Genomic DNA, 66,146 nt, shown 5'->3' on the forward strand with positions numbered 1-66,146 from the left:
TGGCGTAGGTTCCCGGTGAGTCCAGATGCTGCAGGATGAAGTGCAGGGCTATGTTGATGGCGTCGTCTACAGACCTGTTGGCTCTGTAGGCGAACTGCAGGGGATCCAGGAGGGGGGCCGTGAGGGATTTGAGGTGGGACAGAACCAGGCGCTCAAATGACTTCATGACCACAGAGGTCAGTGCCACAGGTCTGTAGTCATTAAGTCCAGTGATCCTTGGCTTCTTGGGGACAGGAACTATAGTGGAATTTTTGAAGCAGTCCGGCACGTGACACGCCTCCAGTGAGGCACTGAAAATGTCCGTAAACACTGGGGCCAGCTCGTTTGCACAGTGTCTCAAGGTGGCTGGAGAGACACCGTCTGGGCCGGGGGCTTTCCGGGGGTTCACACGTTCGAACTGCTTCTTCACCTGCTCTTCCCCAATGGAAAAGGTTGTGGGGGTGGGGAAGGAGGGGGGCGTTGTGGAAGTCCTTGATGATGCATTCTCCTCTGAGGCGGGGTAGGAGGGGGGGTAAGAGTCTTTGTTGTTGTTGGGACTGGGGCTGGTGGAGGTGTGAGGGCTGCCTGATGGTCCATCAAAGCGACAGTAGAATCCATTTAAGAGGTTGGCTGTTCGCAGGTCGTCAGTGGAGTGGGGGGTTTTGGGCTTGTAGTTGGTCATTTGCCTAAGTCTTCTCCACGCTGAGGCCGGGTCGTTCTCTGAGATTTCCTGTCGCATATTCTCAGAGTGCTGTGATCTAGCAGTGTCCACTTCCCTGCTAAACCTGTATTTAGCCTCTTTGTAGCAGTCTTTGTTCCCACTCCTGAAGGCCTCCCTCTTTTCTAGCCACAGCTGTTTGAGTTTAGGAGTAAACCAGGGTTTGTCATTGTTGAAACTCACCCTGGTGCGTGATGGTATAATGCTGTCCTCGCAGAAGTGGATATATGAGGTCACAGTGTCCGTATACTCATCCAAACTGTCCGTGGCAGCCCTCATTGAGTCCCAGTCTGTAGTCTCCAAACACGTGCGGAGCTCCTCCACAGCCTCGCTGGTCCACTGTTTTATTGTCCTCACCACAGGTTTGGAGAGTTTCAGCCTCTGCCTGTACGCGGGGATCAGGTGGATCATTTCGTGATCAGAAAGACCGAGTGCAGCGCGGGGCACTGCGTGATAAGCTCCGCTGATCGTGCTGTAACAATGGTCCAATGTGTTCTCCTCTCTGGTCGGGCATTTAATGTACTGCTTATATTTGGGAAGTTCTTGGCTCAAGTTGGCTTTATTAAAGTCCCCAAGAACAATGATGAGAGAGTCCGGGTATGTCCGCTCCATGCACAGTATCTGGTCCGCAAGTGCACACTGAGCTACGTGCACGTCCGCGTCTGGCACGATGTAAACAGCGGCCAGTATGAATGAGGCAAACTCCCGCGGAGAGTAAAACGGTTTACAGTGAATGAAAAAATATTCCAGAGAGGGAGAACAGTGCTGAGCGATCACTGTCATGTCCGTACACCAGCCACTGTTGATGTAGAAGCAGACACCTCCACCTGTTGCCTTGCCGGAGAGAGCTGCTTGTCTGTCCGCGCGGAGAAGATGGAATCCCTCCAGCTGTAACGCGCAGTCCGGGACCTCCTCACACAGCCACGTCTCCGTAAAGCACAAAATTGATTGATTTATTTCTTGGAGAGAAAAGGCACACTGAAAGGTCATCAGTTTGGATTTAGAAGAGGAAGAAGTACAGTAGATCCCTCTTTAATACTGGAAACTGAAATTAGAAAGGCTCAAGTGAATAAGGAATGTGTTGTGGCAGTTTTCTTTGACGTGGAAAAAGCATACGACATGATGTGGAGGGAGGGACTATATATAAGACTACATCAGATGGGCATCCGGGGAAGAATGTTAAAGTGGGTGAAGAGTTTTTTATCAGGTAGATGTATATCGGTTCGCGTTGGGAAAGAGTTTAGCTCTGAATATGAGGTAGAGAATGGCACTCCTCAGGGCAGTATAGTGAGTCCAGTATTTTTTTCCATTATGATTAATGAAATTTTCTGTAATGTTGAAGCCTCAATAGGCGTGTCACTTTTTGCTGATGATGGGGTAATGTGGACAAAAGGTAGGAATATTAAATTTATTGTTAAAAAACTACAGCAAGCTATTTGCAAAGTGGAAGCCTGGACTCTAAGATGGGGCTTTAGGTTTTCAGTTCCTAAAACAAAGGTTATGTTTTTTACCAGAAAAAAGTTAGATAATGATATTAATCTTACTCTATACGGGCAGAAATTAGAGATAGTAAATGAGTTTAAATATTTGGGATTGTGGTTTGACAAGCATTTGACTTGGAATTTCCATATTAAGAAAGTGGTGGAGAAATGTAAAAAGGTGGTGAATGTGATGAGGTGCCTTAGAGGGCGGGGATGGGGGGCTAGTCAAACAAGCTTGAAAATGTTATATGTAGCATTGATTAGATCAATTTTGGATTTTGGGTGTGTGGCATATGGCTCTGCTTCTAATAGTAGCCTTGTAAAGTTAGATCAAATCCAATATCAAGCTTTGAGGATCTGTTGTGGAGCAATGAGGTCTACCCCAGTCTCTGCACTCCAGGTGGAGGTAGGGGAGATGCCACTGAAGTTCAGAAGGTTGCAGATGGCAGTGTCATACTGGGCAAACCTGCGTGGACATAGAGAGGATCATCCCGGACTTGGAATGCTAAAGTCATATCAGGAGAAGGAGAAAGCACAGTTATCTAGTTTTGGGTGGATAATAGAAAAGATAACCCGGGATGTTGGGGTGGATGGCATGGAGCTGAGTCCAACTGTCTCCCTCCCTTCTACTCCAATATGGATGGAGAAAGAGCCTGATGTTGATTTAAGTTTATTAGATAAGGAATGTCACAGTAAGATCAATGCAATAGGATATATCAGGAGAGCATATGGAGCATATGTGGTACTATACACAGATGCCTCAAGGTTAGAGAATGGTAATGTGGGCATTGCCTGTGTCGTTCCAGACATAGGTGTGGTTATAAGTCAGAGGACAAATGATAAGTTAGCGGTCTACACAGGGGAACTACTTGCACTGGTTTTGGCATTGCAATGGGTGGAGAAAAATGGTCCAAAGGAAAAATTTTTGATAATTTCAGATTCTAGTAGTGCTTTGCTTAGCATAAAAAATATTCAATCAGAAACTAGGATGGACGTTGTGCAGGAAATAGTACTAACAATAAATAGAATAAGATCAGCAGGGAAAGTAGTGATACTTATGTGGGCACCAGCGCATGTGGGGATAGATGGTAACGAGTTAGCAGATAAATATGCTAAGAAGGGAGCGAATAAAGCAACTGTGGATTATCCGGTCGAATATAGTAAATCAGAGGTGAAAAGTATTGCAAAAGTGGGTATAAAAACAATGTGGCAGAAAGATTGGGATGAGGGAGTGAAGGGTAGGTTTTATTATACTGTCCAGGGGAGAGTGGGAGAAGCAGGGGTGTGTGCAGGCCTTAGCAGGAGAGAAGAAGACATTATAACACGGATAAGATTTGGACATACAGGACTTAACAGTACATTGAAGGTTATGGGGAAACATCTGACTGGAAATTGTGAATATTGTGAAGAACTAGAAACAGTAAAGCATGTTCTTATTCAGTGTACAAGATATGACCAGGAGAGGAAGGTACTTGTGGCATACTTAAAAGAATGTCAGGTCCATTTTACTATTGAGGCTATATTGAAGGGGTGCACGAAAAAAGGTGTAGTAAAAGCAATTATACGATTTTTTAAAGAGACCGGTATAAGTAGCAGGATTTAGTGGATAAAAGTATAAACCGAGCATATGGGGACCATCCCGGCCCACACTCCATTCCGGAAGGTGGCGGTAATGCACCTTAAGTTGTTTGCCAACCGCCATTAAACACCATATGAAGAAGAAGAAGAAGTTATTACGGAAGCAGGTTTTCGTCTCGTCCTCTTTCATTTTCTGAAGTCCCGTCGTGGCGCGTGTTTGTGGAGGACACGTTTGGAATGACGGAGAACAGCAGCGGTCCGGTGGCGCGGACGGTGCTGCAGCAGTGTCTGCAGGCCAGGCTGCAGGTGAGACCAGCTGAGGAGCACGCGGAGGCGCAGTTCGTCCAGGTAACATCATTCACACACGGATACCACCCTGTCTGGAGCTTCGTATTTACTATTTATCTGCTGTATTTTAATGACATTTTCTGCTTGTTTTTGACCTTTGACCAGTCTAAGAAAGAAAAGGAACATTAAAAAAAGGTTAAAATTGAAGTTTGGAGGTTTATAAAAACAAAATAAAACAAAATAAATGAACAAATGGAAGTTTGAACAGAACCTTGTATGTCATAAATTTTTAAAGGTAATGTTTACAAAATGGTCATTACATGCTAATTAATTAAACAGTGACGTGGCCGGAAGTGCAAAACAATATCACGTGGAGTGAAACACTTTCAGATCCTCGCGATGCACAGTTACATCTAAAACCTCCATCAGGACCAGAACCAGGGAGGAAAACCTCCATCAGGACCAGAACCAGGGAGGAAAATCTCCATCAGGGCAGGGACCAGGGAGGAAAACCTCCATCAGGACCAGAACCAGGGAGGAAAACCTCCATCAGGGCAGGGACCAGGGAGGAAAACCTCCATCAGGACCAGAACCAGGGAGGAAAACCTCCATCAGGGCAGGGACCAGGGAGGGAAACCTCCATCAGAACCAGAACCAGGGAGGAAAACCTCCATCAGGGCAGGGACCAGGGAGGAAAACCTCCATCAGGACCAGAACCAGGGAGGAAAACCTCCATCAGGGCAGGGACCAGGGAGGGAAACCTCCATCAGGACCAGAACCAGGGAGGAAAACCTCCATCAGGGCAAGGACCAGGGAGGAAAACCTCCATCAGGGCCAGGACCAGGGAGGAAAACCTCCATCAGGGCAGAAACCAGGGAGGAAAACCTCCATCAGGACCAGAACCAGGGAGGAAAACCTCCATCAGGGCAGGGACCAGGGAGGAAAACCTCCATCAGGACCAGAACCAGGGAGGAAAACCTCCATCAGGGCAGGGACCAGGGAGGAAAACCTCCATCAGGACCAGAACCAGGGAGGGAAACCTCCATCAGGACCAGAACCAGGGAGAAAAACCTCCATCAGGACCAGGACCAGGGAGGAAAACCTCCATCAGGACCAGGACCAGGGAGGAAAACCTCCATCAGGACCAGAACCAGGGAGGAAAACCTCCATCAGGGCAGGGACCAGGGAGGAAAACCTCCATCAGGACCAGAACCAGGGAGGAAAACCTCCATCAGGGCAGGGACCAGGGAGGAAAACCTCCATCAGGACCAGGACCAGGGAGGAAAACCTCCATCAGGGCAGGGACCAGGGAGGAAAACCTCCATCAGGACCAGAACCAGGGAGGGAAACCTCCATCAAGACCAGAACCAGGGAGAAAAACCTTCATCAGGACCAGGACCAGGGAGGAAAACCTCCATCAGGACCAGGACCAGGGAGGAAAACCTCCATCAGGACCAGGACCAGGGAGGAAAACCTCCATCAGGACCAGAACCAGGGAGGAAAACCTCCATCAGGGTCAGGACCAGGGAGGAAAACTCCATCAGGACCGGAACCAGGGAGGAAAACCTCCATCAGGGCAGGGACCAGGGAGGAAAACCTCCATCAGGACCAGAACCAGGGATGAAAACCTCCATCAGGACCGGAACCAGGGAGGAAAACCTCCATCAGGGCAGGGACCAGGGAGGAAAACCTCCATCAGGGCCAGAACCAGGGAGGAAAACCTCCATCAGGACCAGAACCAGGGAGGAAAACCTCCATCAGGACCAGAACCAGGGAGGAAAACCTCCATCAGGACCAGGACCAGGGAGGAAAACCTCCATCAGGGCAGGGGCCAGGGAGGAAAACCTCCATCAGGGCAGGGACCAGGGAGGAAAACCTGGTGTGAAGGGTAGAGCTTAACATAATTGTCTTGTTTCTCGTCCTGACTCAGATCGACAGAGGGATGGTGGTCTACGTCTGCTTCTTCAGAGGAGCCACAGACGACATCTTGCCCAAAATGGGTCGGTGACTTTTGAAACGTCTGATGTTTAAGTCCAGTTTCTGTCCGTCTCTGAATGAGTCTTCTTCCTGTCCAGTGTCCACGTTGTTGAACATGCGGCTGTGCGAGTCCAGCTCAGGGAAGATGGTGTCGGTGTGCCAGCTTCCCGGCAGCCTGCTGATCGTCCCCCAGGCCACGCTGGGCGGCAGGGCCAAAGGCAGAGCCATGCAGTACCACAGCAACATTGGCAAGGAGGACGGGCTGCGACTCTACCAGGCCTTCGTGTCTCTGTGTGAGCAGGAACTGAAGAGCGCTGCTGCTGCTGCAGGTGGAGCGGAGGTGACGGTGAAACATGGGACGTATGGAAACAGACAAGTGCTGAAGCTGGACACTAATGGACCCTACACACACCTGATGGAGTTCTGATCTTTATGTTGTCTAAATGTCCTCCAGGTGCCTCACAAGGTTGGCCTTGGCTTGTATTGTAATGAAGGCAATAACACAGCCCCCCAAAGCTGCTTTTCATGGTACGTCTTCATTTGTTCCTGGAAATCCTGGAAACTTTCACCCGTTTTCAGTCTGTGGGAAAAATAACGGAATAATAGTGACATCTGAATTTCTTTGTGAGAAGTGAATATTTACTGAAAAAATTAAGTTAGTAGCAGGAAGAGAGAATCTGAAACACATGGGAGAAAATTAAAAAATGAGTGTTATTGTGATGTGTTGTTATTACACATATATGACATATTTAATGTCACTACAAACCTTTAGCAGAGGTCCCAGCTGGAGCCCACTTATTGACTATTTAATACCTAACCAGAGAAATACTGGGTAGATAATTATCTTTGTCTTTTTAAACAAAAATCTTCGGCATATATATACGGGATGTTACTGCATGGGATGTCATGCAAAAGGCGTCCACCAGGGGGCAGAAGACAAGCGTCAAGGTTTTGAGTTGTTACCATGAAACGATGCAAAAGGTCTCAGAAGTAAATTTATTAATGTGGTACGATAGGTGTTAAGGGTTTAATGATTAGTTTAAATGCTTTACTTGGATTTGGGAAAAATGTTCTTAAAATCAGAAACTGAAAGTCTGTTTCCGTGTAATTTTGCTCAGATTAGAAAGTAGTTGAGAACCTTCATTGATGGAAAATCGTGGTTTTTTTCATGTCTTCCTGTGGGTGCTCCTAGTGAGTCCCTGCTTTGTTTTCTTACAGAGGCCGTACAGCCACGGCCGTCCCCAGACTTTTTGGGACCCCAAACAGAATTTCAGCAGTGGCCTTTCTGTGTGCGTGTTCTGCCCGCGTGTGCGTAGGTTCTCTCCGGGTTCTCCAGCTTCCTCCCACTGGCCAAAGACATGATGCTAGGTTACCAGGTCACTAAACTCTCCCCAGAAAGGAGTGTTTGTTTGTCTCTGTTTGACCTGCGATGGACTGGTGACCTGTCCAGGTAAACCTGTCCAGGTGTACCTGTCCAAGTGTATCTGTCCAGGTGTACTTGTCCAGGTGTGCCTCATGCCTGCTAATTTCTGGGATAGACACCAGCTACCCCACGACCCTGAATTGGAATAAGTGGTGTAGAAAATGGATAAACAAAGCAAGAGACCAGAAACATTTAGAGTAAACTGGTTAGGCAGTTTGATTACTTCAGTGTGCACAAACGCAACCTTCCACTTCAAAGTGCTACAGAACTGCAGCCAGCTTGTCTTTGACTTATTCAGTGAGTGCAAACAGAACCTCTACACAGAACAGCGGCACCGTACGCCTGAGCCAGCAGGAACTGATTCAACTAGTATTTCAATGCCAGCTGAAAATTTCATAGTGTGAATGCAGCCATGATTTAAATAGTACAAAATAGCATTTTTGTGGGCATTACTGTATTATATTTATTTACATTATTCAATTGTATATTTGTGTGTTTTTTTCATTATTATTATTTTTTTAATCAGAATATCTTGACATTTTAAGCTGACTTGGGGGGCTCCCGGGTGATGTGGTGGCTGAAAGCAGCCGTTTTAAATGCATATAGTTACATGTCCTTCATATCCAGAAAGCTCCACCTGGCAACGCTAACACGTTTTTAACAAGCAGCCATGATTGTTTTCCTCGATGCTGGATGTGATATGATACATAATAGAAGAAGCAGTGTGTCCTCCAGGCCGGCAGGGGGCGAGCGGCTGAATTTTGTTTAGCGGGAGTGAGCAGCACCCTGTTAGCTTGGGTTACAGCAGCGTTTACAACCTTCGTTAAAACCGGAGCTCTGGTAAGTTAGTAGCATGTGACAACAATAGAGCTTCCGTTTGATGAACCCTCCACGAAAATAAAAGCGCGCAAATCAGTGAGTGTAAAAATATTGTGTTGGTGATAAATGTGTTTGAATGTGTGTACTGCTTTTCATCTTTATAATTAACGTATCTTTGCTCGTGGCCGGTTCCAGTTCTATTGTTAATGGCGTCAAGCAGCATAAAAGGTTGCATCGTTATTATTGTGGTTATTATTATATCCTGAGTTCCACGTAAAACTTAACGATACTTTAACTAAAAAAGAACATCTTACGTTGTGATAATGAAACTTTACTTAATTATGTATTTACTCCCCGTCATTGTGGTAACGAGCTAACATCGACTGTTATTTTAAAATTCACATCACCGGAAGTGACTAGGTCACAGCTGCTAACTAAAGTCAGCGCGGGAGCAAACGCTGCTTCTAGCTACTTATTTGGGCTAAAATATGTTGCTTTGGTAAAAGTAAACGCATGTTTAGATGGAGAGAAACAGATTTGTTTCTTTATGTGACCAGCTCCGTTGAAAAGCGATGTCCAGACTTCCGGGTTTCCACTGAAAGTTTGGCGGTGTAACGAAGATTATTGTTAACAGAACGTTAGATGTTCTAAGGTGGGAACGCTTTTCAGAAGAGAAACTTCATGCTAGTTTATTTAGGATGAATGCAATGAGTCAAAGTGGCATTGTTGTTGTTTTTGTTTGTTTATTATTATTATTATTATTTATTTTACTATTATTATTGTATGATCTGAGGCAGACGTGTTTTTCGATAAGAAAATAATTTATTTTAACAAACTGACAACAAAGACTAAGAAAGCTATCCAATTGATAACTTTTTTATATATATTCACGTGATATTAATTTTGTTCTCGGTTTTATTTTTTAAATAATAAAGTGAAAACATGTTTATTTCACAGTTCTAAATTTTAATGTCATTAAAAAAATAAAAAGGAACTTCTATGCTTAAAGTTGTAAATAGTTAAAACGAAGTCAGTGGGTCAGTATTTCTAAATGTCTCTGTGCTTGTCTAGTTCTAGCTGTCTAAATCATGAATATTTTGCTTGGATCCTCAATCCTGGTCCTCCAGGGCCGGTGAAGCTTCCCTGCTGCAACACACCTGATTCAGACTCTGACTTCAAGCTCTGCACAAGTCTGCTAATTACCCACTGATTAGACTCAGTTATGCTGCAGCAAGGAAACTCATAAAACCTGCAGGACACTGGCCCGGAAGCACCAGGACCGAGGGTCTGTCACATATTGTATCTACAGCCAATAATTTGCAAAGTAAACATCTCTTTTCTTTGTTTCTCACCTCTTGACTTACAGATGCCTTCTTTCCATTTTCTGGATAGTTTGGAGGCTTACATGCGGACTGGAAAGTTTCCTCCGAATACAGCTAAAAGCTTAAAGAGAGTGGCCAGAGCTGCCCGCAAAAACTTCATCTATAAAGGTATCTGAGAGTCGCCGGTCATGCAGAGGGAAACCTTGTCAACTCTAAAACACACACAAGTGTTTGAGTGAGAAAAGACAGAAACTTTCACTTAAAAACAAACCAAATCCAGCTGCTGAGCATGGGGCAGATCAGTAAAAATTATATGTAAATTAAACTGAATATAAAAAAAGATTATTTCTAAAAAAGGGTTCTGATGCTAAACACACTCCAATCTCTACAGTGAATTCCTTACGCCTTGCATGCTGTTCATATTTGGTGCCTTTATAGTACGATCAGGGTCAGTTTTGAGCTGGTCCAAGAATTCCCTCATAGTGAGAGTCCGTATCAACCTTTAATCTGCAGATCTACAGAATGTCTAAATAGCTGCTGTCACATTAATAAATGCACAATTTACTCTTAATAAAGAGCAGTTTATTTTTCAGGTTTTAAAAGACTTGTTTTTGGAAAGAAGCATCTATTACTAAACAGTATCATGTTCGACAGAAAACACAAGTCATTAAAACTTAGATATATTTTACTTTATTTAAATAGTAGGAACTTTCTGGAGCTGTTAGAAGTTACAATATAACCGTGTTTCACCATTGCAGCCATTGAACACTATCTTAATAATTATATCATAATTACCTTTATTATAGTTAGTGGACAGAGACAGAACGCTACGTCTGCAGCAAATATCAGATGTAGCTGCTGTACATGGACTGGCTGCTCAACCAGTTGAGCTAAACAACCCCCCTGAAATATCCACATCAATAACCATGTTGTCTTTCTACTACCTCGGCACGACTTCTGTTCCCTTCGTGTATTATCTATGACCATTCTGAGTGTCCAGGTCCCGCTTGAACTCTGTCACCATTGTTCCGTTAAAAATAACCCACAGAAACCAGATCTGTAGTTTTCTACAGCTCCAAGATTTCCTCAGACCTTCATGTCACTTCATGTGACCCACACTGGCACCTCGAAAACCCATTTTAATAGATTCAAGTATGACCTGAAACAGCCTCAATGTCCAAACATTTGTAGTACCTATACAGAAATAAACAGTTTTGATTTTTTTTTTCATTTCTATGTTTTTTAAGTCACTTTAGGAAAGTTCATCAAATTTCAGGCCAGAAGGATTTTTAGGTTCATTTGACTGCTGTCAAATGTCAAAGCGGCTCAGATTTGATGTGGAGGGTTAAGACACGCCAACGGCTTTACTATGGCTAGACTGGAAAAAGGCCTAATAATAATATATTTTATGCTCAAGCTTTTTGCATAAAAGCTGAATAAAAAAAATCCTCCTAGCAAATCAGATCTTAATGAATGAATTAAATGAAAAGCAATTTACATAAAATATCCCAGCGCGTGTCTTAATGCATTTTTTAAACCTAGTTCTGAATAAACCAGTGACACAAATAATGGTTAACGATGTAATGTTTACATGGTTCTGCTGCGCAAAGCTGCACGTGGGCTTTTATTTTGAAAATTACCAGACGCTTTTACACTGCTCCCATGTCGATTTCCTGTCTGGCCCTCTCTGAACTGCTGAGTTTGACACGTTCTGGACGCGTGCTCCGTCAGAAATGGACTCGGTGCGTGTGTTTAACATGAGCTTCTGGGACGCTCCTGGTGGGAACCAAACCATTGACTAAAATGTCCACAAACAGAAGCATCTACACGCACCCGGTGGTAACTGGCCTGTCTTTAAAAATTTTCCTATTAAATTAACATTTCAGTTTACAGTTAAATGGTTTTTCATTTGATACTTGATTGTTATTGACGATCATTGGATAGATATTCAAATGTTATTTGTTTAACTGTAACCATCATACACATTTTTAATCTAGGCCAAATACAGCACGTCGTTACCACATGGCTTGATTAAAGGTACAACATGTCACAAAATGAAAGATCAATGACAGAAAAAAATAATTTATCATGTGTTTTTACTGGTATCTAATCACTTTAAATAACTTATGTTTTCAGGTAGCAGCTTTGTCTGATAGGAGCTAGAGCTCCGTTTGGTATAAGTAACGCCTTCAAAAGCACCATAGAAGAAGACAGTACACATGTAGTAGTGCAGTCATTGCTTCACCTGAGGCCCCTGGATCCGCTCACACATGAAAACATCTTTATGTTTAGAAGAAGTTTGGCCACTAGTTGCCACCGTACATTCACTACCGTGTCATACCCATCTTTCTTGAACTTTCCCCGCAGATTACTTGTCTTGAGGTTAATGGTGGTGGAAGCTTCAGCCATGTTGCTGTGGAGAACATTAAATTCTCCTTTGTAGGCAGCGGCCCTCTGAATACCAGACCAGTCCTTTCTGAGAGGAAATATGGTCACTCAGCTGGTAAACTGGTCACTCAGCTGGTAAATTGGCCACTCAGCTGGTAAACTGGCCATTTAGTTGGTAAACTGGTCACTCAGCTGGTAAACTGGCCACTCAGCTGGTAAATTGGCCACTTAGTTGGTAAACTGGCCACTCAGCTGGTAAACTGGTCACTCAGCTGGTAAATTGGCCACTCAGCTTGTAAACTGGCCATTTAGTTGGTAAACTGGTCACTCAGCTGGTAAACTGGCCACTCAGCTGGAATACAGGCCATTTAGTTGGTAAACTGGTCACTCAGCTGGTAAACTGGCCACTCAGCTGGTAAACTGGTCACTCAGCTGGTAAATTGGCCACTTAGTTGGTAAACTGGCCACTCAGCTGGTAAACTGGTCACTTAGCTGGTAAATTGGCCACTCAGCTGGTAAACTGGCCATTTAGTTGGTAAACTGGTCACTCAGCTGGTAAACTGGCCACTCAGCTGGTAAACTGGTCACTCACCTGGTAAACTGGCCACTCAGCTGGTAAATTGACCATTTAGTTGGTAAACTGGTCACTTATATGGCAAGCTGGTCACTTAGTTGGTAAACTGGCCACTAAGCTGGTAAATTGGCCACTTAGTTGGTAAACTGGTCACTTATATGGCAAGCTGGTCACTTAGTTGGTAAACTGGTCACTCAGCTGGTAAACTGGTCACTCAGCTGGTATATTGGCCACTCAGCTGTTAAATTGGCCATTTAGTTGGTAAACTGGTCACTCAGCTGGTAAACTGGTCACTCACCTGGTAAACTGGCCACTCAGCTGGTAAATTGGCCACTTAGTTGGCAAACTGGTCACTTATATGGCAAGCTGGTCACTTAGTTGGTAAACTGGCCACTCAGCTGGTAAACTGGTCACATAGTTGGTAAACTGTTCACTTAGTTGGTAACCTGGCCACTTAGCTGGTAAACTGGTCACTCAGCTGGTAAACTAGTTACTTAGTTGGTAAACGGGTCACTCAGCTGGTAAATTGGCCACTCAGCTGGTAAACTAGCCACTTAGCTGGTAAACTGGTCACTTAGCTGGTAAACTGGCCACTCAGCTGGTAAACTGGCCACTCAGCTTGTAAACCGGTCACTTCGTTGGTAAACTGGCCACTTAGCTGGGAAACTGACCACTTAGTTGGTAAACTGGCCACTCAGCTTGTAAACTGGTCACTTAGTTGGTACACTAGTCACTTAGTTGGTAAACTAGTCACTTATATGGTAAACTGGTCACGTAGTTGGTAAACTGTTCACTTAGTTGGTAACCTGGCCACTTAGCTGGTAAACTGGCCACTCAGCTTGTAAACTAGCCACTCAGCTGGTAAGTTGGTCACTTAGTTGGTAAACTGGCCACTCAGCTGGTAAACTGGTCACATAGTTGGTAAACTGTTCACTTAGTTGGTAACCTGGCCACTTAGCTGGTAAACTGGTCACTCACCTGGTAAACTGGCCACTCAGCTGGTAAATTGGCCACTTAGTTGGTAAACTGGTCACTTATATGGCAAGCTGGTCACTTAGTTGGTAAACTGGCCACTCAGCTGGTAAATTGGCCACTTAGTTGGTAAACTGGTCACTTATATGGCAAGCTGGTCACTTAGTTGGTAAACTGGCCACTCAGCTGGTAAATTGGCCACTTAGTTGGTAAACTGGCCACTCAGCTGGTAAACTGGTCACTCAGCTGGTAAACTGGCCATTTAGCTGGTAAACTGGCCATTTAGTTGGTAAACTGGTCACTCAGCTGGTAAACTGGCCACTCAGCTGGGAAACTGGCCACTTAGTTGGTAAACTGGCCTCTCAGCTTGTAAACTGGTCACTTAGTTGGTACACTAGTCACTTAGTTGGTAAACTGGCCACTTAGCTGGTAAATTCGCCACTTAGTTGGTAAACTGGTCACTTATATGGTAAACTGGTCACGTAGTTGGTAAACTGTTCACTTAGTTGGTAACCTGGCCACTTAGCTGGTAAACTGGCCACTCAGCTGGTAAACTAGCCACTCAGCTGGTAAGTTGGTCACTTAGTTGGTAAACTGGCCATTCAGCTGGTAAACTGGCCACTCAGCTGGTATACTGGCCACTCAGCTGGTAAACTGGTCACTCAGCTGGTAATCTAGCCACTCAGCTGGTAACCTGGCCACTCAGCTGGTAAACTGGCCACTCAGCTTGTAAACTAGCCACTCAGCAGGTAAACTGGTCACTCAGCTGGTAAAAAAGCCACTCAGCTGGTAAACTGGCCACTCAGCTGGTAAACTGGTCTCTCAGCTGGTAAACTGGCCACTCAGCTTGTAAAGCGGTCACTTAGTTGGGAAACTGGCCACTTAGCTGGTAAACTGGCCACTCAGCTTGTAAACCGGTCACTTCGTTGGTAAACTGGCCACTCAGCTGGTAAACTAGCCACTTAGCTGGTAAACTGGTCACTTAGCTGGTAAACTGGCCACTCAGCTGGTAAACTGGCCACTCAGCTTGTAAACCGGTCACTTCGTTGGTAAACTGGCCACTCAGCAGGGAAGCTGGCCACTTAGTTGGTAAACTAGTCACTCAGCTGGTGAACTAGCCACTCAGCTGGTAAACTGGTCACTCAGCTGGTAAACTGGCCACTTGGCTGGTAAACTGGCCACTCAGCTGGTAAACTAGTCACTTAGTTGGCAAACTGGTCACTCAGCTGGTAAACTAACCACTCAGCTTTTAAACCGGTCACTTCGTTGGTAAACTAGCCACTCAGCTGGGAAACTGGCCACGTAGTTGGTGAACTGGCCACTTAGTTGGTAAACTGGTCACTCAGCTGGTAAACTGGTCACTCAGCTGGTAAACTGGTCACTTATATGGTAAACTGGCCACTCAGCTGGTAAACTGGTCACTCAGCTGGTAAACTCGCCACTCAGCTGGTAAACTGGCCATTTAGTTGGTAAACTGGTCACTTAGTTGGTAAACTAGTCACTTAGTTGGTAACCTGGCCACTTAGCTGGTAAACTGGTCACTCAGCTGGTAAACTAGCCACTCAGCTGGTAAGTTGGTCACTTAGTTGGTAAACTGGCCATTCAGCTGGTATACTGGCCACTCAGCTGGTATACTGGCCACTCAGCTGGTATACTGGTCATTCAGCTGGTAATCTAGCCACTCAGCTGGTAACCTGGCCACTCAGCTGGTAAACTGGCCACTCAGCTTGTAAACTAGCCACTCAGCTGGTAAACTGGTCACTCAGCTGGTAAACTGGTCACTTAGCTGGTAAACTGGCCACTCAGCTGGTAAACTGGTTGCTCAGCTTGTAAACTGGCCACTCAGCTTGTAAACCGGTCACTTAGTTGGTAAACTGGCCATTCAGCTGGTAAACTGGCCACTCAGCTGGTATACTGGCCACTCAGCTGGTAAACTGGTCACTCAGCTGGTAATCTAGCCACTCAGCTGGTAACCTGGCCACTCAGCTGGTAAACTGGCCACTCAGCTTGTAAACTAGCCACTTAGCTGGTAAACTGGCCACTTAGCTGGTAAACTGGTCGCTCAGCTGGTAAACTGGCCACTCAGCTTGTAAACCGGTCACTTAGTTGGTAAACTAGCCACTCAGCTGGTAAACTGGTCACTCAGCTCGTAAAAAAGCCACTCAGCTGGTAAACTGGTCACTTAGCTGGTAAACTGGCCACTCAGCTGGTAAACTGGTCGCTCAGCTGGTGAACTGGCCTCTCAGCTTGTAAACCGGTCACTTCGTTGGTAAACTGGCCACTCAGCTGGGAAAGTGGCCACTTAGTTGGTAAACTAGTCACTCAGCTGGTGAACTAGCCACTCAGCTGGTAAACTGGTCACTCAGCTGGTAAACTGGCCACTTGGCTGGTAAACTGGTCACTCAGCTGGTAAACTAGTCACTTAGTTGGTAAACTGGTCACTCAGCTAGTAAACTAACCACTCAGCTTGTAAACCGGTCACTTCGTTGGTAAACTAGCCACTTCGGTTTCCTCTCTTTCTCTGCTGCTTCTCTTTTCCACCATCCACTCGTCAGGGCTTCCTACATTCCTCAGGACCTCCCACATAGCCAGGCTATGTAAGCCTCGCTTGGATTAGCCTCAGGTAGATGCAGCTGGAATGTGTTAGTGGAACGGCTTGAGCCTTAATTCAAAGATGGTGTGTTAGTTCAAGCGAAGCTTTTCCGTTACAGCCTGACTTTCTGTAGCTACGTTGGTGGAATACCCCCTGATGCTACAGTCTCTGCTAAGCCTGAGAAGGTGGACTGTCACTGGACTGATTACAGGGCTCCTGGGGAAATTTCATATAACTTATGAGCACATTAATGTAAAAAGACTGTCAATTTTATTCACATAATGACAGTCTTGTGCTGCAAACAACATATCTGAGTCTATAATAGACTCAGATATGTCTCATAATTCTGAGACAGTAGAAACACTATACCAGCAATTATCTGTTTACACAATGCTTTGTTTTTAAAAATGTAAATTTTATATTTTGTCAAATGCATGTTTGAATCATCACTCACATGTAAAAATTATTATTAATGAAAATAAATTGTTTAATAAACGTGACTGCTCTTGGGGGCCCCCTAGTGGTGACGGGGTCCTAAGCAAACGCTTAGTTCGCTCATGCCTCTGGCCGGCTCTGGTAATTGCTACTCATTGTACATCTTAAAGTATTCCTTCGGCTGAAACTTATTGGCCATTACAGGGTGCAGCTGGCCCATGTGTGGGCCACCTCTGGCAAACCAGATCTGAGCCACCACAGGGGCCTCATTTTTTGCAGTATGTGGACTGACTGCATTGTGTGAGCCAGAACTGGGCCAGACCAAGTTTGCTATGTGGGTAACCAGAAGGACTTAGTTGTAATCAATATCCTTCATTCTCCTGTGTTCAAAAACCTTTTTCCTGAATTTAGGAGAAATTATGTGCATTATAAAGAGGTTGAAGTTCCTCGTCACTGAATCTCCGAACTGCTTCTTCCTCTAGATGGCTCTCTGTGGCGGACTTATCGAGGTCGCCTCCTCCGCGTCGTCAGGAGTGACGATGAAGTTCGGGAGATCCTGACGCGTTACCATGACAACAACAACCACGCTGGCCGGATGCGGGCGGTGAAGGAGATATTGGTGTGTGTAGACAGTGTTTTGTGAGATGAAAGGTTGCAGACTGAGAAGTGTTGGTGTTACACTGAGGGCGGTGTTCTGTCTGTCCAGATGATGTATTATTGGGTCGGAGTGACGGATGCGGTGAAGAACTGGATCAAAGCCTGCTCAGTTTGTCAGAGCCGACCTCAACCTCCACACCAGCAGCCGCCTGTGCAGTTCTGCCTTGTTTATGGTTGCGAAGCCTCCAGTTATGCAAACCCCGATCTCACCTTCCACAGGTCAGACATCATTTCTACCAAAGCTTTGGTAATGTGAGCTCATCAGTCAGACAGCAAAACTGCTTCATTTGGATAACAGCAGACAGACAGGTGGCATTTTGCAGGAAGAATGCACATACAGCACATTTCATGGATAAGGGAGCCCAGTGCGCTGCACATGATGAAAAGAAACCAGAGAAAACAGTGAGTTAAATACAAACAGGTTCATTCTTTGCAATTAATAATCTTGTTAGAGATCAGCATGTTCTGCAATGCATACTTTCAACATTGAACAGTTGTACATGTGCATTCAGAAGTTTAGAGGAAGTCAAATTAAGTCCACCTGTAAAGGTTATAGTGGATTTTAGGTTCATTCTGTCATCATATAAACAGTATATTCCTAACTTTATGTGAGTAGTAGTCAGTGAGTTCTCCAACCACAGATCAGATTTGTACCAGTTTTTCCAGAAGCTTCTCCTGGTTCCTCCTTTGAAGGTCAGCATAACAGAATTTGGCCTAGGAGGGAATTTTTTGGAGAGCTGAATTTAACCTTAACAATGGGCCTAAAATACACAGAAAATACTAAAGCTCTCTTCCCATTTCCTCTCACCCAAAAAGCCCCAAATATTCACCTTAAAGCCAAAATAATAATTATTATGAATAGAAATATTTATCTGAAGAGGGCACAGTAATGTTCCTGTAAATGACATGACAGGAGGAACTAATGTTGGGATGACTCAGGCTCTTGGAAATGTTCTAGTCCACTCTCCAGACCACATGGTGGCAGTAATGCACCAGTTAGTTTTTGCCAACTGCAAAAAAGAAAATCAAGAAGAACAACAACTGTGGAACAGAGATCAGTTTACCAAACCAAAGGGAGAGAGAAATGGAGAAATCAGAAATCAGATCAGAAATACTTTATTAATCCCTTGCAGGGAAATTCATGTTTTCAGTACAACCCATCCAAGACTAGACAAAACAACATATAACACAACAGGAACAGGCAGACTGACGGAGCAGCCGTTTCTACAGCGCTCCTTGTCTTAGATATAGGTGAAAGGTAACATTAGGGGAGTAAGATGTAGCTGGAGAGGATAAAAAAAAGGCATCTCCACACTGGGCCTAAGGGCCCATTATTGAGATACAAAAAACACTCCTCAGTACATAAAGAACAAAACTCAGACAATCACAACATCAGAAACACGTGGCGGGGGGAGGGGGGGGGGGTCTCCCATCACAGCAAGTCCGGACGCAGCTGACACGAGCGCAGTCCAGTCGACCCGCCGCCAGGGAGTGGAAGGAGCGGGTTAAGGAGCAGCCCCAGGCAGTGAATAACGGGGAGGTGTATCTGTAGTGGTGTACTTGAGTGTGGTGCATGTATGTGTGTGCGTAGAAGTGAGCATATGAACTTTGCCCCAGTTCTCCCTCACAGTCTCTGCCACCTGATGATAGTGGGGCATCCTTGAGGGCTGATCCAGGTTGAAGTCCATCGCCCGTGAAGAGGGTGAGGGGAGGGTGGGGGACTGAGCGTCCATCAACAAAACATTCCAGGGAGCTTTCAACCAGCCGTCCAAGGCCAGCACAGGGAGCCAAATTTGATAACAGCATTTGTTTTGGTTCAGGCCAGAGCTGTTTCGTCTGCCTTGAGTCTCTCAGTGGTCCCACTGGCGACTCCAATCATCCGAATTTTGGGTCAATTTCCATCCAGCCGAGCTGACAACTTCTCCAAGTTGGTGACCACCTCACGTACAAGCCCAGAAATCGCAACCAGTTTGCCATCCAGAACTGGAATAGCCCCCAGTTTACGATTCAGAAACGGGATAAACTGGATTTATACTCGTGCCGCGTCTGCATAAGGTTGGTTACAGCATCACCGCCGTATGGCGCCGCGTAGCTCCACGGAGGCTCGACCTGCACTTCTCCCAGACCTGACGTGCACCCCTGCTACGCAGGCGGTTACACAGAAGTACTACTTTGTGATTGGTCAGTTTGGGATTATGCATTTCCAGATTTCTATATCTTCTTGTTGAATTTGTGTAGCAACCATCATTTTTAGAAACAACACCAAGTGGATGAAGTTGATGAGAGGCTGATCGAAGGGGTTGTACAGACTAGTCAACTAGTCGATTTGTCGACTCCAATACTCTAACATGACGTTTAGAACATGACGTCGACTAATCGCTGATCACATGTTTTTAGAGCTAACAATATGGACGCCTCGCAGACGGCAACAGGTGAGGAGGTTGGTGGGTCAGCTCAGCAAAGTAGCAGCGGTACATCAACCGTTTGGAAATATTTTACCAAAGATGAGAACTGTAGCTTGGTCACTTGCAAAATATGCACGTCTGTGCTCAAATACAACAAGAGCACAAGTGCTATGCACACCCATCTAAAAAGGCAGCCGCTAACACTAGCTGAACAGCCTAAATCCTCACGTCAGCAGTCAATGACTTCACCAAACGCCCTCTGGCCACAGAGAAAAAACGGCAGCAAATCACCAGTTTGCTGGTGAATTTCATCATCAAAGATATTCGACCTTTAGCTGCAGTACATGGAGAGGGCTTCAAAGAAATGCTTCATGTTTTTGAACCTGGTTACGATGTCCCATCTTACAACACGCTATGGAACACTATCAAACATCAGTACGACAGCCTGCGTGAAAATATCATGAGAGAAATGAAAGGCCAGAGTGTGTCGCTAACAACTGATCTGTGGACATCCTCCACCATGGACCCGTACATTACTGTAACAGCTCACTACATCACTGATGCTTGGAAACTGCAGGCCCGAGTGTTGTGCATGTCTATGATGCCAGAAAGGCACACGGCTGTAAATATTGCCGATCGTCTGTCTGCGATAATCAAGGAGTGGGACATAAAGGTGTTTTGCATGGTCCACGATAATGCCAGTAACATGAACTTAGCCATGGAGATATGTGAAAAGTTCTGGGATGCACCGGACACACGCTGCAGCTGGCAATAAAGTCTGGTTTAGTCTTACCTGATGTGGTGAAGGCCATTGATGCAGCACGGAGAGTTGTGAGCCACTTTCACCACTCTGCACTGGCCACCTGCGCCTTAAAGAGACGGCAGGAACAGCTTGGCATAAGAGCCAACAAACTCCAGACTGACTGCCCGGTCCGGTGGAATTCCACAGTCGTCATGCTCCAGTGGCTGTTCGAACAAAGAATTGCTGTGCAATCTGTGCTTTCAGATGAAACAGTCACAAAACCAGCTGTCCAGAAGTCACTCGCTATGCGGGCGTCACAGTGGGAGCTGGTGGAACAGCTTATTCCGGTACTGCAGCCCCTGGCCAAGGCTACTGAAATAATGTGTGGTGAGCTGCATGTGGGGTTGTCTTTCATATATCCAGTCATTTTTAACATGATCAACACCACGCTGCGTGTTCAAGCATCTGACCTTGCTGCAGTGCGCACCTTCAAGATGACGGTTCGAGAGCAGTTAGAAAAACGATTCAAGCTGGAGTCGGATGACCTGATGGAATCCATCCCTATTGTGGCCTGTATGCTTGATGCCCGGTTCAAGCATCTTCAGTTCATCCCAGAGAGTAAAAGAGAGGCCGCCCAGAGCCACCTGAATGCCCTGCTGGAGGAGGAGGCAGAGCCGCTTGCAGCAACAGGTGAGTGTGCTAATTGAAATTAGTCATCATCTTCATGATGATGATTTAAATCGTCTTATTTGTGAATGCGCAGTTTTGATAAAACTAGTCATTCATTTTATTCTAGGTGAGGGACCGGGTGTGCAAAGTGAAGACGTGGATGATGGTGAGGGAGAACCAGTAAAATGGAAAAAAGCCAGGCTCGAGCAGGATTTTGAACAACTTTTTGGCCCGCACTATCAAAGTGGAAGGAGAGCGGGGAATTATTCCACCGCAGACGAAGAGGTCCGTAATTATTTGCAAACACCGCAAATGCAGCCCACCATGCAGAACCCGCTGCAGTGGTGGGCTCAGAACGTGGACAGATTCCCCCGTTTGGCCAAGCTGTGCAAACGTTACCTGGCTGTCCCAGCAACAAGCACACCCAGCGAGAGGATTTTTTCACTGGCCGGAAATACCATCACGCGACAGCGGGCAGGCCTTCACCCAGCTCACGTCAATGCGCTTGTGTTCTTGCACGCAAACCAGGACCGAAAAACAAAACCTGTGATTGAGCAGGACTGTGATGATGACTAGGCTTGCAGGCTCTTGCCTGTGTGTTGTTTTCCTCCCAAATTGTTTTGTGCATTACAGTATTTTCTTTTGCACCCGTGGGAGATGTAACCTAACATAACATGTAGGTATGTAACGGAAAAAAAATGAACATTGTTAAGAGTTGCCGTTAATACTTGATCCTAAATGCTGTTATGTATAAGTTCTGTGTATCAGCTGACCATTGTCAGTGAATACAGGTTGTTGCAAAGCATTCCCCTCCTCCTGTGTTTTTTTAATTACTGAAAAAATATCAATGACGTCACCAGCGACTAGTCGACATCGACTTGACTTTCATCACATTAGTGTCGACTTAAAAAAATCCCAAGTCATGCAACCCCTAGCTGATCGAATTATTTCTTCGTTTGCTTTCACAAGCTAATGAAGACACTGAACCATATTGGACGCCATTGTTGTTTTAAAACAGAAAATACCTACCGTACCTGAGGTGAACCATCAAAAGAACTCTGACCTGGTGAGTTTACCGGCCGATACCACTCCTGCTGCCACCTTCAGGTTAGGAGGAGAAACTGCAACACACCATCAAAACAACACGTTCCCCCTATGCTCAAGTCCGAGAGCAAACCTACCAGCATCAGCTACACCGTAGCCGACCGCACGCAGATGCCGCACGCAGATGCCGCGCGTCAGCTACGTTTTAGCCCAACCGCAGCATATTGAGTCATATTATTTCTCTGATATGTTGCTGCTCATGGCCACATTTTTTTTACCAGATGGCTTTGCAACAACAAAACATCCTTAGTCCTGTGTACTTCGTTCTTGAATCACAAATTCAGCTCCAAGAAAGGAAACCCGGCACCTGATACTTTGGAATAGGTTACTGTTATTTAAATATCCAAAACAAAACACAGTTATTTTATACCTATATTTAAAGAAGAAATGACCATCTCATCCATGATTCCCTCATGCGAAGTGTCTGTCTTGCAGACCACCATTTTTGCCAAAATACCTGAACTTTATTTTGCTATATTTACCAAATTTGTTTCTTTTTAGTCCAGTGATAGGCAACCTGAACCCAAACAACTTTTAATTTATTTATTTAATCTTTTATTAATTTATTTGACTGGTTTTCATTTTCTCATGAAATTGTTAACCTGTTTTAATGGCATTTTGTCATCATTTGCGTTACATATAAATTGGGAATGGCAAGTCGATTAGACAAGTCTTTCAAAAATGATTAGTCGATTAGTCGTGATTTTATCAATAATAAAATTTTAAAAAATACTTTATCTCTTGTACTTTTATAACTTGTAAAACTTATATAAGAAGTTATTTGTATATTGCATGTGTTCCATGTGTTTTTTTTACATTGTTATATATTTAACATTGTGTGGGCTTGAGTGTCCTTTATTGTTCAGCAGGTAGATGAGAAAGTGGTTCAGGGAGACATCGGGATTGCTTTAAGGGCCGCCTGCTATGCTACGTGAGCTAAACACCGCACCCACAGGAGGATTCAGCAACAACAAAACCAGCTATTTTCCTCGTCTTTCCGCCTAGTCTTTTTGCTCCTGAAACAACATTTCTGAGTGTTTAGTAACCGTGCTGCTCTGGTCTGTTGCTTCCACAAAAACTCAGACAGAAACAGCTGCTAAATTTTCTGCTTCCATACCGAGGTTGGGAGGCAGAGGAAACATGATTACTCCTGGGTGAAACTGCAGCTAGCTTCAGGGTTAGCTCCCTTCGCTTTACCCAGCAGCTAGCAGCAGCTAGCTTCAGGGTTAGCTTCCTTCGCTTTACCCAGCAGCTAGCAGCAGCTAGCTTCAGGGTTAGCTCCCTTCGCTTTACCCAGCAGCTAGCAGCAGATAGCTTCAGGGTTAGCGCCCTTCGCTTTACCCAGCAGCTAGCAGCAGCTAGCTTCAGGGTTAGCTCCCTTCGCTTTACACAGCAGCTAGCAGCAGCTAGCTTCAGGGTTAGCTCCCTTCGCTTTACCCAACAGCTAGCAGCAGCTAGCTTCAGGGTTAGCTCCCTTTGCTTTACCCAACAGTGGTGAAGTAGACTCGGGACTCTGCTGGAACTAGAAGAGTTGTTTGGTGTTTATTGCTAAAGCTGGTAGCAAAAATATTTACAACTTAACAGGAAGTCTCTAACAACGACTTTCTCCCCTGGAAAAACCTGGAGAAAACACTCCACCCTTTTCCAGCTGAGGACCATGGTTTTGATTTGGAGGTGTCTCAACCACCACACGCTCAGCTGAAATTGCTCCAGCGAGAGCTGAAGATCACGGCCTAATGACATAAATGGAACCACATCATCTGCAAAAAGCCTAATCCTGAGTCTACCACACTGGAACCCCTCAACCTCCACTCTTATTTTGTGCACAGACTTACTGCTCATATAGATCCAGTCATACAATATAATTTACTTCTGAAGGCGGATTTTTTTTTGCCGTGGCGGTGCACCACATTTATTTACATGTAGTGGAAACCCTGAATGGCCAAGAATTTAGAAGTTTGTAGAAGGAAACTTGGAACCAAACCAGACCAGATTTTATGGAAACTGGTTTAAAGATTGGATCTTATAGAATGGTCCCCATTGTTGTTTTTGGAGTTCAGCTGTGCCTTCATCCTTCAGGTTTCCAAAAGATCGTGAGCTACGTCGGAGGTGGCTGGCGTTGTCTCAGAGGGACGAAGGGTCGCTGCGCGTAAACTCCCATGTCTGCTCCCGACACTTTGACGCGTCCTGCTTCACGCTGACTGAGGAGGGTCACCTGATGCTGTCAGCCGAAGCTGTACCAACCATCATACCTGATGCAATGCCGGGGAAAGAGGTGACAAAATCCGGTCACATGCTTTTAATCAAAATTATGTTAATCTGAGATCATATTAACCTCACTTAAGATCTGATAAGGACCACATTAATATTATTTTTATTTCCTGATAAGTAAAATCTTACAACTGAAAGAGTATTGTATATGTTCCCAGTTAGACTTGAGTTAGTTGGTTGGGCTAGATCTGGTAATTTTTTATTTTCAGATACCTGTCCCATCAGATGAGGCCTTCCTACAGTCTGACACATTGGAGGACCTCCTCTCTGAAGCTGCTGCAGCTGCTGCAAAACCCACAGACCTCTGTGATAATTCTGAAACCACTACAGAGTTGCAGGAACACCAGTACTGTCTTCCAGCTCCTGATCCACATTTTAGTGGCTCCATGATCCTGAGAGATGACCAAAGAATCACCATTGCTGAGCAGAGCTTCATTACATATAACCACATTTCAAGGTATGACAAACATGGGCCACAAATAACATCATTAATTTTCATTTTTCTAAAGCGCTCACTGGCCACTTTATCAGGTCCACCTGTTCAACTGCTTGTTAACACAAATATATGATATTACTGCCAGCTAAGAACAAGAAACTGAGGCTACAATTCACACACACTCACCAACACTGGACAATAGAAGATGGAGAAACGTTGCTGGTCTGATGAGTCTCCATTTCAGCTCCACATTCAGATGCTCGGCTCAGAATCTGCTGGAAACATCATGAAAACATGGATCCATCCTGCCTTGGATCAAAGCTTCAGGCTGCTGCTGGTGTAATGGTGGGGGGAGATTTTCTTGGCCCACTTTGGGCCACTTAGTACCAACGTGGCCTGGTTTAACCAGCACAGCCTACCTGAGTATTGTTGCTGACCATGTCCATCCCTTTATGACCACAGTGGAGCATCTTCTGATGCTACTTCCAGCAGGATAATGCACCATGTCACAAAGCTCAGATCATCTCCACCTGCTTTCTAGAACATGACGATGAGTTCACTGGACTCCAACGGCCTCCACAGCCACCAGATCTCAGTCCAGTAGAGCAGCTTTGGGATGTGGTGGAACGGGAGATTCTCATCATGGATGCAGCCGACAAACCTGCAGCAACTGTGTGATGCTGTCATGTCAATATGGAGAAAACCTCTGAGGAAGGTTTCCACCACCTGCTTCATCTATCACACCAGGATTAAAAAGGTCCGACCCGGTACTAGAAGGTGGACCCGATGAAGAGGACCACCCGGTACTAGAAGGTGGACCCAATGAAGAGGACAGTGAGTGTATCTTGACTCTAGTTTCAACTGGCATCAATGGAAACAGAAAATCTGGGGGCACACTGTAACTTTCACTGAGGAGGCTGCATTCATGGCTCCTGTCCGTCAGAGACTCATCAGCATACGTTTGCATTCTGCAGGTACCTCAGCACCAGGGTATTACCACTGCAAAGCAAGGCTAAAAAAAATGCTTTAAAAAGAATGGCCAAGCGCTTCGCCCTAATAGGTGAGTGGAAATATCACTTTACTCATTTCCTTTTCTCTATTTAGTCATCAAGAGGAGCTCACTATAATTATTATTGTGTTTCAGATGGAGTTCTGATGTACACCCGGGTCTCTCCTCCTCTTAGAGTTCCACGCAACAAAGAAGAAGTAATCACCTGATTCAGCACTGATAAAGATGTAGTTAGGATTTTATATTTTGCTTTTCTGCCATCAGAGCTTTCTAAAATGGTTGCAGGAACAAAACAATTATGAAGACACAAAAAACCCCACGTTAACTTAAATTATTATTATTATTTTTAGATTAGATTAGATTAGATTAGACTTTATTATCTCACAGTGGAGAAATTCACTTGTTACAGCAGCTCTTGTTATAGAATAAAGTACAGAGAGGCAAAATAAGGTGAACATGCATCACAGCAAGAAAGTGCAATAGAAATTATTTACAAGTCTAAGAAAAGCAAAAATATGTACCGTTATAATATAAAGATATATATATATATATATATATATACATACATATACATATACATACATACACATACATACATACACACATACACACATACATACATACACACATACATTATATATATATATATATATATATACATACATATATATATACATATATATATATATACATACACACACACACACTACATCCATACATAAAATAAAATAAAATATAACAACAACCTCACAGACTATATACATATTTACATGGTGATGGTGGGATATGAAGAATATGATGACATTGATAATGGGGGGTATTGCACAGTAAAATATAAATAAATATTGCACAGTATTATGACTATACAGATAAGTTGTACAGTCTGACAGCAGTGGGGATGAAGGACCTGCGGTAGCGCTCCCTCCTACACTGAGGGTGTCTCAGTCTGCTGCTGAAGGAGCTGCTCAGCCCCCCCACAGTCTGGTGCAGTGGGTGAGAGGTGTTGTCCATGATGGATGTGAGCTTGGCCAACATCCTCCTCTCACCCACCTCCTCCACAGAGTCCAGCCCGCAGCCCAGGACAGAGCTGGCCCTCCTGACCAGCTTGTTCAGTCTCTTCCTGTCCCGGTCGGTGCTGCTCGCTCCCCAGTAGACAACGGCGTAGAGGACAGCAGAGGCTACCACAGAGTCATAAAATGTCCTTAGCAGAGGCCTGCATACTCCAAAGGACCTCAGTCTCCTCAGGAGGTGGAGGCGACTCTGGCCCTTCTTGTACAGGGCGTCTGTGTGGTGTGACCACTCCAGTTTATTGTTGAGGTGAACACCCAGGTACTTGAAACTGTCCACCCGGTCAATCTCCTTCCCCTGGATGTTCACCGGTGTGTGGGGTAGTGTCCTTCTCCGGAAGTCAATCACCATCTCCATGGTCTTACTGGTGTTTAAGCACAGGTGGTTGCGCTCACACCAGTCCACAAAGTCCCTGATGACTGACCGGTACTCCAGCTCGTTCCCCTCAGACACACAGCCCACAATGGCTGAGTCGTCAGAGAACTTCTGGAGATGACAGCTGCTGGTGTTATAGGTGAAGTCCGAGGTGTAAAGGGTGAAGAGGAACGGTGAGAGCACTGTTCCCTGAGGGGCCCCCGTGCTGCAGACTACCACCTCAGACACACAGTTCTGCAGACGCACGTACTGTGGCCGGTTGGTGAGGTAGTCGATGGTCCACGCGGCTAGCTTTCCATCCACACCAGCTCCTTCCAGCTTCCCCCGCAGCAGCACCGGCTGGATGGTGTTAAACGCACTGGAGAAGTCAAAAAACATGACGATTTTTAGTAAGTTTTGCGGTTTATTGCCTGCAGGTAGCCAACATTGTACCATAATGGTGCATAAGTAATCAACATTTATTTCAGAACCATCTGTAAAATGTAGCTTCAACAAGTTAAATGTAAAAGTATTATAAAAGGAAGCCTTTTAAAGGCCTGGAGGCCACGTTGGCCCATTGTGGAACAACCCATTAAAATGAACATCTAGAAGATTATTAAAGGTTCAGTGTTGAACTAAGAACAGTTTTAATTATCATTAAAACTGTTTCTACTGGTATCTAATGACTACTAAAATAACTGTTTTTATTCTCATAGACTGAAGCATTTACATCCACATACATGCAGCTGCCACTATTTTTACTACGGCGTCTCTGAAAGGACAAACAGCTCTGCGTGAAGCTTTAAAACTGTAGTCTCGGCTTCGATGGGAACTAGAGCTCTGTTTGGAATCAGCAATGCCATAAAAGCACCATAGAAGAAGACAGGACACCTGTAGTTACTGCAGTCGTCGCTGCACCTGAGGACGCTGGCTCCACTCACACATGACAACATCTTTATGTCTGGAAGAGGTTTGGCCTCTGATGGCCACCGTACATTCACAGCTCTGCTATACCCATCTTTACCACTAGATGGCAATAATCCTTACTGCACATTTTAAGTATAATTTTCAAACTTTAAACAGACTACTATCAAAATAAAAACCATATGCTAAACTTGAACCTGGAGTCAGATTCCAGAGTTTGATCGTCATCGCTTCCTTTCAATAAATGTTTCTGTCAATTTCTGGCTCTTTCCTGCCATCATGTGATTTTCCTGGTCAATTTTCTTTCTAGAAGCAGATAATCTGACTGAATTCATTCTGTGAATGGAGGACATTCTGAGTAAATAAAACAGATTATGTCCTACAAAACATGATGTTCCTGCACCAACAGACGAAGGGCTGTTTTTGAACACTAAATATACATAAACGCACAATAACAACATTTCCTGCAGCCATGTTAACTCCCTCACTGTTCAGTGTTGCCCTAAGGCAGGGGTTCCCAAACTTTATCCTGCAGGGCCACCTATCAACAACAATAATGACAAGCCTCCCGATCCCCCGACCACATGCGCCCCGATGTTTACAAAGGAACGTACGAAGAAAGTTTATCAGTTGCTTTGTTAACTTCAGTTAAAACCTCGTTGCTACTTTCACACATTTGTCCATGTTATGCAAGCAGTGCAAAAACTGTTATTAGTGCCCCCCCCCCCCCCCCCCCCCCCCGTTTGGGAACGACTGCAACATATTTCCCATATTTTTGCATCAGGACAATTTATATTTGAACAAGTTTCCATGATTTAGCAAATAACTTGCATTAAAATATCAAAAATAAGGGTTTACTCCTTTTTAATGTGAATATATTTTGTCCACACAGAAAAAGTCAGAAAATGATATTTTTAGACACTTGAGCCAAACGTTTCTTCAAAAAAGTTCACCAAAGAGGGTTTCCTTATGGCTTCCTCAAAGTGCTGTGACTAAATGCACGTTATTGGTTCCTTTTAATCTTCCCTCCTTTTTTAAAGTATTGCTTTATTCAGACATGTATTTAGGAAATACCAGGTCAAAATTTGGTGTGTTGACGTCCTACTTTAGACCCATTAGTTTATGCCAACTATGGTCAGATCTCCCTGATGACGGCTAATCTAATCCACCCAGACCAGAATGTTTCCTACATCCAGATCTGATAACTTAGCCAGTCTTGATTCCAGGTGAAATCCATCCTGCGGCAGTTCCACGACAACCAGGGCCACTACGGTGAGGGAATCTGCCAGCGACAAATCGCCAAGCACTTCTACTGGTCCAGCCTGAGCCGAGACCTGGCCGGCTGGATCTCCAGCTGCAACACCTGCCTCAACAGAACCAAGAGGAAGTGGCTGCGCTGCAGCGTCTACAAGTGCTCCAACTGCTGCGGGCCGGTGGAGAGAGGCCTCGGCTTCACCTTCTATAAGTATGAGTCCAAATCCAAATAAGAATCTCTGGCTTTGAAATATAAAAAATATTTGTACAACTTCTTTCAATGAATCTTCTTTCTCCAGGTTTCCTTTTCACAAGCCGGCCTTGCTGGCCGTGTGGATAAGGGCTGTGGGCCGGCTTAACTGGCATCCTCGGCTCTGGTCGTCCATATGTTCCGCTCATTTCACCGAAGACTGCTTCGATCGCAGCGGGGAGGAGGTGGTCCTCCATAAGGACGCTGTTCCCACACTCATGGTCCACAGCAACTCAGCGGTGAGGCTCAGAAGTTATTATCACTCACATCAGCAGCAGCAGCAGCATTTTAATCAGAACTCTGTGTTTCCTGCACAGAATCCATCATCCAATCCAACACCGCCTCCAGCAGGGGAAGGGGTACGTTGAAACAACTCTGGACACTTATAAACCCTCACCTCAGTGGCTTCTGTTTGAATCTGAATTATTTTCCACCACAGTGCGAGCAGGCCTTTTTTGCAAAGTACGACGCTGTGGAGCTCTACCTCAACAGACGCACCTACCCTCCTGGACTCAACTACGTAGAGAAGAACACTTTCAGGACATTTTGCAAAAAGTTTGCCATAAAAGGTTTGCACGTTACTTCTGTCTTATGATGTGTGTGATACAAACCTGGAGCCAGACAGATTTATTCAGATAGCTCCGTTCAGTCCTGGGACAGGAAGTAGACCTGACCCTGATGACCTTAGGGATCTGGTTGCATTCTGGTCCTAAACCATTCAGGTCTTTGGAAACTAACAACAGGAAGCCAGTGTAAAGATCCGAGAACTGGAGTTCTAGGATCTACCTTCCTGGTCTTAGTGAGGACTGGAGTTCTAGGATCTACTTTCCTGGTCTTAGTGAGGACTGGAGTTCTAGGATCTACTTTCCTGGTCTTAGTGAGGACTGGAGGTCTATGATCCAGGTTCCTGGTCTCAGTGAGGACTGGAGGTCTAGGATCTACGTTCCTGGTCTTACTGAGGACTGGAATTCTATGATCCAGGTTCCTGGTCTCAGTGAGGACTGGAGTCTCATGATCCAGATTCCTGGTCTTGGTGAGGACTGGAGGTCTATGATCCAGGTTCCTTGTCTTAATGAGGACTGGAGGTCTATGATCCAGGTTCCTGGTCTCAGTGAGGACTGGAGTTCTAGGATCTATGTTCCTGGTCTTAAGGCGCATTCCGACAGAGAAGTTCTAAGAACACAGTTCTAATAACTGTCCTAGTTCTAAGAACTACCTTCTCCAGGGGAACTGTTTCATGTTGCATTCGTACATGAGTTGGGGGCGGTTGCGGGACCGATGTGACGCATACGTCTGCGACAGTGACGTGTGACTTTAGCGCCACATAACAACAAAACAAAACCCGCTAAAAACAAAACAACACGGCAAGCTAATATGGAGAAGGAAGAGATCGTAGTGTTCATGCTCTGCTTGATGGAGATGTTACTGATGGACGATACAACCAGGCGTCTCACGTCGAGGCTGGAAGGCTCCTGAAAGTCAGAAGATGAAGAATCCAGCGGCAGGAGATCCGCCACAGACAAAGGAGACGACGTGTAAGTTTAACTTGTTAAACATGCGCCAATTGTATACGTGTCTTATGAGTAAATATTTCAGACGGCGGGTTTATTGTAACTCGTGTTCTGTTTCAGACGTTGCTGCGGCTCATTGAACTCCTCACCGTCCGCCTGGTCCGGAGCAAAGCTGATAACTAGTGGGAAAAGGTTGTTCTCAATTTTACCGATGAGCAGTAGATAGAGAATTTCTGTATGTCCAGGGAGACATTTCAATACATCTGTGGCCGCCTGAAGCTGCACTGGAGAGGATGGACACAACCACCTGCTGCAGATACTGAAGGAGATGGAGAACAGCCTGGATGTTTTACCTCCTGCCTTCCAGCTAATCACTACACACCTCTTCATAATAAGCATCATGTTCTGGAAGTTCCACAGATAGAACATACATGTATACATGATGTACACATTTAAAGAGAAAATGTTCCATAGAAAATGCATCATTTCATTTCATTTTTTTTCTTTTTTTTTTTTGTGTTAAACGTGTAAAATAAAGATCTCATCATCTGCTTTAAGCTTTGTGTGTTTTATGGAATCATCAGTAGAAGGTGGAGGAGTAATCCGTCAGTGGAGGGTTGGTTGTGACTGAGTTATGGTTTAGAATTATGAGGACATAGTCACACAGATTTAGAGTATATGAAGGTAAAAATATAAAAAGGGTGGTGAAATGTTTACAGGTGTGTAATTTGTGTCAGATCTTGGTTAAACATGATAAACTTCGTTCTGTGATATGGAGCATATTATAAAGTTGATAAACTAATGTAATTTACACCCAGGATAAGACTTAAAATGTAGCGACCAAAGATGGATTATTTAATATTTCATAGCTGTGATAAGTTAATAACTACTCAATATTTTTATTAGCTAATATTTTATAGATGTGGCCAAAGCACATCTAACAGACACAAACTGAAAACTTCAGACTCTTTACAAAGTCATTTATTTTTTTATAGTGAATACAGCAGAGCAAAAATAACTATGTACATGTGTGTGTATCCTGCATATCACACTGGCTTTTCCTGCCGCACGCAGGAGTCATTTGCTGCGGCGTTGCCCGAGTAAACATGTCGGTGGTACAAGCTGTCCAATTTACTGTTTGTTCGGTTCGTCCCGCTCCGGTTGTCGTGGTTCTTAATTTATTTGTAGTCTTGTGTGAGTTTTCTACGTGCGCTGCTTCGCGTTATCCCGCGTTCTCTGACTGAGAGCTGATCGTCAGGAATATTTTTATATCAAAACCTCTCTGAAGATCCTCTGTGGCGTAGACGGTCAGAAGAGCTTCGACCTCCTCGTCGGTCCATTTATCGCTTGCTTGTTGTTGTTTTTGTCCGTATGTGCAACCGTGTTTTTTAAATGTGGCGGGGACACAAAATGCGGAAATCTGGCAAGGGGCGGAGCTACCAGTCACCAAACACCTACGTCATGAGGGTTCCTATAGAACCCCGCTCAGACCCTGCCTCGGAGCAGGAGCTAAAATGGTTATAGGAACTAGGGACCAGTTCCTATATGTCGGAATGCGCGAAAAAACGGCCTGGTTCCTGAAAAGGTTATAGGAACTGCAAAAGGTTCCTACAGTCGGAAAGAGCCTTAGTGAGGACTGGAGTTCTATGATCCAGGTTCCTGGTCTTAGTGAGTACTGGAAAAAGCAGCGTGGTGGACTAAGTGCAGCAGTCTGATGGAGGACAGGGTTCAGTAGTCTAGTCTACCAGAGTTAATCCTCTAGATGTTATTTAATTTAAAACTGCTTGCCTAGTCTGAGCATGATGCTGAAAGTCCAGGTCTGAGTCCAGGATGGAACAGGGTGAACTCAGCAGGTCTGGTTGGATAGAAGTTCAGGGCTAACTGTTAGTTAACCTTCTGGCTCTCTTCAGGTAAAGTGCTGTATACTCTTAGAATTTATTTCTTTTCAGTATTATTAAAGCTTAAGTCTTTCCATCAGCTACAGTCCTTTTCAGAACCAGCTGGGTCCTGGTGCCCTGCAGGGTTCAAGAAAACCTGCAACTAGGCATCTCAGATGAATAGCTGAAGCTAGCAAAAGACCTGTTTCCACCAGCAGGGTGGGGGCGTTTCCACAAGTGAAAACTGGGAAGGGAACCATAATATCCCTCCCGACCCGTCCTACTTTGACCCAACCTGAAAGGGTGGAGCCTGACACACTGCAATCTGCTGATTGGTTGAGACAAAAAAAGTCCCTTCATGTGCAACCTGATATAAAAACAGAGCAGGAACGGCTCCTTGTTCAGAGCAACAGATTTTCTTTGTGTTGATTAAATCTCCGTTAAAACGCATCAGGAAGCACTGCTCCATCCTCCTCCGTAGTTTCTGAGTCATGTTCTGGTTCTACTCGAAGGAAGGCACTGCGATGGCGTAATGCTGTTCCGTAGCTGAGCCAGCTATCGCTATCCGGTTGATACTCTGCCTCTCAGGTGAGATTATGGTTGCTGTGGGAATGCAATGAGGTTACAGTTTACAAACTACATTTACCCGTTTACCCTAACTGACCCTACCCGACCCGGCCTGACCCCGACTCAACCTGACCTGACCTGACCTTACCCTACCCAACCCAACCCTAACTGTCCCGACCCAACCCGACCGGACCAGACCCTACCTGACCTGACCTTACCCTACCCAACCCAACCCTAACTGTCCCGACCCAACCCGACCGGACCAGACCCTACCTGACCTGACCTTACCCTACCCAACCCAACCCTAACTGTCCCGACCGGACCAGACCCTACCTGACCTGACCTTACCCTACCCAACCCAACCCTAACTGTCCCGACCGGACCAGACCCTACCTGACCTGACCTTACCCTACCCAACCCAACCCTAACTGTCCCGACCGGACCAGACCCTACCTGACCTGACCTTACCCTACCCAACCCAACCCTAACTGTCCCGACCGGACCAGACCCTACCTGACCTGACCTTACCCTACCCAACCCAACCCTAACTGTCCCGACCCAACCCGACTGGACCTGACCCTACCTGACCTGACCTTACCCTACCCAACCCAACCCTAACTGTCCCGACACAACCCGACCGGACCTGACCCTACCTGACCTGACCTTACCCTACCCAACCCAACCCTAACTGTCCCGACCGGACCTGACCCTAACTGTCCCGACCAGACCCGACCTGACCTGACCCTACCTGACCTGGGCTAACCTGACCCTACCCAACCCTAACTGTCCCGACCAGACCCGACCTGACCTGACCCTAACATAGCCGACCAGACCCGACCCGACCTGGGCTAACCTGACCCTACCCAACCCTAACTGTCCTGACCCGATCCAACCTAACTCGACCGGACCATAACCGTCCTTACCTGACTCTCACTGTCCCGACCCAATCTGACCCACTGGTGGAAATGAGGCTGTAGTGTCCTTCATTCTGCTTATTAGAGCAGATACTTTACAGAGAACATTTTAGGACAAGATCAAGCATCTCTCTGCATGTCTCGTGGTCATCGCGTCTCTTCACTCCACAGATGGAAAGCTGCACATGGTGCGGGGTGACCGGGAGCGTTTGGTTCTGAGGAACAGGCAGCAGGTTGAGGCCGCCCTGGTGGACTACCACAATGAGCTGAACCATCTCGACATCAACAAGTGTCTCCGGCTGCTCAACGAGAGGTGTTCCTGCATGCTGTTGTGGCTGTTAGCGTGTTTTCCTACCGTGTGCAGTCTGAACTCACTCCTGATGTTTTGCAGGTACTTCTGGAAAACCATGAGACCTGACGTGGTGCAGTGGATCAGCAGCTGCTCCCTGTGCAGCATGAAGAGGGGGAAGAAACCGGACAAGCGAGCAGAGGCAGGAAGAGCAGAGGTGATGAGGTCAGTTTCTTCCACCAGGCGTCAGGCTTTTTCTCCCATTCCTCTGGGCAGAGACCTCCGATTGTTTTCCTGGAATCGGCTTAAGGAACTCTCCCAGATTGGGAGTCTCCGTCCTCAATGCTCCAGTTACGAGCAGCACTGCTGCTGCTCTCATTTCTCCGGGTTCAGTCAGCTTCATGTGTCTGCCACATTGCATTGCCACGTTTATCACCTTCTAGCATCCTTCTGTAGTTTGCCGACCACCACGGTGTTCTTCCTCACACACTGCAAAAACGAGAAATGTTAACACAAGTTCAAAAACACGTCATTCAGACTATAATCCAGAAAATAATCTGCCAGTAACTGAACTCGCTGAGATTTCCTGAGAGAAGAAAAAGATCCAGACTTTAGACTACAGTGATAGAATATCTAAAAGCAAGTGGTCGGTCCAAGTCTTTCTGAAGTATAACAAGCCCTCAAAACAAGGCTGCAGAACCAGGAAATAGACAAGATGATTCTTCTGAATTCAAGAATTAAACAGTAGTTTTTTTCTAAAACATGAGGAAAAGCATTAATAATGGATTCATACAGCGGCCAGAGCGCCTCACACATGAGGAAAAGCATTAATAATGGATTCATACAGCGGCCAGAGCGCCTCACACATGGTGAATTCAGAAGAATCGCCGTGTTTTGAGGGCCGTTCCACTCCATAAAAGCCCGGGACCGAATGTTCCAGCTGTTTTTTTTTTTTAATATTTTATTTTTTATTGTTTTCGTACATACAAACAACACCAGTATATATCAGTAAACAAACAGAAACAATCAGAACAGGCACAGACAGTTAAGAGAAACCATCAATAAATAACAGTGTGGACTAAGAGTAGCTTGGCATTTGTAGATTTTTACATAGGGTGAAGTGAATTTTTATTTTGGTATTGTTATGAACTGTATCCCTTTGTTAAGATTAGATAGTAGGTTTACTTATATCAGCCTCAGAGGATAGCTACACTTCCCGTTCCATTACCTACACAAACAAAAAACACATACAGTATCAACACCTACATCAGTGTGATATGCAACACACAGCTTGGTTTATAGTCGTATCATTGTATGTATATTTAATTTTCATTATGAGGGTGTGCAAGTCTTCCATTTCTTCCAGTAGTCGTTGAATTTATCTATGTTCAGGTTCAGGGAGAAGGTTATTCTTTCCATGTTATATATCTCGTTTACAATTCCAATCCACTGGGTTTTAGTTGGAAGATCTTTAGACAGCCAATGTCTTGTTATTGCCTTTTTGCTGGCGACCAACAATATGTTGATCAGGTATCTGTCACTAGATTTAGTACAGGATGAGGTGTCTCCAATGTATACTGTGTGAAAGTCATGTTTGATCTTGTAACCCATTACTGATGGGTTGATGTCCTCTACCACTCCTAACCAGTATGGTTTAATAGCTGGGCAGTCCCAAAATATGTGAAAATGATTTGCTAGTGTTTCTCCACATTCTCTCCAGCATCGTCCCTCCCTCAGCCTGGCTGTCTGGAGTTGTTTTATTTTTGGTGTAATGAAAAATCTAATTACATTTTTCCACATAAATTCCCTCCATAGACCTGAGCTTGTAGTATTAGTAAAGTTTTCAATATCTTCATCCAGCCTTCTTCTGAAATTGTTATTTTGGCTTCTTTCTCCCATTTAGATTTAACATAAGTTGTGGAGTTCTTGTTATAGGACTGTAGGCATCGGTAAAATCTAGCGACCAGTTTTCTGTTAATATTTGACTTGTATGCATCTATCAGTATGTTAACTAGACCTGAGTAACCGGTTCCTATTTTTATTACACAATTAAAGTGGGCTCTGACCTGAAGATACCTGAAGAAATCCTGTTTTTCTAGATCATATTTGTCTTTCAGTGTTTGAAAACTATTCAGTTCTTCTACACTAGAAAGCAGACAATATGTAGTTATACCTCTAAAGGTCCAAAACTTAAACCGTTCATCAATCTGTGATGGTTTAAAATCACTATCATATGGTATCCATCTGAACAATTTGATTTGGTTTTCCAGTTTTAGTTTACGACATTCTTCAAACCAGATGTTTAAGGAAGTTTTTGTCAAGCTGTTTAAGTGCTCTTTTTGTTGTGAGTACATATTCTTATCTCCTATTAATGTCTGTAGGGGTATGTTTAACTGGGATATTTCTAAGTTCTTCCATTTAGCACTATAATATGGGTCGCACCAATATATTAGGTATCTTAGTTGTGCTGCCTTGTAATAATTCTCCATATTTGGCAAGGAGAGCCCTCCTTCTTCTTTAGGTAGTTGTAAGGTTTTATATCTAACCCTGGGTTTTGGACCTTTCCAAATAAATCCTGAAAACATCCTCCTCCATTCTGTAAATTGTTGTATGGGTATTGCTGAGGGTATAGACTGAAAGAGAAAAAGAAGTCGTGGTAGGATATTCATCTTAATTACGTCTATACGATTATGTAGGTTAAATGGCAACAAAGTCCATCTACTTAAGTCCTCCTTTATTCCTTTGGTTATTGGCAGGTAATTTAGAGTGTAGATATTAGACAGATCTTTTGGAATTTTAACACCCAGGTATTTAATAGTGCTATTGTCCCATCTTAAGTTAGAAAGGTTTGTAATGTGGCATGAAGGTGTATAATTGTATGAAATGAGTTGTGTTTTATCAATGTTTAGTTTATAGCCAGAGTATTGACCAAATGTTGTCAGACGGGACAATAATTTATTTAGGCTGAAGTCAGGCTGGAAAAGAGTAATCAATATGTCATCCGCGTAAAGGCATATTTTATATTCTGTTCCTCTTATCCAAATTCCTTTTATATCATTATCCTCCCTCAGTGATTGGGCAAGCGGTTCAATAAATAAGGCAAACAAGGTTGGACTTAGTGGGCATCCTTGTCTACAACCCCTCTCTAGTGTTACTGAGTTAGATAGGCTGCCGTTTACTTTTATTCGAGCTGTTGGTGCATAATATAAGTTTTTTAGAACCTGAATTATAGAGCTATTAAAACCAAATCGTTGTAATACTAAGTATAAATATTCCCATCTGACAGAATCAAATGCTTTTTCTGCATCAAGACTAAGAACAATGGCTTCATCTTCAGTCCTGGACATGTAATCCATTACATGTAAGGTTCGCTTTATATTATCTTGTGTTTGTCTGTTTTTGAGAAACCCGCTTTGGTCTTCATCTATGAGTTCTGGGATTATGTTTTCCAATCTCTTTGCTAGTATAGATGTAAATAGTCTATAGTCTAAGTTTAGAATTGATATAGGTCTATAGGAACCGCATTCAGATTTATCTTTACCGGGCTTGGGAATTACAGAGATTGTGGCTTGCCTCCAAGATATTGGAGTTTCACCACCTTTAAGTACATAGTTAAAGCATTCCAGTAGCAGAGGTGACACTGCATGCTTAAATTTTTTGTACCACTCTGCTGGGTAACCGTCTGTCCCTGGCATCTTATTTGTTTTTAATTTGGAAATTGCAGTATCCAGTTCTTGCTTTGTTATTTCGTGCATCAGCCTCTTGTTTTGTTCTGAACCAATGGACGGCAGGTCCAGTGAATTCAGAAAGTTCACAATGTCCAGGGTACCGGCACCATCTGGTTGTGTGTGTATAGAGTTTTATAATAATTCACAAAAGAGTTTTGTATTTCTTGTAATTTGTGACATGTTTCACCAGTTTGTGCATCTTTAATTTTGTGAATGGATCTTTCATCCTGTTGTTTCTTAATGCTCCAAGATAATAGTTTCTTAGCTTTGGGACCATTATCATAATATCTTTGTTTAATAAATTTAGCTTTCATTTCTTCATGGGCATCATATATCTCATTTATTCTTTGCTTAGTTGTTTGTATCTGGTATAAGAGATGAGGGTCATCAGATTCCTGATGTTTAGTTTCTAGGTTTTTAAGTTTGCCTATTAGTTCTTGTAATTTCTGTTGTTTTTCTTTTTTTTTTGGTAGAGGACCACGCAATGATTTTGCCCCTAATTACTGCCTTCGCTGCATCCCATAGAGTACTTGGGGACACCTCATTGTTATCATTGTGTTCCAGATACACACCCATTTCCTTTTCAATGTATTTTATACACAACGGGTCATTCAACAGGCTTGTATTAAGCCTCCAGGTTGTGTTTTTGATTTCGGTGTCCAGATAGAGAGAGAGGTACACTCCGGCATGGTCTGAGATGTCTTTTACCCCTATTTCACATCCTTTAATTCTATGTCTGTCTCGGTTAAACATGAAAAAATAATCTATCCTTGAGTAAACCTTATGGGGATGAGAGTAAAATGTAAACTTTCTTTCTTTTGGGTGAAGCTCCCTCCAGATGTCCATCATACCTGATTCAAACAAAAGTTTTTTGACTGTAGTTGTCTCTGGGTTTATTCTTTTAGATGTATTGGTAGAGTCTAGGCAGGGCTTTAACTGAATATTCCAGTCCCCCCCACTGATAAAGATTTCTGAACTCTCTTCTGTAATTATATTGAATAATTTCTTAATGAACACTACATCATTATCTGGTGGTCTGTACACATTGAAAAGGGTCATAAGCCTGTGGTCAATATATCCTGTTACTAAAACATACCGACCCTCTTTATCACTTATCTGTTTAACAAGTTGAAATGTTACTCTATTTGAAATTAGTATTGCAACTCCCCTTGTTTTTCCATTTCTATAAGATGAGTAATAAGTGTTTTTAAAACCCAAAGCTTTTAATTTCTCATGTTCCTTATCGTCTAAGTGTGTCTCCTGCCAGAAAACGATATGATGTTTTTCTCTTTTCATCTTAGTAAGTAGTTTATTCCTTTTCATGGGATTTTGTAGACCGTTAACATTTAGGGTAATTACTTTGTATTCTTCCTTCACCATCTTATCCCTAGAATCTTATACATACATACATTAGGTTTCTCTCTAGGCCTGAACATGTAGACTGGGAACATCTGTGCAAAACCAAAAATCAAACCAACAGAAAAGACCTCCAACAGTGAAGTGTAAATATAACTTCTGAACAGGGAGGGGAATCCTTCTCCTGAAGGGCCCCTCCAGATGCTCACTAGCATCTTCATTTGTGTCTTATCAAACCCCATAAATAATGGGTAAGAGCTAGTCCCTTCCCCCAGATAATGATCCTAAAATAGTGTAAATTATTATTAACTAAGGGCCCATTTTTCCCTGCAACTGCATAGAAATTGTTCATAATAGGGCAAAGATTGTATCCAAACGGCATGTAACAAAGGGAGACAATCTATCTATTTTACATACATATACTGAGTGTCTTAGATTTATTTAACCATAACTTTTGAGTGTCTGTATGAGTCCGTGCGCACGCGCATGTGCTCGCAATTGTCTCCGGTAATCTACTCACGGGTGTGCACTAGACCTTGTTACCACCGTGCGACAGTGAGTGTTGGAATCTCCGGAGTTTTTCTCTTGCTCTCTCGATATCCGTAGCCCGGTCCCGTCGCTTAGTGGATCCACGAGTCTCCCAGGAGTTCTCTTTGAGGCTTTTGCGGGGTGTTGTTGTTACGTCAATCTGGGATAAGTTGACAGGTGTGTCTGGGGCAACACATTCAGCCATCAGAATCCCCCTCCTCAGCATGTCGTCCCTCGCCTCCTTGGCGGTGTTGTATGTTGTGGGTCCTTCTTCGTAAAAAACACGAAGTTTCGCGGGTGGTGGTGTGTGAAAACGGAGTCCCTTTTCTTTTAGTACCTTCCTCAGAGGAGCGTATTCCTTACGTTTGTTTATAATTTCCACTGGGTAGTCATGATCAAAATAAATTTTTCTGCCTTTGAGATGTATTTCTTTCTTTTTCCATGCGGCAGTTAGGACTTGTTGTTTAGTTTTGTAAACGAGGAAGCAGGCAATCATAGATCTCGGGGCGGCCTGCGGTGGAGGTTTTGGTCCGAGAGATCTGTGGCAGCGTTGTATATTGAGGTCAATGTCAGGGAGTGACAGTTCTGTTTTAATGAGCTTCTCCAAAAACTCACAAGCGTTAGGTCCCTCTTCTCCCTCAGGGATTCCAAAGATTCTGAGGTTATTTCTGCGTGAGCGTGTTTCCAGGTCCACCAGCTTGGACTGAATGCGTTCTTGATCCTGCAGAGTTTGTAGAAGCACCTCCTTGGCACCGCTGTTCCACTCCTCTATCTCTGCCACTCTTCTCCACATCATCCATCCTCACTTCAGTGTTTTTCAGGCCGTCCCCGATCACACTCAATTTCTGGTTAACTTCTTCCTTAAAGTTTCTGATTTCTTCCTTCACATCTCGTCTCATTGTCTCACACAGCTCGTCCAGGTCTTTCTTCAAGTCTTTTTGTCCTGCTTTTATTTCCGCGTGGATAGCAACGATGCTAGCTTGCAGAGCATCCGTATGTGCATTAGCTTTGGCTGCGGTAGAAGTTTCACCGTTTTCTCCCGTCGCCATTTCTTCGTTTTTGTTGCCGAGTTGATTTTCTGTTGCCTTAGTTTTCCTTAGTTTGTATTTCCCCATAACATTTTACACAAGAAGATAGATAAATTCTTTTCAAACTGGGGAAACATAGGACCTCACTGAGAGCGTGGGAATTATGCTGCCACTTGCTTCGCCGCCATCCCGGAAGTCTCGTTCCAGCTGTTTTAAGACGTTTCTTACTTGTCTAAAGCGCTAGCGGCAGGGGTGCCATCTTACGTTCCTCACGATTTGATTCAGTTATGATCAAGTGCTTCGATTCCATTTAACAATTCTCAGAATTTTCAAGCATCTTTTCGCCATTCAGGGTTTTTTCTTTCTCACTCTTAGGCTACCTCATACTCTTAAATCCATTCAATATCCATTAAGTCAAGTAACCAAACAAACCTATTTCCACTCCCTGTTAATTATGGCAAACCATAAATAAATCCAACACATATCCAACATCCATGGAGTCTACAGGAACGATGTGTTGGCAATAGTTAGAGCAACAACGCTGTTCTGGTTGGTATACGTTGGCAGAGCAGCTTCCCTGGTTAATGTGCATGCAGGCACAGAAATCTGCAAATGATCCATCAAATCAGCGCCACCGACTCAGACTTAACTCAGAAACTGCACCAGCATACCGCCAACTGTGATGTCACAAGTTTATTTATTTATTTTATTTTATTTTATTAACTGCACATTGCTCAAGTTCATCTCTAGTATGACGAAACATGAGGGGAAATGCACATAAAACTCAGATGAAGTGTATGAAACTGTATTTATAAGTAAGGTAGTAATGTCTTTTAAACATGTGGCGTAGGCTTATTAGCATCCAGACTCTGAGAGATTGAACATGTAATGATTAACTTTAAAATAACTATTGCTGGATAAAATATTTAATATCATCGTAGCCTGTCTATCAAAGGGGAGTACATAGCTGTGCTGTTTAGATAAAGTCGTCTAAACCCTATATTCTCAAACTGTGGTACGTGTACCACCAGTGGTACGCAAGAGCCCTCTTGGTGGTACTTAGAGGAAAGTCATAAATATTTTTTAATAAAATTATTTTTAAAATATATAATATTATCAAAAAAGTACAAAGCTTAAAAATAAAATACATACAACACATCATTAAATTTATATTTAAAAAAAGGATTGTTTTCCTTTTGCTTTTAATATTAGCCTGCTATGTTTTCCGGTTCATGTACTTAGCCCCCCCGTGGCTGGTTATGAGTTGAACTGTGTGTGAAACGATAAACAACGGTCAAATGTAGAGAGGGAAGATAAGTGGTTCAAGAACACTGCAATCGTGGTTTCAAACTGGAACTATTACGAAGAGGACTTCAGTTCAGGAGGAGAATATTTCAAGCAGCCGCCTTGAAAATGAAGAGGAGGACGGCAGTGAACCGAGCATAAGTGCTAATGGCTACTTGAGAGGCTCCAGTCAAATGTCCATAGCACCCACTAGCATCAAGCAGTGCAAAACAGTCAGAAAATATGACTCCAGTTACCTCAAATTTGGATTTAGTTGGTGCGGGACTGACGAAGGACCGAGGCCCCAGTGTGTGGTTTGTGGTGAAGTCCTCAGCAATGAATCCATGAAACCAGGATACCTAAAACGGCACCTTTTAACCAAGTGAACAAGTGGAGCGCGAAACAAGTGGATGAGAAACCCATTCAGCAAGGGTTTTACTGTTTGCGAGCAGGAGAGTTTAACTGTCTTGTGATGAAACACTGAAGACTGGTTTAAAAAAAAAAAAAACAGTCACTGTTGGACTTTTGGATACAGCAACTCTGGGAATACTCTGTGCTTTCGGATAAGGCCGTGCGCTTCCTCCTTCCTTTTGCGACAACATATCTGTGCGAGAAAGGCTTCTCTTCACTTGCCGTCATTAAGACTAAATACAGAAGCAGGATGGAGGCTGAGCCAGACCAGAGACTGAAGCTGACCACGATCGAGCCAGACATCACAGGCTGTGTGCGCAGAGACAGGCGCACCCCTCTCATTAGACGTATGTAAGTAGATAACAGTCATTAATATGCTGGCCAGTTCTTAATAATTGTTAGTGGTTCATTGATCCCGTTTTTCATGCTATGTTGCTACAGGTTTTATTTCTAAGTAGCAGAGTGTTAACAGGACATGATGGTCAAAGCAGGACAGAAAGACTGTATTGAGTCTAATGTTTATACAGGTGTGTGTTTATTATCCCACATGTGAAGACGGTGACAGTGATGACAAAAAAAGGTCTTTGCGTGTTGTTCATACAAATATAATGCACTGACTTTTCTAATGTGAAAATTCATTCTCGTTTTGGATTCGTGATTTCATGTTGTAAGATTTCAGATGTTTCATAACTTTATTGCTAAAATAATCTTTGGAATTTGGACCATTTCTAACCTTGATTAGAAGAGTATTTTTTCAAGAAACAGAACACTTCTGGTTCCGTCAGCCTACTGTGTGTGTGAATGAATGAAATACAACTGCTATTTTAATGTTCTGGCTTGCTGTATGTATAACAGGTGAAGAGATGCCCACCTTGTTAGGATGAGTTTAAGTGCTTGTTACAATGCAACAGTTTTGTACAGTGTGGCTGGCAACAATAATCAATAAATAATCCTCAAATTAGGAGTTAACATGCCTCCTTTATGAACTGTTCTTTAATTCATCCATTAAGGGTCGCGGGTAAGCTGGAGCCTATTCCAGCATTAACAGGTGAGAGGCAGGTACACCTGGACAGCTTACCTGTCCATCGCAGGGCCAACACATAGGGGACAAACAACCACAACGGTGGGAGGAAGCTGTAGAACCCAGAGAAAACATACATGGGGAGAACATGCAGACTCCACACAAAAAGGCCACAAAGTTCGAACCTCCCCCTCCAGCTGAGATTCAAACCAGCGACTTTCTTGCTGTGAGGCTGTGGTGCAAACCACCACACCACCTTGCAGCCCACTTCCTTTATGAACTGTCCATAGCTAATAGCTATGTATGTTATAGCTTAATATGTTTGCTACTGTTCAGGGTTTTCATGATGGTGGTACTTGGTGAGCTTGATATTTTCTCATGTGGTACATACTGTAAAAAGTTTGAGAACCACTAGTCTAAACCGACAGACAAGGCTATGATATGCTAACGTATGTGGCTTCTTCTCCTCCTCTAACCTGGGCTGGGAACACATGAGGTGCTGCCACACATTTATGGAGCTACTGGATTTTATTTAGGCTGTAAACAACTTACACCTGGAGTAAGTCTTGTCCAGGTCTGGCCCGTTCTCATGTCCATAAAAACCAACATGTTTCCAACCGCTAGCCTTCAGACCCGATGAGTAAATTCACACTCAGTATGGCTGAAAAGCGAGCTGCCCGGAAACTTTAGGGGGACGGACCGGTCCGTCTTCTTAATATGTCCAGGCGGCACGGCGACTTTTATGTTCCTGCTATACTTTGTGGCTGTGTTCCTGTCATTTAATTAATGTGAAAAGCAATTAGTTTTGAACATTTACAAATTGTAATTGAACCAGTACATGTCGCATCGATTAAAATCGATTAAATAGTGAATAGCCCCACCCCTGCTGGAAGCTGAATAAAAGGCCCCTACTCTGATTTCTCTGGTCCAGATCTACCGTTCGACTTCATGGTCAGACGAGAACTTCATGAGGGGCGGAATATAAAAGCAGTGTAGCCACGTTGGACAAGTTCGTGCATGTGACGACTGCGAGGATGGAAGATCTTCGTCAGTGTAGATGTGATCGATGCCGAAGTAATGGTTCAGTGTAGTGGAACAAGGAGGTTTTCCTGGCCCAGATCTGATCCAGTTCCTGCTGGAACAAGGAGGTTTTCCTGGCCCGGATCTGATCCAGTTTCTGCTGGAACAAGGAGGTTTTCCTGGTTCAGGTCTGATCCAGTTCCTAGTGGAACAAGGAGGTTTTCCTGGTTCAGGTCTGATCCAGTCCTGCTAGAACAAGGAGGTTTTCCTGGCCCAGATCTGATCCAGTTCCTAGTGGAACAAGGAGGTTTTCCTGGTCTTGTTGCTTCAAGAGCATCAGCACTGTTCAAAGTCCTGAGACAGCAGTGTTGCTGCTGCTAACTACATGAACTGGTACTGGACCAGTAGCAGCGTCTTGCAGGCAGAATGATATTTACCTGTTCAGGTGCAACATAAAGGTCAGCAATCTGGTATATGTTCAACCTCGCATATACTAAACTTTAATGTTCTGCCTTGTCAGCTGCCAACAGCCTAACAAACTAGGTTTAGGAATTCAGAGTAATAAAAGAAATACAAACATTTATCTGGATATGTAGAAATAAATGTAGACTACCACCATCCCCTTCAGTACTGACCCAGGACAGGATCTGATGGGTCCAGATCTGCGCTGTGGGTTCCACTTCATTTCTTTCCCCTTTGTTCCTTCTTACTGTTTATTTATATGTGGTGGGGATCTGAAAGGCACCTAGAAATTCAACGTATTATTATTATTATTAAAAGGCAGGTTGTTGGTTTAGTTGGGAGAAAACTGGACCAGCATCATTGCATCAGTCAGGACAAACTCCCAGTGTTTCCTCAGGTAAAAGCAGAGCTTCAGATCTGTTAAGATCAACAATATGTTTACATAAAAGACTGGATCTGATAGTATCTGTTTTATTTCTGAAGTGGTCTGCAAAGTCCTCACATGCAGCATCTGATGGTGGCATGGAGGGCTTGTTAAAACCGGCACTAATTCAAAGATCCATGGGTTTTAAAAGGAATTTGGGGTTGTTTTTATTATCTGTGATGAGGTGTGAGAAGTGGAGTTCTGGCCTATTTAAGTGTTTTATTGTAGATGTTAAGTTGTTCACCTAAAATTGCATGATGGATTGTTAGTTTTGTTTTTATCCATTTCCTCTCTGCTCTGGATGTTTTTTAAAGTTTTAGTTTTAAGTGGAGCAGCTGAGTCAATAGTTGACTTTAGTCTGTAGTTAAAAATTATAATAAAATCACATGATGCAGGTCAAATCTGAGCAGGAGTTTGGTCTAAAATGTCAAAAAAATGTGCAGCCACTTCAGGAGTAACATATGGTTTCTTCCCTGTACTCACCGGGGCCCCCTGGTGGATGAAACTGGTGATGTTAAAAACACACACACACAGTAGTGGTCTGACACACCCAGGTCAGCAACAGAGGACACACCAGTGGACAGACCATAGGTTAGGAGGTCATGTCCTTTGTTGTGAGTAGGCTGTTACATGCTGTTTAAAATGTTTAAAAACTTGCTGGTGTAGAGATCACTACTGTCATCAGTGTGAAGGTTAAAATCACCAGGTATTAAAATCTTGTTTTGTTTATTGTGTATGGCTGATAAAAGTCTGAAAACTCTATAATAAAACAGGAAGGAGGGGTTGGTGGTCTATAAACTGTGATGCATAAAACAGGTGGTTTGTTAAAATTAGTAAATTAGATTATTTGTGCTTTTATTAATTGTTAAGCATTAATTAATAATAAAAGATGTGTTTAACAGATCTGACATTTAAAAGAGCCATGTTGAATGATGCAGGAAAGTTCGGTTGTGATGTCGTTGATGTGGGTTTTGTAACTGGAGTTGAATGAGTGGGAAGGAGACATCTGACAGTAGAAGTGTATGGATAGGGATGCTTCTAATGTCTGCTGGTGATGTGCACTGGTATATGAGGGGAGGGTCTGACTGGGGGAGATGTGTTCTGGCTTGACCATCAATCAGAGAGAGCTCTGCAGGAGTGGAGGGTGAATTCAATGTTCAAGGTGAGGAGATGAGAACCTGTTTGATTTAAGTTGACATGTAAGTCTCGTCAGAGGTTAAACCAATCAGGACCAAGTTCTGTCCTCAACGGAGGCAGGTCTACAAGCTGCAGTTCGTAGCTCTAGCTGCACTCCGACTGCAGTCGGTGGCTCCCGCCATGTTTTATGGTCATGTGGTGCGGCCACATTTTCCGGTGCAGTCTGAAGTCAGACAGAGTTTCTAACCGGCAGCAGAACTCCAGGACCACAGTCCCTGACTTCCAGACGGGTTGCTGCATAGAGCCCAAGTGGAACAAGCCCACTACTTTCAGCTCTTCTGAACTCTGCTCGTGTCATGACCCGCGCTCATCGTAGCCTGATGGGAGCTTCAGGTGGACAATCTCGATGAAGGCAGCAGTGGAAGATGAAACTACCATCTATACAGACGGCGTCATGTGCAGACTCCCTACTCCCCGTAAAGTACTACCAGCTGTGTTTTTAAAAGGGGTCGTCTTAGGTTAAATTGAGGCTCAGTGAACTGTTGCTTGGCTTGTCACCATGTCTTTATCCTCTAACTCTTACTTTGTTTCTGTCTCCATATTGGCAGCGAGAAAGACGGGGACCTTCATGGTGCATGTGATGATGATGGTCCTGGTCTGGAATGTGATGGTGACACAGAGGAGCATCAGACGACAGAGTCAGTTGACACAGTGGTAGGTTTCTGAGTCAGCCTCTATAATACGGGGTGAATCTGAATTGGCTTCACAGAACCCAGGTTACGGTTCATTGTTTTGCTCCTGGCTCAGCTGGGATCACGTATTTAAGAATTAAAGAGATGTCCAAATAGAAGATGTTGGCTTTATGCTTGCAGCTTTTATCTGCTGTCTCCAGGCAGCCGTAAAAGTTATTTAAAAAGGTTTAAACATCTGGCCCAGACCCTCATTTACAAAGTGAGTTGGTGTGTATGAAAACATTTACACACAAAGTGTGTGAAAAACAAACTGACCCGGTACTAGAAGGAGGTCCTGATGAAGAGGACGACCCAGTACTGGAAGCTGGACCCGATGAAGAGGACAACCCGGTACTGGAAGGCGGACCCGATGAAGAGGACGACCCGGTACTAGAAGGCGGACCTGATGAAGACAGTCAGTGAGGTAGCATAGCAACATGACTAGCAGGAAGCAGCAATGCTAACATGTAGCATAGCAACATGATGGGGGAAACTCAGCTAAAAGACTCCACCAAGCATCGGCATCCAGACCAAACACAGTTCAAACCCCAGCAGTTATACAGGAATGTAAGAAAAACATAAGAACAGCTCTGTCCACTTTAGAGCTTCTGATCATTTCTCCACACAAACCAGGAGTCACATGACAGCAGAGACACTGCTGGTCCCAGAGACGTCTGTCTCATCACGGTGGGACAGAAACTCTGGAGCTAGCAGCCAGAACCAGAAACCAGGTCTTACTGTTGCTGTTTGTGGTGAAAAGTTTGATTCCAACTCTAAAAACTCTCCTAGTGTCTCCCATGACTCTGCCTTTGTTTAACATGAACCATGAAGGTCCTGCTGGTTTCCATGGAGATGAAGAAGGTTTATAGTGAAGGATTCATTCTTCCTATCATGGACTATCCTGTACTTCACTTCTTTCTGGATCCTCATGGTGTTTCTAGTATTACTTTACTCATTCCTAGGATTACTTTACTCATTCCTAGGATTACTTTACTCTTTCCTAGGATTACTTTACTCATTCCTAGTATTACTTTACTCATTCCTAGGATTACTTTACTTATTCCTAGGATTACTTTCCTCCTGCCTAGTATTACTTTACTCATGCCTAGTATTACTTTACTCATTCCTAGTATTACTTTACTCTTTCCTAGGATTACTTTACTCATTCCTAGTATTACTTTGCTCATTCCTAGGATTACTTTACTTATTCCTAGTATTACTTTACTCATTCCTAGGATTACTTTACTCATTCCTAGTATTACTTTACTCATTCCTAGGATTACTTTACTTATTCCTAGGATTACTTTACTCCTGCCTAGTATTACTTTACTCATGCCTAGTATTACTTTACTCATTCCTAGTATTACTTTACTCATTCCTAGGATTACTTTACTTATTCCTAGTATTACTTTACTCATTCCTAGGATTACTTTACTCATTCCTAGGATTACTTTACTCATTCCTAGTATTACTTTACTCATTCCTAGGATTGCTTTACTCATTCCTAGTATTACTTTACTCATTCCTAGGATTACTTTACTCCTGCCTAGTATTACTTTACTCATGCCTAGTATTACTTTACTCATTCCTAGTATTACTTTACTCATTCCTAGGATTACTTTACTTATTCCTAGGATTACTTTACTCCTGCCTAGTATTACTTTACTCATGCCTAGTATTACTTTACTCATTCCTAGTATTACTTTACTCATTACTAGGATTACTTTACTTATTCCTAGTATTACTTTACTCATTCCTAGGATTACTTTACTCATTCCTAGGATTACTTTACTCATTCCTAGTATTACTTTACTCATTCCTAGGATTGCTTTACTCATTCCTAGTATTACTTTACTCATTCCTAGGATTACTTTACTCCTGCCTAGTATTACTTTACTCATGCCTGGTATTACTTTACTCATTCCTAGTATTACTTTACTCCTGCCTAGTATTGCTTTACTCATTCCTAGGATTACTTTACTCATTCCTAGGATTACTTTACTCATTCCTAGGATTACTTTACTTATTCCTAGTATTACTTTACTCATTCCTAGGATTACTTTACTCATTCCTATGATTACTTTACTCCTGCCTAGTATTACTTTACTCCTGCCTAGTATTACTTTACTCATTCCTAGTATTACTTTACTCATTCCTAGAATTACTTTACTTATTCCTAGTATTACTTTACTCATTCCTAGTATTACTTTACTCATTCCTAGTATTACTTTACTCATTCCTAGTATTGCTTTACTCATTCCTAGGATTACTTTACTCCTGCCTAGGATTACTTTACTCATGCCTAGTATTACTTTACTCATTCCTAAGATTACTTTACTTATTCCTAGTATTACTTTACTCATTCCTAGGATTACTTTACTCATTCCTAGGATTACTTTACTCATTCCTAGTATTACTTTACTCATTCCTAGGATTACTTTACCCATTCCTAGTATTACTTTACTCATTCCTAGGATTACCTTACTCATTCCTAGTATTACTTTACTCATTCCTAGGATTACTTTACTCATTCCTAGGATTACTTTACTCATTCCTAAGATTACTTTACTCATTCCTAGGATTACTTTACTCATTCCTAGGATTACTTTACTCATTCCTAGTATTACTTTACTCATTCCTAGGATTACTTTACCCATTCCTAGTATTACTTTACTCATTCCTAGGATTACCTTACTCATTCCTAGTATTACTTTACTCATTCCTAGGATTACTTTACTCATTCCTAGGATTACTTTACTCATTCCTAGGATTACTTTACTCATTCCTAGTATTACTTTATTCATTCCTAGGATTACTTTACTCATTCCTAGTATTACTTTACTCATTCCTAGTATACTTTACTCATTTCTATGATTTCTTTACTCATTCCTAGGATTACTTTACTCATTCCTAGGATTACTTTACTCATTCCTAGTATTACTTTACTCATTCCTAGGATTACTTTACTCATGCCTAGGATTACTTTACTCATGCCTAGTATTACTTTACTCATTCCTAGGATTACTTTACTCATTTCTAGGATTACTTTACTCCTGCCTAGGATTACTTTACTCATTCCTAGTATTACTTTACTCATTCCTAGGATTACTTTACTCATTCCTAGTATTACTTTACTCATTCCTAGTATTACTTTACTCATTCCTAGGATTACTTTACTCATTCCTAGGATTACTTTACTCCTGCCTAGGATTACTTTACTCATTCCTAGGATTACTTTACTCATTCCTAGTATTACTTTACTCATTCCTAGTATTACTTTACTCATTCCTAGGATTACTTTACTCATTCCTAGGATTACTTTACTCCTGCCTAGGATTACTTTACTCATTCCTAGGATTACTTTACTCATTCCTAGGATTACTTTACTCATTCCTAGTATTACTTTACTCATTCCTAGTATTACTTTACTCATTCCTAGGATTACTTTACTCCTGCCTAGGATTACTTTACTCATTCCTAGGATTACTTTACTCATTCCTAGGATTACTTTACTCATTCCTAGTATTACTTTACTCATTCCTAGGATTACTTTACTCATTCCTAGGATTACTTTACTCCTGCCTAGGATTACTTTACTCATTCCTAGGATTACTTTACTCATTCCTAGGATTACTTTACTCATTCGTAGTATTACTTTACTCATTCCTAGTATTACTTTACTCATTCCTAGGATTACTTTACTCATTCCTAGGATTACTTTACTCCTGCCTAGGATTACTTTACTCATTCCTAGGATTACTTTACTCATTCCCAGGTGAACTGGGCTGCTGTTCTCTGCTTTCCACTGAACGTAATGTGGTTTTTAGGAGGAGAGAACATTTCCATTTTCTACTGTGTTCCAGGTGAATTTACTCTGACTCAGTAACACGTATCTGGGTTCTGTAGTAACCTCACATGTCTGAGCTTTCAGCAGAGACCAGGATTAAACATCCAGCCCTGGTAGGAGGTTTACCTACTTTACTTGAGGTAGGTCATTTCAGACAGGCGCCAGGAAAACAGGACTTGTGAGAAGGTAATAAAGTGAGAATAGAAATTTTGAGATTTCAGTATTTTCTTAGACTTCAACATTATTGTAAATAGTTAGGTATCGGTGTGTAGATCTGAGTCACCAGATGTAAATAACAACCAACCCATCCCCTCAGATCTAGTTTGTTTTTCCAAACCCACGTTAAAGGATTTAAGGATGTTGTAAATTTAAAGACATGAAACTGAGTTATTTTCCTGCCTCTTTTCTCAGTCCCAGGAACTGCATCCATTTCCTTTGTCCTCTGAGATGACATCTCTTTTAATTTCAGCCTAGAATCCCCGTCCTCCTTCACTTGAGATCTCCCATCATCCTCCAGCCCAAGACTCCCAACGCCCCCGTTATTGCCAGGATGTGGTCTATCAAAGGAGCAACCTCTGCACAGTCTGACAGCTCAGAGAGTCAAGCTGGCATCCTGATCCAGGCGAAGCCCCAGTCACAGGAGTCGACACAACCTGTAGGCCAGAGAGAAACCAGTAGTCCTGAAGGCAGCGCCAGGACGCATCACAACATCAAAGTACAGAGTGTTAGCGAAGCTCTCACAGAGCCCCGTCCTCAGCCCGAGCAAAGTCAGCCTCCAGTTCAGAACAGGGTAGCAAATTCCCAAAAACCAACACAAGTCCCAAGCCTGCATACGAAGAAGCAACCTGTGAAGAGGAGGAGAGGACTGGGGGAAGGGCCTTCGGAGGAAGGGGGCTCCAGCTGTGGGCTGGATCCTGTGGTGGCCCCAAGTACAAAACCCTGGCCTGTCTTCACCATCGCCAACGCTGCTCCAGCTCAGGCAGCACCATCGCCCACTGAGGTGGTCAGGTATGACACAGTATGAATGAAAAATTCGGCTTTTTGAGCCCATTGTTGTGTCCTTATGGTCCAAGCTTGAGGACATTTTTCATCTCTGTGTGTCTGAACAGCCAACCTGTGTTTAGGAAGTCCACCAGACTCCAGGCTCGGACCGTCGTCCAGCAGTGCAGCCAGGCAAGGGTTAAAGTCCGGCCGCCGCTGAATGGGGTCGACGCTCAGTGGGTGGAGGTGAATCTTCTTTCTCGTCTTCATTTCTCTTGTCCTGATGTCAGGTAGTGATGTGTGGGAGTGTTTCCTGTCGGGCCTGACTTCAGCTTGAATGGTTTACTAATAAATTTAAAACATCCTGAGAGACTTCCACTACTTTTTCTTTCATATAGATCTGTCCTATATACTGAGACCTACTCCCTTCCCCCTTTCATTTTTATATATTTGTACTTGCTCTGCGTTGTTAGGTGTATTTTTTGTATTGTTGTATTGTGGTTGTTGTGTATGCACAGTTGTATGTTTGTATATATGTACGTTATTTATTCCTGCTGGGGCCTCTTGGCCAGGTCATGTTTACAAATGAGAACTGGTTCTCAAACATTTTTACCTTGTTAAATAAAGGTTAAATAAAAAAAAAACTTAAAAAGTTAGAGTTGCATGTTATAAAGCTTCATATACTGTAATTTTTTGAAATACAGCCCCAATTCCCAAAAAGCTGGGACTCTGTGTCTCTGTGTAAAATAGAAATAAAAACAGAATCTCATCAGGTCACATTTTATCCCCCGTAGAAGAAACAACACAGGTAACCTGGTTAGTTGTCTAATGCTCCTCCAGGTGTTTCTGCTTTGTACCAGGTACTTTTCCAGCCTTTTGTTGCTCCTGGTTCAACTTTTTCCATCAGATTCACCATCAGCTCTTATTTTCATCTCATGGTGAAACGTCTCCGTTTCATCAGCTGGTGTGTTGTTGATCTGCTACTGGGGATGAAATATGATTAGGTTTATAAATCTCTAGATTCTGTTATGTATATTTTACACAGCGTCCCATCTCATTTGGAATTGGTGTTGCGTTCAGGGTCTTTAAACACTGTTGACTGCATGCAGGTTCTTTAACTTCTGGTTTAACAACACTTGGAACGTAACTGCATTCATACCTAATAAGTTTTTCTTTGGACCCTTGAATCCTTTCCAACTTTGTGATTCTGTGAAGCAGATAGTTAGTGATTGTGACCGAGTTATTGTTCTCTCTGCTCTGAGCTCAGATCCAGGAGGGGATGGTGGTGTATGTGTGCTTCTTCCACGGAGCCACTGAGGAGGTGACGTATGAGATGGGTGAGTCATTCTGCAGCCTAATACGCTCCAGCATGCATTTTAACGGGAATCTAAACAAATGTTTGAGCAGATCAATGTAAAAATCAGTATAAATTCACCCCCCCACCCCTCTCATTTCCTCCACAGCCAACAGTCTGATGTCTGTCAAGATTTTTCGAAAAGACTCCCGGCACTTGGTGTCAGTTCTGGACTTTCCCGGGAGCGTTTTATTTGTCCCCCAGGACAGTTTGCTCGGGGAGGCGCTGCCCAGCAGGAGGATGCGGTACAAAGGAGGCTGCGAGCTGTGGCGCGGCGCTCAGCTGTTCTCCAACCTGGTGTCGGCCTGCAGAGAGCTGATGACGGGCTCGGCTAAATGCGTGCAGGCAGGGGCCAAGGTGGAGCAGGGCGTCTACGGACAGAAACAAGAGATTGTCTTGAATTCTCTGGAGCCGACGTCGCTGCTGCTGGAGTTCTAGGAACACCCAGACATGCTGGACTTAGTCCAGTTCTTCGCTTACTTGGCTCTGTTTGAACACTTGTTTGGTTTCTCTCCTGTTCTGGATGAGCTGGTATTTGCTGGTTTGTTTGGTATTATTGCAACAAAACAGGGTGTGTTGTCTGTTGGTTAGACTGAAAAAGCCAAAGGATGTCCAGTTCAGAGAAGGAATCTGTGTGGGAAAGGTGTGGCTGCAGAGGATTTCATTGTGTGTGTTTTTGTTGCAGTTTGAAGCGACTGAAGCAGCAGCTGGACCGAGCTGCTGTACTGTTTCTGTTCATGATGGCGGCCAATAAAACAGAGACCGGTCCTGGACCTACAAGATACTCTCCTCTGTACTTACACTTAAATTATTATAATTAGCAGGGTTGTTTAAGTTTTCTAATGTAGTGTAACAGCACCTCATTATTAATATAAAATAATATTCAAAATGAATCAATTTTGTTAACACTAATAACTGTTAATATAGAAGACATGTAGTTTGGGGAACACTCTGAGTGTGTGTGTGTGTGTGTGTGGGCATGGTCGTGAGTAAGCAGGTGTGGGCGGGTGCAAAGTTTACATAGGTACACCTTCACCTGGGGTAAAATGTTTGGGAGAGGCAGCTGGGTAGCCGTAATTTTTTGTTGACCGCTTCACGCTTCCACTCTACGCTTTTGTTTTACGTTTTAATATCCTTTGTATCGTGTTTTCCGCTACCATCCCGGTTTATTTTCAGTCAACCATCAGTTATATCCACGCTGTATGTATCAAGCTACGCAAAAGGAATAAAACAGTGAAAGCATCTTGGAATCTTGGATTCAGCGTCTCTGTGGGCCAAGCGGATCAAAGCGCGTTACAAATAGTACGAAAGTACCCAGCCACTCTCAGCGGCTAAAGGAGAAAGGAAGCCGCAACATTAGGCTCTTTCCGACTGTAGGAACCTTTTGCAGTTCCTATAACCTTTTCAGGAACCAGGCCGTTTTTTCGCGCATTCCGACATATAGGAACTAGGGACCAAAGCCCCCAGTTCCTATAACCATTTTAGCTCCTGCTCCGAGGCAGGGTCTGAGCGGGGTTCTATAGGAACCCTCATGACGTAGGTGTTTGGTGACTGGTAGCTCCGCCCCTTGCCAGATTTCCGCATTTTGTGTCCCCGCCACATTTAAAAAACACGGTTGCACATACGGACAAAAACAACAACAAGCAAGCGATAAATGGACCGACGAGGAGGTCGAAGCTCTTCTGACCGTCTACGCCACAGAGGATCTTCAGAGAGGTTTTGATATAAAAATATTCCTGACGATCAGCTCTCAGTCAGAGAACGCGGGATAACGCGAAGCAGCGCACGTAGAAAACTCACACAAGACTACAAATAAATTAAGAACCACGACAACTGGAGCGGGACGAACCGAACAAACAGTAAATTGGACAGCTTGTACCACCGACATGTTTACTCGGGCAACGCCGCAGCAAATGACTCCTGCGTGCGGCAGGAAAAGCCAGTGTGATATGCAGGATACACACACATGTACATAGTTATTTTTGCTCTGCTGTATTCACTATAAAAAAATAAATGACTTTGTAAAGAGTCTGAAGTTTTCAGTTTGTGTCTGTTAGATGTGCTTTGGCCACATCTATAAAATATTAGCTAATAAAAATATTGAGTAGTTATTAACTTATCACAGCTATGAAATATTAAATAATCCATCTTTGGTCGCTGCATTTTAAGTCTTATCCTGGGTGTAAATTACATTAGTTTATCAACTTTATAATATGCTCCATATCACAGAACGAAGTTTATCATGTTTAACCAAGATCTGACACAAATTACACACCTGTAAACATTTCACCACCCTTTTTATATTTTTACCTTCATCTACGCTAAATCTGTGTGACTATGTCCTCATAATTCTAAACCATAACTCAGTCACAACCAACCCTCCACTGACGGATTACTCCTCCACCTTCTACTGATGATTCCATAAAACACACAAAGCTTAAAGCAGATGATGAGATCTTTATTTTACACGTTTAACACAAAAAAAAAAAAGAAAAAAAATGAAATGAAATGATGCATTTTCTATGGAACATTTTCTCTTTAAATGTGTACATCATGTATACATGTATGTTCTATCTGTGGAACTTCCAGAACATGATGCTTATTATGAAGAGGTGTGTAGTGATTAGCTGGAAGGCAGGAGGTGAAGCATCCAGGCTGTTCTCCATCTCCTTCAGTATCTGCAGCAGGTGGTTGTGTCCATCCTCTCCAGTGCAGCTTCAGGCGGCCACAGATGTATTGAAATGTCTCCCTGGACATACAGAAATTCTCTATCTACTGCTCATCGGTAAAATTGAGAACAACCTTTTCCCCACTAGTTATCAGCTTTGCTCCGGACCAGGCGGACGGTGAGGAGTTCAATGAGCCGCAGCAACGTCTGAAACAGAACACGAGTTACAATAAACCCGCCGTCTGAAATATTTACTCATAAGACACATATACAATTGGCGCATGTTTAACAAGTTAAACTTACACGTCGTCTCCTTTGTCTGTGGCGGATCTCCTGCCGCTGGATTCTTCATCTTCTGACTTTCAGGAACCTTCCAGCCTCGACGTGAGACGCCTGGTTGTATCGTCCATCAGTAACATCTCCATCAAGCAGAGCATGAACACTACGATCTCTTTCTTCTCCATATTAGCTTGCCATGTTGTGTTGTTTTGTTTTTAGCGGGTTTTGTTTTGTTGTTATGTGGCGCTAAAGTCACACGTCACTGTCGCAGACGTATGCGTCACATCGGCCCCGCTACCACCCCCAACTCATGTACGAATGCAACATGAAACAGTTCCCCTGGAGAAGGTAGTTCTTAGAACTAGGACAGTTATTAGAACTGCGTTCTTAGAACTTCTCTGTCGGAATGCGCCTATTGTCAACAAAAAAATGGCATCTATGAAGAGCTTCACGCAGCGCATCTAAATACCAAAGGAACGGGCCATCAGTACGAGAACGGAGCAGATAAGTGCACAACACGCAATTCATTCAGCTGAATACAGGTAAGCCTTGCCTGTGTCATGACTGTGAGGATCACGCTAAGGAAGCAATCCTGCTGGTGATGCCGCCGCGCATCTTTGATTAAGAGGAATTAATGAATGAAGCGGACATGATTGCGTCACTGGAGCGCTACTTCCTTATCTTACTGAATGGATACGATTCGCAGCGTTGATGTTGTCTGGATAAAGTTGTTGAATTGTGGAATCCGAATGCAAAGAACATGAAACTTGAATGTTATGAATTTTGAGTGATGATTTATGTGAAATAAAGGTCAATTAAAATGAGTCAAACAAGCAAAGGTTCGCATATAATGGAAAATTTAAGGGGGAAAAGAGAAGTTAAACTCACTGCAAAGGCTCTGGAAAACAAAATTGAGCGACTTCAAAATGAGCGCAAAGCAACCATCAATAAAATCAAAGCATTAATACCACAAATGAAATCCCAGATGAAATTCAAGGAAAAGTTCCCACAAATTTCTCTGGAGTTTGAAAACCTAAATGCCCTCTGTGAACAGGCCCCCTCAACACATAATGAGGTGTTACCATTACTTCCAGAGGAGGAAAAGGAAAGACAAAAGGAATGGTTTATCCCCATTATGGAATATGCAGAGGCATTTATTGATGCAGTGAAAGACTGGCAAAAGGAGAATTTGAACAAAAATGCAGATGAGCCTGAACCTCCACCACCAACTGAAAGCTCCGACAGCGCCGACAAGCTGAAACCCTCTCAGGAACCAGAAGCAGAGATTCTAGTGGAACCAGGAGACAGTGTTTCAAATGTTGGGAGTAAGAGATCTCGTTCACATCAGTCCTCCATCACTTCAAGATCCTCTGCACAATGGAAAGCGGAAGCTGAGCTAGCTGTTTTGGAAGCAAAACAAAAACTGCTGGAAGAAAAGCATGCACTTCAGGAAGAGGAAGAAAGGTTACGTAAAAAAAGGGAGAAATTCAAGTTGGACAGTGAAATTGCAGAAAAAATGGCAACGCTAAATTTATTAAAAGCTAAAAGCAGTGTGGTCAGTGGAAGTCACAAAACAAGAGCTTCTGATGGGATGAACTCTTACCTGGAAAAGAAACATCAACAATGTTCACAAAAGTCACAACTACTTAACATAAATGCAACAGAATTTATTCCATCTCTCGACACTAAACCAAAGATGAAATCATGTGGGGATGCACCTCCAACAGAACAGCCATCTATACCTGTATTGACACAAAATGGAAATACATTTTGTGAGGACAGCAACGGCATAGTTGATATAATGAGAAAGCAAAATGAAATAACATCACTTCTCATACAACAACAATGTCTATCCGCTCTTCCAAAAAGAGAAATCCCAGTTTTTGATGGCGACCCTCTTAAGTTTTACACCTTTATGAGAGCTTTTGAAAATGGAGTGGAATGCAATACAAATAACAACTACGATCGATTGTATTTTTTGGAACAATATACAAAGGGATATGCAAAAGAGCTGGTGAGAAGTTGCCAATATAATGACGCACAAAGAGGATACTTCAAAGCAAAGGCTCTATTAAAGGAACATTATGGGAATGAGCAGAAAGTAGCATCAGCTTATATGGAGAGAGCATTATCGTGGCCACAAATTAAAGCAGAGGATGTGAGGACTCTGTCGGAATACAGCCTTTTTCTCCGCAGCTGCTGCAATGTTATGGAGGATGTGCAGTACCTACGTGACCTGGACACACCATCTAATATGCTGGACATTATAAAGAAGCTGCCATACAGGATGAGGGAAAGATGGAGGAGTCATGCCTGCGACCTTCAGGAGAAATCAGACAGGAGAGCAAGGTTTACTGACATCACAATCTTTGTGGAAAAGCAAGTGAAGATATGCACCGATCCTGTTTTCGGTAACATACAAGATACACCAACAATGTACAAAGCAGGCAGCAAACCCAAAATCCCTGGAATTAAAGGGACAAGTTTTGCCACGACTGTTGACTCTGTGGAAAGGAGATGTCATTCTGAGAATAAGAGCAAAGATACCTGCCAAACCAGGACAAACGTATGCCCCTGTTGTGAAGAACGACATTCACTTGAAAAGTGTGTACGGTTGGAGAGAATGGCTCACAAAGACAAGATACATTTTTTAAAGGAAAACGGATTCTGTTATAGCTGTCTGTGTAAAGGACACGTCAGTAAGGAATGCCGTAAAAGGATGTCTTGTTTCAAATGTGGCCTGAAACATCCCGCTGTTTTACACAGGGACAATGTGAGTAATTCTGATCAGACTGGGAGGAACATCACGGAGGCTGTGGATAATACTCTGGTCTCGAGTGGTCTTACGGGGGCTGGAGAGCAGAATTGCAAACTTCCCATTTTGCCAGTCCAGGTCAAAGCAAAGAAGGGAAATAAAATCATCTACACATATGCTTTCCTGGACCAAGGCAGCACTGCGGTATTCTGCACAGAGGATTTATTGCACAGACTCCATCTCACTGGAAGAAGGACCAACATTCTCCTAAGAACCATGGGTCAGGAAAGAGTGGTGAACAGCTATGTTGTCCCCGAGCTGGAGGTAGCAGCACTTCATGGCGAAAACTTTATTGACCTGCCAAGAGCCTACTCTCAGAAGTCAATGCCGTTATATCAGAGCAATATACCTACAGAAAGGGATCTGAGAATGTGGCCGCACTTAAAACACCTGACCTTACCACAGATCAACGCCGGAATTGACCTGCTCATAGGAACCAATATTCCTAGAGCCATGGAGCCACTGGAGGTGATCCATAGTGTGAATGACGGACCTTATGCCATAAGAACTGCACTGGGCTGGACAGTGAATGGACCACTAACAGGAAGAAATAGTGGGCAGGCCATTGGCTGCAAGTCAGGGACAGCAAACAGAGTCTCCGTCATAAACCTGGATGAGCTGTGGCAACAGCAGTTTAAAAATGATTTTCCTGAAACTGCCATGGACGAGCAGCCAGGTCTGTCCAGAGAGGATCAGAAGTTCCTGGAGTTGGTGAATAGGTCTGTTAAACATCTGGATGGTCACTATCAGATCGGCCTGCCTTTGAAAGAGCCAGAAGTCATCATGCCTGATAATAGGAAAGTTGTGGAACAGAGGCTCTACCATCTGAAAAGGAGGCTTCAGAGAGACCCACTGTTTTACTCCGAGTATACCACCTTCATGAACGACTTGCTCGTAAAGGGCTATGCTGAAAGGGTCCCTGAAAAGGAGCTGAACCGTTGTGACGACAAAGTCTGGTACCTACCACATCACGGTGTCCATCATCCAACTAAAGGAAAGCTGAGAGTGGTGTTCGACTGTGGCGTCAGCTTTAAAGGGAAATCACTGAACGAGCAACTACTTCAAGGCCCTGATCTAACTAGCTTGTTAATAGGAGTTGTGACTCGACTCAGAAAGGAGCCTGTAGTTATTATGGCAGACATCGAGTCCATGTTCTATCAGGTGCGAGTCCCTCCAGACGATGCTGACCTATTGAGGTTCCTGTGGTGGCCACAGGCCGAGCTAGGACAAGAATCGGTGGAGTTCAGGATGAAGGTTCACTTATTTGGAGCAACCTCATCCCCTGCCTGTGCCAACTTTGCTCTGAAGAAATGTGCAGAGGATTTTGGAGAACTGTTTAAGGAGGAGACAGTGAATAAAATCCTGCATTGTTTCTATGTGGATGACTGCCTTGTATCTGTTCAGACCGAGGAGGAAGCAGTCACTTTGTACAGAGAGCTTGTGGCTCTGTGCGAGAGGGGTGGATTTTGTCTTACAAAGTGGCTGAGTAACAGGCCAAAAGTTCTTGAGTGCATTCCAGAGACCAACAGAGCTAAAGGAGTCATGAAGCTGGATTTTGAGCAGCCATCCTTACCTGTTGAGAGAGTGTTGGGTGTAGAATGGTGCATTCAATCCGACATGTTCAAATTTAAGATTGTGCTTAAGGAGAGACCTCTCACCCGCAGAGGAATTCTTTCAACAGTGAGCTCTATTTACGATCCTTTGGGGATGCTGAGCCCTGTCGTTCTGGTTGCCAAATTAATCTTGAGGGACCTGTGTAGAAGAGCACTTGGCTGGGATGAGCCTATACCTGAAGCAGTCTCCAAAGAGTGGATTAACTGGATACAAGGTCTCCATCTGTTGGACAACTTCAGATTGAACAGATGCTTCAAACCTGTGGATTTTGGCGAGGTAAAAACAGCTCAATTACATCACTTTTGCGATGCCAGCCAAGATGGATATGGTTCAGTAACCTACCTGCTCCTGCAAAATGAGTACCACCAGAGACACGTTGCCTTTATTATGGGAAAGTCACGTGTGGCCCCGATGAAGGCAGTTACCATACCCAGAATAGAACTTGTAGCAGCCACAATGGCCAGCCGGATGAACGTGTTGTGGAGAAAGGAACTACACATCAACCTACAAGACTCAGTATTCTGGACGGACAGTGCATCAGTATTAAAGTACATCAGGAACAAAACAACCAGGTTCAAAGTGTTTGTGGCAAACAGAGTGGCTGAGATTCTCAAATCTTCTCATCAGGATCAGTGGAGATACGTGGACACATGCTCAAACCCGGCAGATGCTGCTTCACGCGGGGTCAAGGTGGAGAAGTTTCTTAAGGATTCAGCCTGGGTGTTAGCACCTCACTTCTTAAGTCAAGTTGAGGGTGAGTGGCCAGCGAATCATGAGGCAGATGGACGGATCTTGCTTAATGACCCTGAAGTAAAGAACACCATTGCAGTGAACGCTGTAAGGACAGAGGAGGATCCTACTGTTTACCTTGTCCATTACTTTTCCTCCTGGACTCGTCTGAGAAAGTCTGTGGCATGGATGCTGAGGTACAAAAGATGGCTGTTGTCCCGCTGTAAGAAAAGAAAGGAGTTGCCGGCCAGCTCTCACCTCACTGTGGAAGATCTTAAGGAGGCTGAGCTTGCAATAATACAGTTCTCCCAGAAGAGATGTTTCTCAGAGGAGATAAAGAGTCTTGAAAAAAGGGAGTCTGTAAAGAAAAGCAGTCGACTTTGTGCATTATGTCCAATTCTAGAAGATGGCATCCTGCGAGTAGGAGGCAGACTCAGCAGATCATCTTTGCCCGCAGAGTCAAAACATCCTGTCATTCTGGCTAAAGAGCTCCACATATCAATCCTCTTGCTTCGCCACATACATCAGGAAGTGGGTCACGGTGGCAGGAATCACATGCTTTCCAAGCTCTGCGAAAAGTATTGGATGATTGGAGCGAGTACTGCCATTAAATGCATTTTGTCGAGATGCACCATCTGCAGAAGACACAATGTTTCCCCTGTTTGCCAGCAGATGGCAGATTTGCCAAAAGACAGGATACAACCAGACCAGCCACCTTTCACATGCGTGGGAGTGGATTACTTCGGACCGTTTGAGGTGAAAAGCAGGAGAAGTATCGTAAAAAAGTACGGTGTACTGTTCACTTGCCTCGCCTCAAGGGCGGTTCATATCGAAGTGGCATCATCGTTGGACACTGATTCCTTTATCAATTCTCTAAGGCGCTTTGTAGCCAGGAGGGGACAGGTGCAGGAACTGCGCTCTGATAATGGCACAGACTTCGTTGGAGCTGAACGGGAACTGAAAGTGGCAATTGAGCAATGGAATCAGACACAGATTAATAATTTGCTGCTGCAGAAGGGCATCAAGTGGACCTTTAACCCTCCAGCAGGATCCCACTATGGAGGAGTGTGGGAAAGGCTTATTCGATCCGTGAGGAAAGTGCTCAATTCTACTTTCAAGGTACAGCGTTTGGATGAAGAAGGCCTTCAAACTGCGCTGTGTGAGGTTGAGGCCATTGTTAACAGCAGGCCCATCACTAAGGCATCCATAGATCCAAATGACCTGGAGGCTTTAACACCTAATCACCTGCTGCTGCAAAAGAACTTACCTTCATTACCACCAGGAGTCTTCCAGCCGGCTGATGTTTATGCTACGAGGAGATGGAGACAAGTTCAATATATGTCAGACCTATTTTGGAAACGATGGACCAAGGAATACTTGCCTCTGATGCAGGAGTGTCAACGCTGGACTGGAGTTAAGAGGAATCTCATGCCTGGAGACATTGTGATCCTTGTGGACAGCACAGCTCCTCGAAACTCTTGGATCATGGGACAAGTGTTAGAGACTTTTCCTGATGAAAGGGGATTTGTCCGCCAGGTCCGGATTAAAACCAAGACTAGTTGCCTGGACCGGCCCATTACCAAGGTCTGCCTATTGATGGAGGCAGACATTGCATAAGGAGTCAGCCGGTGCTCCAGAGACTTTGTGTGTGTGTTTGTTGTTTTGTGGACCTGTGTGACCAGCTATGGACTTAATTGACTTTTAAACCTATGGGTCACCATGATGGTGACCAGAAAAAAGAACATGGGTATATTGTATTTTCATGGACTTTGATGTTTTCATGCTATTTGCTTATGTTTGTGGGTTGATTAAGTGATAACTATGTCTTCTATTTTCATGTTTGATGAATTATTGTAGAAGCCAATAATTAGGGGCTGGTGTATAGAAGACATGTAGTTTGGGGAACACTCTGAGTGTGTGTGTGTGTGGGCATGGTCGTGAGTAAGCAGGTGTGGGCGGGTGCAAAGTTTACATAGGTACACCTTCACCTGGGGTAAAATGTTTGGGAGAGGCAGCTGGGTAGCCGTAATTTTTTGTTGACCGCTTCTCGCTTCACGCTTCCACTCTACGCTTTTGTTTTACGTTTTAATATGCTTTGTATCGTGTTTTCCGCTACCATCCCGGTTTATTTTCAGTCAACCATCAGTTATATCCACGCTGTATGTATAGAGCTACGCAAAAGGAATAAAACAGTGAAAGCATCTTGGAATCTTGGATTCAGCGTCTCTGTGGGCCAAGCGGATCAAAGCGCGTTACAAATAGTACGAAAGTACCCAGCCACTCTCAGCGGCTAAAGGAGAAAGGAAGCCGCAACAGTTAATGTTAATAAAATTCGTGCCTACGGGAGCACCACTCCTCTTCTACTCAGTATCTCTATAGACGGAAATGAATCAGTCTGTAAACATTTTTCTCTTCCAAAGTAACCACGCAAGCAACAAATGAAGTTTTACCACAATTTATTAGGCACCTGTGACCAGTGACCGCAAGGAATCCCCGTAACTATGGCAACAGTAAAGCAGCAGTTTGCGGACAGCCGTGAAGGAGGAATTCAGGTAGAATAAAGGTTTTCTTTGAAAATGAGAACCGTTAAGCTAATAAGGTTGAAAAGATGGGAAAGTCTGAACTAAATGATCCTGTAAGTTTCGAAAAGATCCAGACTAATGTGACGCTGACGGAATTTATCCTAGAAATTTAGATTTAGCTGATCTGTAGTTAAGAAGTGAAACTAACTTGGATCTGAGTGGAATCTAAATAAAAGCTACTTTGCTCGGTTGCACCGGGTGCAGATGGGTCTCAACCGAAGGAGAAATGGAGGTGGTTGCCCCATACTCTGGATACCACGATGGGGCAGCCCATCACGGAACCGGGTCTCGGTTCGACGTCCACTCCCTCTTGATGGTTCCAGCTACAGGAAGACCTCCAACATGTGGGTCCAAACCAGAAGCTCCACAGATGATTGTTTCCAGAGATGCTTGACTTGGTCACGTAACGGCTTGGCATCTGTTGTCGAGCACTTCACCCTGTTAGTGGTTCTGGGCTGGCTCCTCAAAAGTTTACCCAAAACGGGAAAAAGAATGAAAACTTAAAAGTATCTACATTTAGCAAAAGAAGAGTTTACACAGGTTGCTTGGCAACAGGACTTCCTGGTTTAGAAACGTGCAAAAATGAAGAAACGCAGACAAGGCGCCGACAGAAAAGACAAAAAAAAACGTAATTTATTTTGGTTCAAACTTTTTTTTGATTTTACTTCTTCCTGGTTTACTTTTGTCCTTCTTTTCTTACTCTGAGTTTTCGTAGTCTGGGTTGTTTAGAGTGTGTCATGCGTCTTCTGTCCAATCCGAGTACAGTGGTTTTGGCGCGGAGTCGGGCTTTATACTTTATACTGCACACTTTGAAGTGTGCAGACTGTGTAGGCTACAGACTTTTGAAGACTGCTTAATGTTCGTGAAATGGTACATGGTTCCCATAGCACAAACACAGGACGCTGAGTCACTTAAACCTCAGAAATTACTCATAGGACACTTTAGTTGATGTTAACACTGACCGGTAACACCAACAGTAAAATAAATAATAAAAAATTCTCCCCCGTCACAGTTGTCATGAAGGTAAACTTGACCTTTTAATCCTAAAATGGATTTTTGTACCAGGATTTAAACATGTTTATTTCTACTGTGAAGTTGGTCTTTTTAACATGGGAGTCTATGGGGATTTGCTGTTTTGGAGCCCCTAGTGGATGAGGGGGGAACTGCAGTTTATTTCTCTTCCACACAGGCTTCACATTTTACCGCCGGAGGTTGCTGCTTGTTTATGCTATACTTGTACTAAACTTATACTATACGTATATATATACTATACTTTACTTATACATATACTATACTTAT

The 66,146-nt window shown here is 43.6% G+C and overlaps 3 protein-coding genes across 5 annotated transcripts; all 3 read left to right on the top strand.

Moving 5' to 3' along the window:
• The first annotated feature begins 3,971 nt into the window (after positions 1-3,971).
• Positions 3,972-7,164, top strand: dtd2 (D-aminoacyl-tRNA deacylase 2). The gene is made up of 3 exons (XM_041972247.1): positions 3,972-4,104; positions 5,975-6,044; positions 6,120-7,164. The coding sequence occupies exons 1-3, from the start codon at positions 3,994-3,996 to the stop codon at positions 6,446-6,448; spliced, it is 510 nt and encodes a 169-aa protein (XP_041828181.1). The 5' UTR covers positions 3,972-3,993; the 3' UTR covers positions 6,449-7,164.
• Positions 7,165-7,302: 138 nt separating this feature from the next.
• LOC121631371 lies at positions 7,303-54,940 on the top strand. Of its 3 annotated transcripts, none has more exons than XM_041972237.1 (19): positions 7,303-8,359; positions 9,630-9,753; positions 17,030-17,166; positions 17,254-17,423; positions 24,204-24,399; positions 24,605-24,852; positions 25,806-25,891; positions 25,976-26,037; positions 29,413-29,651; positions 29,740-29,929; positions 30,008-30,049; positions 30,130-30,259; positions 34,731-34,872; positions 34,951-35,073; positions 47,856-47,961; positions 52,295-52,833; positions 52,935-53,052; positions 54,074-54,143; positions 54,270-54,940. In XM_041972237.1, exons 2-19 carry the CDS (start codon positions 9,630-9,632, stop codon positions 54,596-54,598), a joined length of 3,051 nt encoding a protein of 1,016 aa, XP_041828171.1. In that variant the 5' UTR covers positions 7,303-8,359; the 3' UTR covers positions 54,599-54,940. The 3 variants fall into 3 exon arrangements, with proteins under 3 accessions (XP_041828171.1, XP_041828172.1, XP_041828170.1); XM_041972238.1 differs by lacking the exon at positions 7,303-8,359 and adding an exon at positions 8,629-8,915 and having other exon boundaries at positions 52,950-53,052; XM_041972236.1 differs by lacking the exon at positions 7,303-8,359 and adding an exon at positions 8,632-8,915.
• Positions 20,306-21,774, top strand: LOC121631375 (E3 SUMO-protein ligase ZBED1-like). The gene is made up of 2 exons (XM_041972243.1): positions 20,306-21,041; positions 21,148-21,774. Exons 1-2 carry the CDS (start codon positions 20,564-20,566, stop codon positions 21,594-21,596), a joined length of 927 nt encoding a protein of 308 aa, XP_041828177.1. The 5' UTR covers positions 20,306-20,563; the 3' UTR covers positions 21,597-21,774.
• Positions 54,941-66,146: the final 11,206 nt, after the last annotated feature.

Source organism: Melanotaenia boesemani, chromosome 20 (genome assembly GCF_017639745.1).
Source record: "Melanotaenia boesemani isolate fMelBoe1 chromosome 20, fMelBoe1.pri, whole genome shotgun sequence".
Taxonomy (NCBI): domain Eukaryota; kingdom Metazoa; phylum Chordata; class Actinopteri; order Atheriniformes; family Melanotaeniidae; genus Melanotaenia; species Melanotaenia boesemani.

Excerpts from the sequence above, each read along its gene's own strand:
- dtd2 (XM_041972247.1), top strand. The coding sequence starts at position 3,994 with ATGACGGAGAACAGCAGCGGTCCGGTGGCGCGGACGGTGCTGCAGCAG. Across the intron at positions 4,105-5,974 it reads CGGAGGCGCAGTTCGTCCAG|ATCGACAGAGGGATGGTGGT; the intron begins GTAACATCATTC and ends GTCCTGACTCAG. Across the intron at positions 6,045-6,119 it reads CGACATCTTGCCCAAAATGG|TGTCCACGTTGTTGAACATG; the intron begins GTCGGTGACTTT and ends CTTCCTGTCCAG.
- LOC121631371 (XM_041972237.1), top strand. The coding sequence starts at position 9,630 with ATGCCTTCTTTCCATTTTCTGGATAGTTTGGAGGCTTACATGCGGACT. Across the intron at positions 25,892-25,975 it reads CAAGCGCTTCGCCCTAATAG|ATGGAGTTCTGATGTACACC; the intron begins GTGAGTGGAAAT and ends ATTGTGTTTCAG. Across the intron at positions 47,962-52,294 it reads CAGAGTCAGTTGACACAGTG|CCTAGAATCCCCGTCCTCCT; the intron begins GTAGGTTTCTGA and ends TTTTAATTTCAG.
- LOC121631375 (XM_041972243.1), top strand. The coding sequence starts at position 20,564 with ATGCTCCAGTGGCTGTTCGAACAAAGAATTGCTGTGCAATCTGTGCTT. Across the intron at positions 21,042-21,147 it reads AGAGCCGCTTGCAGCAACAG|GTGAGGGACCGGGTGTGCAA; the intron begins GTGAGTGTGCTA and ends ATTTTATTCTAG.